A 69,552-nucleotide genomic window follows, 5' to 3' on the forward strand; every position below is an offset into this window, starting at 1 on the left:
AGAGAAATAAAAAGAAGTTAATAACTAGATACAAAGTAAAGATAAAAACATTAAAAACATCGACTACATCAAAACCCGCAATTTAGCCATAAGCAACTCTAAACAGGTGGGTTTTAAATTGAAATTTAAAGGCACTCAGTGTTTCAGCTGTTTTACAGTTTTCTGGACATTTGTTCCAAATTTTTGGTGCATAGAAACTGAATGCTGCTTCTCCTCATTTGGTTCTGGTTCTGGGGATGCAGAGCAGACCAGAACCAGAAGATCTGGGAGATAAAATCTAGGAGATAAAATCTCCTGGATATTTTCCAGGATTTGCTACTGACCTGTTATTCTGTAATTGTACATAGATTTAATGGAGCTGCCCACTCTTTCAGTAACTAACACGAGGCTTCAGATGTTTTGAAAGGATTTATTCTCCTCACCTTCTGCAGGTGTCTCCATGATCTTCAATCTGCAGATCATGGGATGTTGCTGCACTCTTCATGCAAAATTAACTATTACAGTTAAACTGAAGCTGAAGGTGGTTTAATAACATTTTCAGAAAGTTTCCTGTTTTTGCTAGCCTGGTTAAAACTATCTTCTTGTTCTGGATCAGAGTCTGGATCAGGGCTGTGCTCAGAGTTAAAAAGGGGGTTTTATAGAGCAAGATATCTTACAAGGTAACAGCAATATTAATCAAGAATCTCATGTAGAACCCGATTATACCATATTGTCATCATTTAAAGACAATGCACAGCAATGTAGCCAATGTTCTCCCTGATGTATTGCTGTTGATGGTTTGTTGATGATGATACTGTTGGAGGGTTGAGACTGTAGTTGTTAAAATAACAACTTATTAATCTGCGCTGAATTTTTTTGAGCAAAATTATTTGTAAAAAAGCTTCTAATTGATTAACATTAATCACTTGAACTCTTATTTGGTGACCTACAGAGTCTGTATTTTCTACAGCCATGCATCAATGTAACAAAAGGAGTTTCCCATTTCCTTCGGTTGAAACAAATCTTGGCAAGCATCAGTGTGTGAGTGCTGAACCTGCTGATCCAGTTACTGGATCAGTTACTGTCATTATTTTCATTTCCAGAGAACTCACTGAATAAAAACAGAAACCCACGTGATGGGAGGATGGTATTTTACTGGACATGGATGAAGTAGAGTCATCAAACTGATCTTTGTCTCCTAAAGGTTAACTGTTCTGTCCTTCACCCAGTGTGGGGTTGGGAAAAACCTTCAGTTCACAAATTCTGCAACCATATTTCATATTTAGTCGATCCAATAATTATTCTGGCAGTTTTTCTGTTATGACCTGAGATCTGCTGGTGTTTTTTGTTTTTTCATTTGTTTTCATTCTGATAATTTATGGTTTGTTCATTAATGTTGTTGAGCTTTTACATATAGTTTAATTGAGTTATGTCTTTTTTTTATTTATTTCTTCTCTTCTGTTCTCCCTCCACCCCCATTGTCCCTGCTACACAACAGCTTCTCCCCCCTCAGCAGAGCCTCTCATGAATGCTAAGGCTAGTTAGCATGGCTCTTATGGCTGTGCATAATCACATTCAGCAGCTCAAACACCTGGTAGATTGACAAACTAATCAGATCCTCCTCCATGCTCTGATTAGTTGCTTTGGTTGGGTGTGGTGCATTTCTTCAGATGGCAGTTAAATATATTTTCCTATCTAATCACATCTAATTTTATTCAGAACCTGGAGAGTTGATCTCAGCTCTGAGTTTGTCAAAGATGAGAAAGAAACATTTGTGTGAGGGTGTGATGGACCTGCTGATCCATTTTCTGACATTCCTGTTTTTATTATACTTTGTGTTTCCAGAGAAGTCACTGTGAATCAAACCAGAAACTCCCTGGAGGGGAATTTGTTTTACAGCACAGTAATAAAGAAGATTCATCAAACTGACGTATGTTTGCTAAAGTTTCAACTGTTGACAACATTCACCACCTGCTCCTTTTCGAACAGATATTAAAAGAGGAGAGAAAGAGAAGGAAGGGAAAGAAAAAAATCTGTATGTCATTTGGTCATAGTTTGTTTTAACTTTTATTTCTTTGTGTTTTTTTTATTTATTTATTTTGTTCTTGATATTATTTTCTGCATGTTCAACATAAACAAACAAGCAAATAAATAAATAAGACTTTATGAAACAACTTCATTCCCCAAATTCTGTGACCGTCTTTTATCTTCATTGGATTTAATGGCATTCAGTGTCCTATAATTATTCTGTGAAAATTTTTTGTCATTATCCACTGGTGTTTGTCTTCTAATTGTTTGCATTCTTATCACTTCTGGGTTGTTCATTACTTTTGTTTGTTTTTCATATCATTTACAGGTTTATTATCTTAAAAAGGTATTTCCAAATTAGTTAATTCCTTTTATTGAATTTTGTTCTGTTCTCTGTGCATTTTGGTTTACTCTCTCATCTTAGAAGGGTATGACATAAGATCATTTTCTTATGTTAGGAAAACACCCAGGAAGGGATCATTGCTTTGCCATCTAATGACTTCTCACCTGCACTAGTGTTCCCACATATATTTGTTGAACCAAAGTGACACCTAGTGGCCACACCATGATACAGAAAATATTTTATGGCTCCTACAGTCTTTATGAAATTATTGAACTAGTGGGAGGTGCATTTCTTTACATAGCAATAGTGTCAGGAAAGTGAGTTGTGTTTCTCTGTGGCTCTACACTCCCAGCAGGTAGCCACTAGAGGGCGCCAGGGTGAGCAAGTTGCAGGACTGAGAGCTGATTCCCTGCAGGTGTGGCTGAACATCTGCAACTCCTCAAGCCTCATCATACCCTGGATATAAGGATCTGGTTCCCAGTGAGTGTTAACCCATGTGGTAATGTCAAGTCCTCCTTGTGAACCTCTGTGTAGCTTTCTGTGTGAACTATCTGAGCTCAGTTTTACTCCCTTCCTCTCCTCAAAGTCTACCTGAGTTCCTCCTGGGGTCTATCTGTGAAACTTCTCAAACATAGTAAGTATTGATGGTGAGATGAAGCTTCATGAAGCACTGAGGCATTCAATCCAACTGTTTGATTCATGACCTGAAGCGCCGCGGTGTTTTGTTGCTCCACTGCAGGGGTCCCCAAAGTCGGTCCTTGAGGGCTGACATCCTGCATGCTTTAGTTCTCTCCCTGGTTTAACGTACCTGGATCCAATGATGTCTCATTAGAGGCCTAAGAAGAACACTGACATACTGAGAAGGTTGTTAATACCACCAGGTAGAGAAGTAGAATATGCAGGATGCTGGTTCTCCAGGTTCGACTTTGGGCATCCCTGCTCTACTGTGACATCAAATAGACAATATATGCAAAATATGCAATGTGAAAATATATGAAGCCCAAAATTTAATAAAAAAGTAAAATGATTTTTGAGATTCTGATTCTGTGTATTTTTATTAGAATCTAAATCTGTTTACATGAAACAATGGCTGAATCCAAAAATAAAACTGGAAACAAATGGGGGAGAGAGAGTTGTGATTGGTTGTTACTCTAACCAAGCTTTGTCACTAGATATAAAGTTTTTTTTTTTTATTTCTTAAAAATAAAAGCCAACTGTGCTCAGGTTTAGGTGGTTTCTTTGTTTTAAGATGATTCCATCTCCTACATAAAATACCCATGAATGCAGATGAAGCATCAAAAAGTTTGTAAAATTAGCAGGATGTTTTCTAAGGATCTTCACTGGATTTTTTTCAGAGTCCAGAAAGAATAAAGACAGAAATAACTCCAAGTATTGTCAAAAATATAGCATCTATGTTTCCCTGTAAGATCTCCAGCTTCAAATTAGAAATAATTCCTCATTCTTTTCTAGTTTCTTCATTCATGTTGTTAGACAAATGAAACCCCACATGAATAATTACCCTCAATATAATAAGAAACAGGAAGTGACATCAGAATCTGTTTTCTTCATTTCTGTATCTGCTTCTTCTACATGACAGATGGTTTGATTTCTCTAGGAAAAATGTCCCAGGAGTCAAACCCAGGAACATGGTTCTTCCAGTCCGGCTGAAGAGGAGGATTGTTTAAAGCCATCAAGCAGCTCAGCCAGTAGCATTCAGAGGTCAGAGGTCTCAGATCCTCCTTCACTTCCTTTGGAAATTCATCTAAACATTCTGGGAAACCAGTCTGAGGAGGAAAAGAAGGAAATGTTCAATGTTAGACACTGATTAGAGCTATAAATGTATCTGTTCTGTTTGGTTTCCTAACTGGATCATCTCTAAACAAACCTTCCGAAGTTCTTCTTTGTTGGTGTGGAACAGCGCCATCTGCAGGTTCTGAACTGCTAGCTGTCTGTACTCTTTAATCTGGAACACAGGAAGCTACTGCTCACACACTTCCTCATGCTGCTTTAGTGATTCTGTGCAGAAAGCTGTTCTACAGTCCAGTTACCTTCTGAGGAGTCGGTCCACTGCTGGACTCAGACTGTTGGAACATTTTTTCTATCTGCTGCCTCCTTTTCTTCATTTCATCTGATGCATTTCCAAATGTTTTCTACAAAAATCAGTTCAATATCAAGTGAGACCCACAGTGACATTAAACCCAGCAGGTAAACCTCCTGAGATCAGATCTACCTCAATCAGATCTTTGGCCTCCTTTGGGTTCATCTTCCTGGACTTCAGCTGATCTTTGACCTTTGGCCACTGCAGCAGTTTCAGCTTGTCGTACATCTCAGTCAGTCTGGTTTTACTGACCGGGTTGTTCATGCTCTCAGTGTCTCCTGTTTTTAGTGAAGCTGCTACCTGAGCTGCCAGCCTGTCAGACAGTTAGTTTGGTTATTTATGCAGCAGGTCAGTAAATATGAAGTTTCACCTTTCTGTACCTGTCTTTCACTGATTTCAGCTCTTTCTGTTTTTTAGCTGTTTCAGATCTGTGGAGGAAAGAATGAAGCTTTGAGGGACACATCATTTGAGTTCAGTTATAATCAAACATTGGTATAATATTAACAGTTTAAACAAGACCTGCAGATTTATTAGGTTAAATATTGTGACAACTGACTAAACAAAATATTAGAAAATTTCTTACTGGGCCTTTATGAGCTTCTCTTTGTAAAATGTCTCCATCTGAGTCATACTGTGTTAAAAGATACAAGTTATAAAATCAGTTTTCTGATTACTGGTTATTAATGGCATTTCATGGTTAATAAAAAAAAATAAAACCTTTCTTTGTGTTCACATCCTTGTGGGTTACAACGCTGGGGGCTGGAGCTCACCTGTGCTGATTCCTGCAGCCTTTAAATAAATAAAATATGTCATCATTTACATGAATGAGCAGGACTGATGGTAGAAGGTCACCAAGTTAATTTATATTGGGCTGATTCACAACAAGTGATATATTAAGATACATATTTATATCTTATTCCTTTTTAGGTGAGTTTAGCTGAAGTAATCAAAACCAAACTAATTTGGGTTGCTGAATGCTGCTAGAGAATGTTTTTTTTTAATTAATAAACTAATTCTCTGCTAAAATCTTCTTCCTACAGCCAGTTGTTTGTGCTGTAGATCACAAGTGAAGCTTTAAAGATCACTTCCTAATTAACATGCAGGAGAGGAAGAACACTTTTTAAAGTCTAATTTAAACAATTGTGACTCACCGTTTAATCTGCAACATTTAAATTATATAATGCAAATTTGAAAGAACTGAATGTAAATATGATAACTGAGCTCATGACATAGCTTCTACCTCTGTTCGAGGGATTTCACTTCTTCCTTTTTTTGTTTCAGTTCAGATCTGTGAGGGGAAAAATAAACCAATTTTTAAAGTAAATAACTAATAAACTATGCATTTAGTTATTCTATCTATCCATCTATCTATCTATCTATACACATACATACATACATAAGCTGAAAGCTCATCAACCATAATATTGTGATGATGATGTGATGGGGAGACAAAACAATTGTTACCTCATATGATAAAGTTCATTTTCATGTGCTGCCTTTGTTTTGATAAGCCTGTGGCAAAGAATTGACAAAATTAAATCTCCACAACACAGTTTATGCTATAAAATTACAAAAGAGTTTAAATGAGACACTCAGAATGATTTTCTTTAACCTTGTTGTGTGAATTTTACCTCTCATTCAATGATTGCAATTCTTCTTCTTTGTTTCTTAGAGCAGATCTACAGAAAGGGAAATTGTGTCCAAAAAATTCAGTCTATGTGAATTTCCAAAAATTATAAATACTTCTGGCAGATTTAGATAAAAAATGTTCATTGAACCAAGAAATTAATTACGACAGTAAATAAGTCTCAACAGGTGTTTAAAATAGTGTGAACATAGTCGAGCTCAACCAGGTTTATATAATGAAATGATTATTTACATATAAATATGACATTTCACTATTAAGATTGTGTAGAATCTCAGTCATTCATTTACAGATTTATCAGTTTCATACTAAATATTTAATTAATGAGCTAAATATTTACTTAGCTGAACTCTGTGACCTTACAGCTGTGATAGTTATGACAGTTGTAAATTAATAAAAAACATGGTGAAAATATGGTTAAAAAAAAACATTTTCCAACATGCAAAATAATTCAAAATATTGCTGGTAATTTTTAACAGTGTAACTTTACAAACTTTACATTCCATGGTATCAGGTTCGTGAATTGTAATCAGAGACAATCACACTGGGCAACAGAGGTCACAGAGGTCACAGAGGAGACCAATGTTATCACTAATAAGCCAACTAAAGTCACTCAAATCGCTTTTTACATTCCTTTAAAAAATGATGAGCTGAAAATTATTTATACCCTTATCATCAATTGAAACCTAATTACTGGCAATAATGAAATCAAATTCTCCATATAATTGCTAAATTAGACTTTCTTTGCTTGTCTTTTTTGGTTTTTAAATAATCCAAATCTTGTATCATTACAATTTTTAAATTTTTATCTCCTTCCCCACATTTGCACAAACTGAAGATTGATTTACACTAAATACAAGTGCTTGAAAAACAAAGGGATACATATACATAAAAGAAGGAAACTACTCAAAATCCCCTAATCAGTGTAATTTCTAAATAAATCTTACATTGTTTCCTCTAATTTCTTTTTATGAAGGTCATCAGTTTCTGCAGCAGGTTTGGAAACAAAGAGCTGTCCTGCCATCCTGCAACAGAAAATAGAAGTATGACCTTTAAATATTCATCCATATTATTAGGACACATTACAGAAAACACATTACAGAAAATACATTATATAATTATAAACTATATATATTTTTTAAAGTACCTGTCTTTGAAGGAAGTGAATTCTTGCTCTTTTCGTCTCAGAGAGGTTCTGTTAAACCAAAATGTTTGCATGTTATTGTAACAAAATCAGATATAAGTTTTACTGTTGGCACTGATATTATAATGCTGATTAGATGAGAAACATCCTGAATGTAGCATCCAGGATGCTGCATCCTCTCTTAAACTGATGTACATTTTACATCTGTTACAGTTTTTAAACTTTGAAAAGGGAAACAGAATATTACGTACTCTGTCGCAATGAGTTTTTTCTCCATGTCTGTCAAACTGTAGAACATAAATGATGATTTTAATATAAGTGAACAATCCAAAAACAAACCTTCGCAAAACACAGTACAATAACATTTACAATAAAATCTCAAAGTAACATTTTTCAAAAAATTTACCAAGAAACTGATAATTGATGTTGAAAACTCAGTATTATAATTTAAGCTGTTCAAGTTCTCCTGAATAAAACATTGAGTCTTCATTATTTTATTTGGTCATATAAATTGTAACTGTCCAGGATCAATATTTTATTGGATCATTGTCTCCTGTAAATAAACAATGAACTGATTTCCTTTTCATGAGAAATCTTTGTTTCAGTCAGTCAGTTACAGATATAACAGATCATGTTCTGTCACAGATTCAACAGGAACAACAGATAATTTACAACACACTGAACTTTGATGATCTCTAAACAAACAAACTGGTAGATGAACATTTTAATCTGGAGCTGAAAAATATTCTGTTAGCTTGTTGTGTGAACAAACCTTTTATTAATTGATTGTAGTTCATTTTCTTTCTGTTTAACTTCAGATCTGAATAATCAAGAATAAAATGTAAAAAAAAAAGTTTAATATTTTGAGACAAATAGTAAACAAGCTAATTGATTCACAATGAAATTTTAAAAAATTACAAAGTTAAAGAGTAACCCATATATAACCACAAGAGACTAAATTCTAGAACCGGAGGAACTTCAAACCCTCCTCCATATTTCTGTAAGTGGGTTAAATAAAAACTCTGGACTTGCCTCATTTGATGGAGCTCATTTCCAAGTGATCTATTTGTTTCAGCCAATCTGTGATAAACATAACAATTAAACCTTTAATTACTCGTATTTTGGAGAAATTCCCCAAACTAATGAGTGAACTGAGATTCTCAGATTGCAATATTATAATGTAATATCTTTTTTCTGATTATGGGATCAATACCTTTGATTGGCTGATTTAACTCCGTCTTCCTTTTTCCTGTTTTCAAATTAAATGTGAAAAAGATATTTATGGATTCTAGTAAATCACATGAGCTTTGATGTGATGTAGACATCAGTAATGTTTCTAACATTTATGATCAGTAATTACATTTTAATGTCCAATATAAAAACCAACGTAGAAAATACCTGATCTCTTGGATTTCCTTTTCATGAACAGTCTTTTCTGCAGTCAGTCTGAGTAAAAGATGTAACAGGTCACACAGTTTCATCAGGAACATCAGAGAACTTATAATGCATTGAACTTCTTTCATGATCTCTAAAAAAAACCAAACTGTTAAATGAACTTTTCCACTTTTCCTGATACCTGAAGATGAAACATGTTCTGTTAGCTTGATGTGTGAACAAACCTTTTATTAATTGATTGTAGTTCATTTTCTTTTTGTTTAAGTTCAGACCTGAGGAGTGAAGAATAAGATGTGTGAAAATCTCTCATTTAGAGAAAAATAGTGAATAGGATGATTTATTTATTTTGGCTTTTGACAAAATTGCAGTGTTCTGTTATTCAGCATGTTTACTTTGACCCAAACTCCACTGAAACAAGGCAGGGTAACAAACACAAAAAAGACAAAAACTCTGATAAAAGTCAAACACCAAGATGATTCTGTGAAATAAAGACTCATTTCTTGGACCCCAGGATCATGTAGGATCATCAACCCTCCTCTATATCTCAGTATTTAACCAGGTGATTGAGTTAAAATCTACTAAAACCTCAGTACTTACTTCACTTGCTGGAGCTCATTTTCTACTGATGTCTTTGTTTCAGTCAGTCTGTTGTAAAGAAACCAGAACAATCAATCAATCAATCAATCAAATTTTATTTGTATAGCACATTTCAGCAACAAGGCATTTCAAGGTGCTCTTCATAATAAAAAAAATAAGAACAGTATGTGACATTTAATAAACAGTAAGAAAGAGAAAGAGACTTTGGAAAAAAAAGAAAAAGATTTAAAAAGATTTTTAAAAAGATAAAAAATTACTTTTGTTACAGAATTTAATCGCCTGACGTCACCGGCCTCCGCCGTCCGTTGAGCAAAACAATTAATTTCACATATTTTTAAATAAAATCCCAGAGCTGATGAGTGAACTGAGATTATCAGATTACAATATTTAAACTGCAATGTTTTATGTCAGACTGAGGGAAAAATACCTTTGATTGGCTGACTTCAGTTCTTTTTCCTTTTCCCTGTTTTCAGAGGAATCAGCAAAAATAAATTTTAATTATTTTTCTCCTTAAAATAGTTTTATTGCTGTGATGTAGACAAATTCAGTTTTTATGTCTCAACTAAACTCAAATGCAGAAAATACCTCATCTCCTGGATCTCATTGTCATGTGACTCCAGCCTGTCGTAAAGAGGCAATAGATAATAAATATTTTTCCAACACCTGCATTAAAATGAACTGAAACACCCAGATTTATGTTTTATTGTAATGTATTATTTTAGGCTGTTGTGAGAAAAATACCTTTTATTGACTGATATTAGTTCTTCTTCCTTCTGTTTTAGGTCAGATCTATAAACACAGAAAATATTTGCATTAGACATGTCAGAAATGTTATCAGTCTTTTTATCAAATTTTAAACTTACCTCACTTTACTGAGCTCGTTTTTACAAGAAGTCTCTGTCGCAGTCAGTCTGAGTAAAATACGTAACAGATCATGTTCATAAACAGATTCATCAGGAACATCAGAGAACTTATAATTATTGACCTTCTTTCATGATCTCTAAAAGAACAAACTGTTAAATGAACTTTTCCACTCATCATCCTGATACCTGAAGATGAAACATGTTCTGTTAGTTTGATATGTGAACAAACCTTTCAATCTCTGATTTTAGTTCTTCATTTTCTCTTACAGCAGATCTGTAGATTGGAAAGATTGAAAGTGAGAAAAACTTCCAATATGTTTAAATATTTCAAAAAATTTTCCATAAGACTTTTTTTTTGGCATTTTAATATTAACAGTTGTGTTTCTACAACATGTGTTAAGTAAATATATTCTATATCTCTGTTTCAAGAAAAGACTTAAAAAATACAAACTTCATGTCATGGAGCTCATTTTCATAAACAGTCTGTGTTTCAGCCAGTCTGTTAAAATAGAATAGATACGTTTACTTTGTAACACAAATTCTGATGTAAAACCAATAAAGATGCAAAATGTTTAACTTAATGTGAACAAAAAACAGAAAACTTTACACTAAGTCTTGATATGCAGCTATAAAAACTGTCAATTTCTCAATTGATTTTTAAATAGTTTTTAAAACTATTTAGAAAACTATTTTTTAAGTCTTTCTTCTCAACAAACAAGACTTCTGAAATAATTATGTGATACTTTACAATAGAGTATTCAGTATCATAAACTGTTTTAATTACATTCAGTACAGAGTGGAAAACTCTGATTGGTCCACAAAGTCCAATCAAATTGTCTTAACAGGTCACAATCAGCATTGGTTTCAATTAATGCTTAAAAAAGATAAAATTATACCAGAACACGTCTTCTACAGTGAAAATCAAACACCTGTATGCACAAAATGTTTTCTATATTTCTAATGTCCGTCTAATTAATTCACCATCAAATGAACTTTGCAAACTCAAAAGTTATGTTACAATGAACACGGATGAGTACCTTCCAGAAACTGATGTCAGTTTTTCTTCTTTCTGTTTAAGTTCAGATCTGAAGAATGAAGAAAAACATCTGTGAAAAACTCTCCTTTATTTTGAGACAAATACTAAATCCATTAATCCATCCAGTGTTATACAGTCGGGAGAGATGCTGCTGCCTTTCACCAACAGGCGAGAGGCGGGGTCACCATGGGCTACTATTTGTCCAACTATAGTCCTACTGTGGACAAATTGTCCTACTATTTGTCCATCGTAGGACAAATAGTAAGTAGGAGGATTTCTTTATTATTAACATTTAACAAAATGATACAGTTCTTTTATACACTGCATGTTTTTGTAAGTCAAACCCAAGTGAAATAAAGCAGAGTGACCAATACACTGCAATAGAAAGAAAATAACGTCTCTGTGACTAAAGTCCAAGTCTGTGGTGGTTCTGTGGAACCAAGCCTTAATTCTTGGCCCTCAGTCTCAGGTAGACACTCCAAACCCTCCTCTATATTATATTATTTAACCAGGTATTTGAGTTAAAATCTACTAAAACCTCAGGACTTACTTCAGTTGTTGGAGCTCATTTTCTACTGATGTCGTTGTTTCAGTCAGTCTGTGGCAAAGATACCAGATAAAAGCATTAATTCTATAGATTTCAGAGTAAAATTCCAGAAGAAATGAGATTTCCAGATTACAACATTTACAGTGTAATTATTTATGTCAGACTGTGGAAAAAATATCTTTGGTTGACTGATTTCAGTTCTTCCTCTTTATCCCTGGTTTCAGTTGAAACAGCAGAAACATATTTTAGAGTTTAAGGTTGTGATGCAGCCATGAGTTATATTTCTACACTCTATAATCAGTAATTAGAATTTATTTAATGTCTCATCTAAACACTTAATGAAGAGAAATACCTCATCATCTGCATCTCCTTTTCATGAGAAGTTTCTGTCTCAGCCAGTCTGAGTTAAACACATAACAGATCATGTTCCTCACAGCAGTTTTAACATGAACATTATGTTATCTTGTTGTGTGATCAAACCTCTTATTAACTGATTCTAGTTCATCTTCTTTCAGTTTAAGTGCAGATCTGAAAATTAAATTATATAATTTCTAAAAATCCTCAATGTTTGCAGAAACCAAATCTCATATATTCTAGTTATTGTTCCGTATAAAAACAGAAAAATACCTCACTGTCTGGAGCTCATTGTCATGTGACTCCAACCTGTGGTAAAGAAGTAACAGATTAATAATCTTCCCAACACCTGCAGTAAAATGAACTGAAACACCCAGATTTAAGTTATATTGTAACGTGTTATTTTAGGCTTTTGTGAGAAGAAAATACCTTTTATTGACTGATTTCAGTTCTTCTTCCTTCTGTGTTAGGTCAGATCTATAAACAGAGAAATATTTGCATTAGACATGTCAGTTAATGCACTAGAAATGTTAGTCTCTTCATCAAAATGTAAAAATCTGAAAATTTGTATTATTTATTCTTTTATACTTCACATAATAAAGATTTGCTTTCAGATATATAAAACCATTATTGGTTATCAATGTTCTTTACTAATTAACCTCATCAGCATCTTTGTCTCCATTTTCCTCTGACTGTCAATGTATTAATTTGGAAAGTGTCAATAAAAAAGAGGAAAACTTACTTCACTTTATGGATTTCCTTTTCACGAGAAGTTTCTGTCTCAGTCAGTCTGAGTTAGAAACATAACGGATCATTTTCTTCATAAATAGATTCAACAGGAACATCAGAGATCTTGTAATGCATTGAACTTCTTTCATGATCACTAAACAATCAAACAGATTATCTGGAGCTGAAACACGTTCTGTTAGTTTATGTGAGCAATACCTTTTAATCTTTGATTCCAGTTCTTCTTCTTTTTGTTTAAAGTCGGACCTGAAGAGTGAAGAATAAAATGTGTAAAAAAACTCTTATTTATTCAGTTGGTTGATTTATTTATTTTGGCTTTTGACAGTTCTTTTCCCTTCTGTTTTAGGTCAGATCTATAAACGGAGAAAATATTTGCATTTGACATGTCAGTTAATGCACTATATGTGTTATTAATCTTTTCATTAAATAAAAAATATGGACGTTTTGCTTCATCAAAACAATGATTAAAATATATTTTTTTACCTCATATTATGATGATTTATTTCCAGATTTATCACCAATATTTGCTATCAAAATTCTTTCCAAATTAACATAATCAGCAACTTTGTCTCTATTGTTTTCCTTATTGTCAATGTATTAATTTTTAATAAACGGTATTAACTCAAAAAAATTGAATTTGTACATGAAGATTAAAAATGTGAATTGTTCTTTCAGATCACTGTGTGAAAGGCACCTTACTGATTTAAGTTCTTACTAATTTCTTTATTCTCAAAATCACTTTCGGTAAAAAAAAATACAAAGGAAATTATTTTTTGGAAAGTGTCAATAAAAAAGAGGAAAACTTACTTCACTTTATGGATCTCCTTTTCATGAGAAGTTTCTGTCTCAGTCAGTCTGAGTTAGAGACATAACGGATCATTTTTTCATAAATAGATTCAACAGGAACATCAGAGATCTTGTAATGCATTGAACTTCTTTCATGATCACTAAACAATCAAACAGATTATCTGGAGCTGAAACACGTTCCGTTAGTTTATGTGAGCAATACCTTTTAATCTTTGATTCCAGTTCTTCTTCGTTTTGTTTAAAGTCGGACCTGAAGAGTGAAGAATAAAATGTGTAAAAAACTCTTATTTATTCAGTAGGACGATTTGTTAATTTTGGCTTTTGACAAAGTTACAGTGTTCTGGTTCACTGCATGTTTACTTTGACCCAAACTCAGTAACATATTTATTTACACACAAAACAGACAAAAACTTTCTGATAAAAGTCCAACTGTGAGGTTATTGTGTGAAACTAAGACTGGATACTTGGACCTGAGGCTCATGTAGGATCATCAACCCTCCTCTATATTTCATTGTTTAACCAGGTGATTGAGTTAAAATCTACTAAAACCTCAGGACTTACTTCACTTGCTGGAGCTCATTTTCTACTGATGTCTTTGTTTCAGTCAGTCTGTTGTAAAGATAAAAAATAAAACCATTAATTTCACATTTCTGATATAAAATCCCAGAACTGCTTATTCACCGTCACATGTGTTTTTATTTTAATTATGTAAAGCACTTTGAAATGCCTTGCTGCTGAAATGTGCTATACAAATAAAATTTTGCATCTCCTTCTCATGAGAAGTTTCTGTCTCAGCCAGTCTGAGTTAAACACATAACAGATCATGTTCCTCACAGCAGTTTTAACATGAACATTATGTTAACTTGTTGTGTGATCAAACCTCTTATCGACTGATTCTAGTTCATCTTCTTTCTGTTTCAGTGCAGATCTGAAAATTAAAGAATATAATTTCTAAAAATCCTCATTGTTCGGTGGATCCAAATCTCATATATTCTAGTTATTGTTCCGTATAAAAACAGGAAAATACCTCACTGTCTGGAGCTCATTGTCATGTGACTCCAACCTGTGGTAAAGAAGTAACAGATTAATAATCTTCCCAACACCTGCATTAAAATGAACTGAAACACCCAGATTTAAGTTACATTGTAATGTGTTATTTTAGGCTTTTGTGAGAAGAAAATACCTTTTATTGACTGATTTCAGTTCTTCTTCCTTCTGTTTTAGGTCAGATCTATAAATGGAGAAATATTTCCATTTTACATGTCAGTTAATGCACTAGAAATGTTAGTCTCTTCATCAAAATGTAAAAATCTGAAAATTTGTATTATGTATTCTTTTATACTTCACATAATAAAGATTTGCTTTCAGATATATATACACACACACACACAACCATTATTGGTTATCAAAGTTCACAAAACCCTCCTCTATATTTCATTGTTTAACCAGGTGATTGAGTTAAAATCTACTAAACCCTCAGGACTTACTTCACTTGCTGGAGCTCATTTTCTACTGATGTCTTTGTTTCAGTCAGTCTGTGGTAAAGATAAAAAATAAAACCATTAATTTCACATTTCTGATATAAAATCCCAGAACTGTTGAGTGAACTGAGATTCTAAAATTACAATATTTACAATGTAAAGTTTTATGTCAAACTGTGGAAAAATACCTTTGATTGGCTGATTTCAGTTCTTTTTCAGTTTCCCTGTTTTCAGAGGAAACAGAATAAATATATTTTAGATTTTTATGAGTTTTAATGTGTTTTAGACATGCATTCTGTTTTTACACTCTAATTAGTAATAATGTTTAAATAATGTTTCTCATCTTAAACAGATAAGTACCTCATCATCTGCATCTCCTTCTCATGAGAAGTTTCTGTCTCAGCCAGTCTGAGTTAAACACATAACAGATCATGTTCCTCACAGCAGTTTTAACAAGAACATTATGTTATCTTGTTGTGTGATCAAACCTTTTATTAACTGATTCTAGTTCATCTTCTTTTTGTTTCAGTGCAGATCTGAAAATTAAATAATAAAATTTCTGAAAATACTCAGTGTGTCTGTCTATTGCAACCCAAAACCAAATATTCTTGTCACTGTCCTTTTAAAAAAATTAAATAAAAGTAAAAGGAAGAGAAAAATACCTCATTATCTGGATCTCATTATTCTGTGATTCCAGGCTGTGATAAAGAGATAATAGATAAATATTCTTCCTAACATCAATTCTGGAGTAAAATGAACTGAAACACTCAGATTCACATCTCATATTTTATTGTGTTTCAGCCTTTAGTGAGAAGAAAATACCTTTCATTGACTGACATCAGTTCTTCTTCTTTCTGCCTTAGGTCAGATCTATAAACAGTGAAACTATTTGCATTAGACATTTAACAGTTAATGCACCAGAAATGTTATTAGACTCTTCATTAAATAACAATGTGGAGGTTTTTGCTTCATCCAAGAAATGATTAAAGTGTATTTTACCTCACATCATAAAGATCTGCTTCCAGAGACAGTTTTTCAGCAGTGAGGCTGTGTGGAAAAAACAGAGTATATAGATTTAAACCATAAATTGTTAGTCAAAGTCTTTTCATATTAACATAATCAGCTCTCTATTTCCTTCTTATAGTCTAAATCAGAGGTTCCCAAACTGTGGGGCGCGCCCCCTAGTGGGGGGGTCCAGCCATATGGATGAAAAAAAAAAAACATGAACGCTGTATGCGCTGGGTTTTTACCTTAGAATGGCCAACTCTCTGTTATTCCTATGTCAATTTGATACAGTAGGGGCTTCCGCACTTCCCATTTTTGTGTCCTCTGTCACTTTTATCAGCAGTTGAAACTGTTAACAAGTCGTAACCTGTTTTTCCGAGCCGCCTTTAAACGCAACATGAGCGCTACAACGCTCGCGCTGGGTTTCCACCTGTGAAGGAGACCTGCTGCTGCTGGGCGGAGCTACGTAGGTTTGTGTTAGAATCACGGCAGCAAACCAGCAAAACGCAAAGAACTTTTCACAGTTTTTCCCTCCAAACTAACCGACTGAGTTGAGTGAAGCTGTTGGATGCAGGTAATGTTAGCTAAAAGATGACTAGCTAATATCAATACAGCACCTTTAGCTTAACAAGTAGCTTGTAGGCTACCGATGTTGTTGTCTATGTCTACATTAATTTTGTCCCCCCAAAAAGTAAAGTTAGAGACAAGGAGTCTCTAAGAATCCTCTAAGAACCCCCCCCACACACACACACATACACACGTCTTTCAACCAGACAGCTATTTGTATTCCGTAGGGGGGGCCCAGAAAAAAGTTTGGGAACCACTGGTCTAAATATTGATTTTAATAAGCACTATTAACTATGATAAAACACAGAATTTGGCATGCAGATTAATATTTACTGTAATTTGTTCAGGTTGTTGTGTGACAGTTACCTACTAGTTGCTGATTTAAATTATTCTAATGGTTTTAAAGACATGTTTTTAAAGAAAATAATATAAATATGTTCTTCCGATCAATGTGGATAGAATAAATATGTTCTTCAGTCATTGTCCAAAGTTAACATAAATATATGAAATAAATCGTACCTAATCTGCTGTAACTCCGTTACCAAAGGACTCTGTATTTCAGGCAGTCTGTCAAAAAGATAAATTAATAATGGTTCGATTTCCTAACAACACAGATTCAACAGGAACATCAGAGAAAAGGCAATGCATTTTTTTCTAGACAAGCAAACTGTTAGCTGAACTTTCCTACTTAATCTCCTGATATCTGGATATGAAACATGTTCTGTTAGCTTATCAATACCTGGTAATCAACTGTAGCTCATCATCATTTTGTGTAAAGTCATATATAAAGAGTGAATAATAAAATTGTTTGTTGACATTTGTGGCAACTGGTAAATGAAAATCATGATGGCATTTAAAACAATATTAAGTATTCTGGTATACTGGAGATTTACTGGACCTTTGATGGTTCTGTCAAACAGAATCATGTAGGATCTAAAAACCCTCCTCTACATTTCATTATTTACCCTGGAGATTGAAAGTCTATTAGGAAAAACTTACTTCATTTGCTGGAGCTCATTTTCTACTAATGTATTTGCTTCAGACAAACTGTGGTAAAGATACCAGAATAAAAGCATTAATTTCACAGATTTTGGAGTAAAATCCCAGAAGCAATGAGATTCTAAGATCACAACATTTAGCGTAATTATTCATGTCAGACTGTGAAAAAAATACATTTGATTGACTGATTTCAGTTCTTCCTCTGTTTCCCTGTTTTCAGAGGAAACAGCAGAAATATATTTTAGAGTTTTATAAGAGCTCTAAGGTTGTGATGTAGCCATGAATTCTGTTTTTTCACTCTATAATCAGTAATCATAATTTATTTAATGTCTCATCTAAACACTTAAAGTAGAGAAATACCTCATCATCTGGATCTCCTTCTCATGAGAAGTTTCTGTCTCAGCCAGTCTGAGTTAAACACATAACAGATCATGTTCCTCACAGCACAGATTGAACATGAACATTATGTTATCTTGTTGTGTGATCAAACCTCTTATTAACTGATTCTAGTTCATCTTCTTTCAGTTTAAGTGCAGATCTGAAAATTAAAGAATATAATTTCTAAAAATCCTCAATGTTTGCAGAAACCAAACCTCATATTTTCTAGTTATTGTTCCGTATAAAAACAGAAAAATACCTCACTGTCTGGAGCTCATTGTCATGTGACTCCAACCTGTGGTAAAGAAGTAACAGATTAATAATCTTCCCAACACCTGCATTAAAATGAACTGAAACACCCAGATTTAAGTTATATTGTAATGTGTTATTTTATTGTGAGAAGAAAATACCTTTTACTGACTGATTTCAGTTCTTCTTCCTTCTGTATTAGGTCAGATCTATAAATGGAGAAATATTTCCATTAGACATGTCAGTTAAAGCACTAGAAATGTTTAGTCTCTTCATCAAAATGTAAAAATCTGAAAATGTGTATTATGTATTCTTTTATACTTCACATAATAAAGATTTGCTTTCAGATATATAAAACCATTATTGGTTATCAATGTGCTTTACAAATTAACCTCATCAGCATCTTTGTCTCCATTTTCCTCTGACTGTCAATGTATTAATTTGGAAAGTGTTAATAAAAAAGAGGAAAACTTACTTCACTTTATGGATTTCCTTTTCATGAGAAGTTTCTGTCTCAGTCAGTCTGAGTTAGAAACATAACGGATCATTTTCTTCATAAATAGATTCAACAGGAACATCAGAGATCTTGTAATGCATTGAACTTCTTTCATGATCACTAAACAATCAAACAGATTATCTGGAGCTGAAACACGTTCTGTTAGTTTATGTGAGCAATACCTTTTAATCTTTGATTCCAGTTCTTCTTCTTTTTGTTTAAAGTCGGACCTGAAGAGTGAAGAATAAAATGTGTAAAAAACTCTTATTTATTCAGTAGGATGATTTGTTAATTTTGGCTTTTGACAAAATTACAGTGTTCTGGTTCACTGCATGTTTACTTTGACCCAAACTCAGTAACATATTTATTTACACACAAAACAGACAAAAACTTTCTGATAAAAGTCCAACTGTGAGGTTATTGTGTGAAACTAAGACTGGATACTTGGACCTGAGGCTCATGTAGGATCATCAACCCTCCTCTATATTTCATTGTTTAACCAGGTGATTGAGTTAAAATCTACTAAACCCTCAGGACTTACTTCACTTGCTGGAGCTCATTTTCTACTGATGTCTTTGTTTCAGTCAGTCTGTGGTAAAGATAAAAAAATAAAACCATAAATTTCACATTTCTTATATAAAATCCCAGAGCTGTTGAGTGAACTGAGATTCTAAAATTACAATATTTACAATGTAAAGTTTTATGTCAAACTGTGGAAAAATACCTTTGATTGGCTGATTTCAGTTCTTTTTCAGTTTCCCTGTTTTCAGAGGAAACAGAATAAATATATTTTAGATTTTTATGAGTTTTAATGTGTTTTAGACATGCATTCTGTTTTTACAGTCTAATTAGTAATAATGTTTAAACTCTCATCTTTAAACAAAGAAATACCTCATCATCTGGATCTCCTTCTCATGAGAAGTTTCTGTCTCAGCCAGTCTGAGTTAAACACATAACAGATCATGTTCCTCACAGCAGTTTTAACATGAACATTATGTTAACTTGTTGTGTGATCAAACCTTTTATTAACTGATTCTAGTTCATCTTCTTTTTGTTTCAGTGCAGATCTGAAAATTAAATAATAAAATTTCTGAAAATACTCAGTGTGTCTGTCTATTGCAACCCAAAACCAAATATTCTTGTCACTGTCCTATTAAAAAAAAAAATTTAAGTAAAAGGAAGAGAAAAATACCTCATTATCTGGATCTCATTGTCCTGTGATTCCAGGCTGTGATAAAAAGATAATAGATACATATTCTTCCTAACATCAATTCTGCAGTAAAATGAACTGAAACACCCAGATTTAAGTTATATTGTAACGTGTTATTTTAGGCTTTTGTGAGAAGAAAATACCTTTTATTGACTGATTTCAGTTCTTCTTCCTTCTGTGTTAGGTCAGATCTATAAACGGAGAAAATATTTCCATTAGACATGTCAGTTAATGCACTAGAAATGTTAGTCTCTTCATTAAAATGTAAAAATCTGGAAGCTTGTATTTAAGTATACTTTTATACTTCACATGATAATTTGCTTTCAGATATATATATATATATATATATATATATATATATATATATATATATATATATATATATATATATACACACACACACACACACACACACACACACACACGCACACACACACAACCATTATTGGTTATCAAAGTTCACAAAACCCTCCTCTATATTTCATTGTTTAACCAGGTGATTGAGTTAAAATCTACTAAACCCTCAGGACTTACTTCACTTGCTGGAGCTCATTTTCTACTGATGTCTTTGTTTCAGTCAGTCTGTTGTAAAGATAAAAAATAAAACCATTAATTTCACATTTCTGATATAAAATCCCAGAGCTGTTGAGTGAACTGAGACTCTAAAATTACAATATTTACAATGTAAAGTTTTATGTCAAACTGTGGAAAAATACCTTTGATTGGCTGATTTCAGTTCTTTTTCAGTTTCCCTGTTTTCAGAGGAAACAGAATAAATATATTTTAGATTTTTATGAGTTTTAATGTGTTTTAGACATGCATTCTGTTTTTACACTCTAATTAGTAATAATGTTTAATAATGTTTCTCATCTTTAAACAAAGAAATACCTCATCATCTGCATCTCCTTCTCATGAGAAGTTTCTGTCTCAGCCAGTCTGAGTTAAACACATAACAGATCATGTTCCTCACAGCAGTTTTAACATGAACATTATGTTAACTTGTTGTGTGATCAAACCTTTTATTAACTGATTCTAGTTCATCTTCTTTTTGTTTCAGTGCAGATCTGAAAATTAAATAATAAAATTTCTGAAAATCCTCAGTGTGTCTGTTTATTGCAACCCAAAACCAAATATTCTTGTCACTGTCCTTTTAAAAAAAAATTTAAAGTAAAAGGAAGAGAAAAATACCTCATTATCTGGATCTCATTGTCCTGTGATTCCAGGCTGTGATAAAAAGATAATAGATAAATATTCTTCCTAACATCAATTCTGCAGTAAAATGTACTGAAACACCCAGATTTAAGTTATATTGTAATGTGTTATTTTAGGCTTTTGTGAGAAGAAAATACCTTTTATTGACTGATTTCAGTTCTTCTTCCTTCTGTGTTAGGTCAGATCTATAAACAGAGAAAATATTTCCTTTAGACATGTCAGTTAATGCACTAGAAATGTTAGTCTCTTCATTAAAATGTAAAAATCTGGAAATTTGTATTTAAGTATACTTTTATACTTCACATGATGAAGATTTGCTTTCAGATATATATATATATATAACCATTATTGGTTATCAAAGTTCACAAAACCCTCCTCTATATTTCATTATTTAACCAGGTGATTGAGTTAAAATCTACTAAACCCTCAGGACTTACTTCACTTGCTGGAGCTCATTTTCTACTGATGTCTTTGTTTCAGTCAGTCTGTTGTAAAGATAAAAAATAAAACCATTAATTTCACATTTCTGATATAAAATCCCAGAGCTGTTGAGTGAACTGAGATTCTAAAATTACAATATTTACAATGTAAAGTTTTATGTCAAACTGTGGAAAAATACCTTTGATTGGCTGATTTCAGTTCTTTTTCACTTTCCCTGTTTTCAGAGGAAACAGAATAAATATATTTTAGATTTTTATGAGTTTTAATGTGTTTTAGACATGCATTCTGTTTTTACACTCTAATTAGTAATAATGTTTAAATAATGTTTCTCATCTTAAACAGATAAGTACCTCATCATCTGCATCTCCTTCTCATGAGAAGTTTCTGTCTCAGCCAGTCTGAGTTAAACACATAACAGATCATGTTCCTCACAGCAGTTTTAACATGAACATTATGTTAACTTGTTGTGTGATCAAACCTCTTATTAACTGATTCTAGTTCATCTTCTTTTTGTTTCAGTGCAGATCTGAAAATTAAATAATAAAATTTCTGAAAATCCTCAGTGTGTCTGTTTATTGCAACCCAAAACCAAATATTCTTGTCACTGTCCCATTTAAAAAAATAAAATAAAAGTAAAAGGAAGAGCAAAATACCTCATTATCTGGATCTCATTGTCCTGTGATTCCAGGCTGTGATAAAAAGATAATAGATAAATATTCTTCCTAACATCAATTCTGGAGTAAAATGAACTGAAACACTCAGATTCACATCTCATATTTTATTGTGTTTCAGCCTTTAGTGAGAAGAAAATACCTTTCATTGACTGACATCAGTTCTTCTTCTTTCTGCCTTAGGTCAGATCTATAAACAGTGAAACTATTTGCATTATATATTTAACAGTTAATGCACCACAAATGTTATTCGTCTCTTCATTAAATAAAAATGTGTATATTGATTGTTGCCTCAGTCAATCTGTTTTAAAAAAACATGACAAAATTAAAACTCATAATGCAAATGCTGAAGGAAAATCACATTGCATTGTGTTTCATACATTTCTACCAAAACAAATGTATGAAACACATGCATTCATGCAATAGTGGAGTTATTACATGAATGCACAAAGTCAGATATTAAATATTTTATAGCATCATGTTTTCTTACCTGTCATTGACGGATTTCAATTCTTTTTCTTCCAGCGTTGACCTGTACAGGAGAAAATTAACTATTAAAACATTATTGGAGAAACTATCAAAGGTTATTTTAACTGAAGCTTATTTGACCCTTCAGGAAGCTGACTTGATGTTTAAAGTGATAACTCATGTAGATCAGTGTCACATGTAAATACAGACCCTGAACGACACTGACCTCGTCTCCTGGATCTCCTTCTCATGAGAAGTTTCTGTTTCAGCCAAACTGAGTTAAAGACATAATCGATCATGTTCATCACAGCACAGATTGAACAACATTATGTTATCTTGTTGTGTGAGCAAACCTCTGATTAACTGATTCCCGTTCATCTTCTTTCTTTTTAAGTGGAGATCTGAAAATTAAAGATTACAGTTTCTTAAAACTCTCAATATTTACTGCAACTCAAAACCATATATTCCAGTTAAAATACCTCACTGTTTGGAGCACATTTGTGACTCCGTGTGGTAAAGAGAAATAGATAAAAAAAAATGTATTCCCAACATCAACAGGAAAATGAACTAAAATACCCAGATTTATATGTCATATTGTAATCTATTATTTCAACCTTCAGTGAGAAAAAAATACCTTTCATTGACAGATTTCACTTCTTCTTCCTCCTGGCTGTGGTCAGATCTATAAAGGGTGAAAATATTTGCAGTAGCACAGTGCCGCTCAAGAAACAATTAAATATTTCTGTTTTATGTATTATTTGAGTCTGGAGGATCTTTTATTTTGAAAATCCTTTAACTGGATTCTCTCGGTTACTTGCGCGCCAACACTGAGCCCACAAGCAGTAAAATGAGTAAGAAATGGATCAGATGTCTTTGGAAAGTTTCTTTGCAAAGGGGAAAAGGCCCAGAGAAGAGACAGGAGATTGGATTTAAGCCGGACCGGTAGGTGAGTCCCACATTACAAGCCCTCTCTGTGTAACATGCGGCGACCGGCTGCTAATGAGGCAATGAAGCTTCAAGCTGCTTCCTGGTAGTTCAAATCTACCAGGAAAACCTCAGGACTTACTTCACGTCATGGAGATAATTTTCTACTGACGTCTTTGTTTCAGTCTGACTGTTGTTTCAGCAGGCTGTGGATATAAGCAACACTTCGGGTGTCATTGTTTCCCAGATGGGACCGTCTCGTTGCAGAGAAACGAGCTCAGGGCTCCCGTTAGTCGTTACCGTGAATAAAAAAATTCATGACAGTATATTCATTTTTGTTGCTCATCTGTATCTAATTTTGATGGGATATAGAAATGTTACCATAGCAACCCGAGTCAGAAAGCGTTAGTGAGATGAGTAGAGCTTTGGAGTCTTAAGTCTGGTTTACAGCAGCACGATTCTCCAAACCTCTGTGACCACACACACACACACACACACACACACACACACACACACACACACACACACACACACACACACACACACACGACACGAACCAGCAAAAGTACAACAGGTTCGAATTGTTCGTGTGTCCGGCCACAAGGCAGGAGCAGCACGTAGATAAAAAATTATGATTTAATGAATAATCCACAGAACAGAACAGGCGGCAAGACGTTAAACAACAAGGATCCGACCAGAAACCAAGACAACAGGTGGGACTAAACTGGGAGGGTAATCAAACAAATGGGACACAGCTGGGATCAATCAGGACGGGAGAGAGACTCATAGGGGAGACAGGACACAGAAAACCTCAGAATAACTCACAGAACCTAACAGTAAACCCCAACATACCAAACGTGAATTTAGAATAAAGTTGATGGGGTAATTTTAAGCGGTAAAAGACGGAACATAAAGAAGACATTGGATAAAAGGCAGCAGGAGCAGCTTTATGAATTCTCTATTTGCTGCACTATGATTTGGAGGTGACTTATTTTTGACAAATGGTAAATGAGATATTTTATTCATAATGGCATTTAGTACACTGCATGTTTACTTTGACCCAACCTCAACTGAAACAAGGAAGGGTAAGTTTAATAATATCACAAAAGACACAAACTTTTTCAAATAAACATCCAAGTCCAAAATGGTTCTGTGAAACTACGAATGAATTCGTTGGACCTCAGGATGAAGGTTCTCCTCCACATTTTATTATTTACCCAGATGATTAGGTCAATTGAAAATATGTTAGAGAAAACTCTTACTTCACTTTATGAAGATCATTTTCAAGTCTTGTGATTACTCATGATCTCTAAACAAACAGACTTTTATTACCTTTTATTCTCTGATTCCAATTCTTCCTTTTGTTTAAGGTTCAACCTGAAGAGTGAAGAATAAAATGTCTGAAAATCTCTTATTTATAATTAGTCAATAGGATGATTAATTTAGAGATTATTTTATATTAGCTTTTGAAAAGTTATATAATATTAACACAAAAAAGACAAAAACTCTGGTTCTGGTTCTGTGAAATAAAGACTCATTTCTTGGACCTCAAACTCCTGTAGAAACTCCAAACCCTCCTCTATATCTCAGTATTTAACCAGGTGATTGGGTTAAAATCTACCAGGAAAACCTCAGGACTTACTTCACGTCATGGAGATAATTTTCTACTGACGTCTTTGTTTCAGTCAGACTGTTGTAAAGATAAAAGAACAAAACCATTAACTTCACATATTTTTAAGTAAAATCCCAGAACTGATGAGTGAACTGAGATTATCAGATTACAATATTTAAACTGTAATGTTTTATGTCAGACTGAGGGAAAAATACCTCTGATTGGCTGAGTCCAGTTCTTTTTCCTTTTCCCTGTTTTCAGAGGAAACAAAAATATATTTTAGATTCTTTTTTCATTGTTGTGATGTAGACATTCAGTTTTTACAGTCTATAATCAGAAATATTTTAGTTAATATCTCAATTAAGCTCAAATGCATAAAATACCTCATCTCCTGGAGGTCATTGTCATGTGATTCCAGCCTGTAGTAAAGAGGGAATAGGTAATAAATATTTTTCCAGCATCAATTCTGCAGAAAAAAATGAACTGAAACACCCAGATTTAAGTTTTATTGTAATGTATTATTTTAGGCTTTTGTGAGAAAAATACCTTTTATTGACTGATTTCAGTTCTTCTCCCTTCTGTGTTAGGTCAGATCTATAAACGGTGAAAATATTTGCATTAGACATGTCAGTTAATACTCCAGAAAATCTCCTTTTCTAGCGATTTTGTCTTTTCTGTCAGCCTGAGGTAAACCCTAACCCTATGCTCAGATTCAGGGTAGGACGACGATGTCAGGAGCAGAATAGGCCTTTAATGTTGTTTTTAAAGCTTATCATAATCTAATTTATCTGCATAATGATGCTCTTCTATCCCAATCTTTCTCCACTGTTTAGTTCGTTCCAGGACCCCGTGTTGCCCCTCCCTCTCTGCTCACAGTCTCAGGTACTGAATGAGAAAATAGACGTAATATATCTGAGGAAAACGAAACATCCCAAATAGTCTGGTACTAAAGGATGAAATATTATAATGATATTATAATAACAGTAATATTAATGTGATCAAACTCTCTGTTGCCTTAGCACAGTGTTATCCTGCAGGAAATTAATGAAAACATAAAATCTCGCGTAGGGAACCCAAGTGGCTACATGGATCACAATATTTAAACTGCAAAGTGTCCAGATTGTGGGAACAGCACCTTTGATTGGCTGAGTTCAGGTCTTCTTCGTTTTTTCTGTTTCAAAAGGAAACATGACAAAGTTATATAAGGTTTGTATAACCCTATAAAAGCTTTAAGGTGATATAAACTTCATCAGTGATGTAAGCATCGCTGGTCTATAATCAGTAAATATTCTGGACATGGGTTCATATAAAAACAAATATACAAAAATACCTCATATCCTGGAGCTCAATTTCAAGGAAGGGTTTTGTCTCAGCCAGTCTGTTTTAAAATATGACAGATAGAAATTTATAACACAGATGTTACCAAAGTTCAGCAGCATTTTAGTGTTTTTAATATTTTCACCACCAAATTAAGGCTACTGCATGAATGTAGAAAATCAGAATTAACATTTTTTGATTAATTTTCATCGAGGGCAGCTCTAAAGAGTGAAGAATAAAATGTGTAAAAATTCCTAATAATGTAAGACAAATAAATATCCCAAATTACTGAAATTGCACTTAAAATTTAAATGTATGTTATAAATATATTCTAGTCAATTAATTTACAATCACATTGTTATGAGATTATAGTTGAACAACTTACTCTGTCTGCTGATGTTCACCTTCCCTCAGACTGTCAAACAGATTACAGCAGATTACAACAGATTACAGCAGATTACAACAGATTACAACAGATCACAGCAGATTACAACAGATTACAACAGATTCCATGGGATTTATTTTGTGTTGCATTCTTCATTATTTTGCCAGGATTTAGACCAGAACTATAAGTTCATGGAGTTTAAACATTTAAAAATGCAGCTGTTTGCCTTCTGAAAGATGTTTTCTACTGGTTGTATTTTTTAGATGATTTGTCACTTTTTCAGTTCATTTTGTCACTAGAGATTTTCTCAGTCTGACCTGTGAAACTGAGCTGAGTTTTCTGAATTATCTTTAAAAACATGTAGTTTATGGTTTTATTGGGAGAAATGTTCCAACATAATACCAGGTTGGAAATAATATCTTTTTCGCTTAATGAATGAAATAATTATTTTTCGTTTGTGTTTTATATTTACTCAGGTCTTTATTGAATAATAACATTATTTTAATGATCAGAAACATTTCAGTAACATAAAAGGAAGAATATATAAAACATCTACATGGGCAAACACTTTTTCATTGTACGGTATATTATGTAATTTTCAAAATGTTTTTTTACACAATTTAAACAATTAAGTTTACAGCATCTGGAGGCTTCACCTTACCTCATTCCCTCTTCCTCATCTTGTTGAGGTTGGTTTGACTTTTTTAACTTTTTCAAATTTTCCGACTTTTCTGACTCCTTGGAGTTTTCCTTACAGCAACTATAGAGGACAAAATTAATAGATTTAGCATACAATAATGCTAAAACACAAACATACAAATGTATAAATCTGTGGTCTTTTCAAGCTGTTAATTTTGTCAATCCAGTGCATTAAAAGCTTTTTCTATAGATTTTGTACACATATCCAAAAATCATGGTTCTGTCCTCATGTTGGTCTGTTTGTGGGAAGCAGCAGGTCATCATGTTGGGAAGAAACCCTCACAGCTTCACTGTTATATGTTATTGTTGGTATCATGTTGTTTTTAATCAGATGCTTTGCTTGTTTTATCCCAGATGCAATGAGACACATCTTTCAAGAAGATGATTATATATTTAATGTTTGATATATTATAATAATATTTTAAGACGCTTATCTTAAAATATTATTTTGTTGAATGTTCCTAGTCAGCTTTTGTTTTTCCCTATTAATCCTCCAATTTATGTGATTTTGTCTCATCTTTTTTTGCATATTAAAGTCATGAACTTTGACCTTTACAGAGGTAAATGTGACCTGCAGCACTTCAGTTGTTCTTATGTGCTTTTTATAACCTCCTCTCTTCATTATCTATTTCTTCGTGATATAATTTTATCATGCCAGTAACTCTAGTTGCTTGGTTTATTCATTAGAGGATAATGACTCATATTGTGGTTGTAGTAAAATCTCAAAACCAAATAAATCACTTTGGAAGTAACAGATGTAAATTACTGTTTGTTATCCTTTTGTGAGTAATTTCTGTAGATTGAGGCGCAGCTTATATTTTAAATGGTTTCCTGATTCTGTGTTTCTGGTCAAACTGAACTCAGATTTCTAAAAACCTGGTAAATCACAACTGATTCATGTCCTAACAAGGGAAAAAAAAACTATTTTATTTTTGCATAGCTGCTGCTTTGCACACTTTTTTCCTTGAAAAATTAACTAATTTTCTTATGTATTTTTATTATTACTCAGGTTTTCTGTGTCTCATGACTTAAAAAAATAATAAATAAGTTTGACCAAAAAGCAAAGAATGGGGAAGTTGTCTTTTTGTTTGCTTTATTTAGTTTTTTTCTTTCATAGCACTGTATTTTTTGTGACACTTATTAAAGAGAGTACTGCTGTCATGGTGCTCACATCCCTTAATTACATTGTGAGGAAGTTTCATTGTTCTAATGTTAAAGACTCCAATCAACCAGTGGCCGTGGAGTTGTGCACGGAAACCTTGGATTCAATTCATGATAATATGTAGAATATAAAAAAATCTAATTTCTCAGTATGAGTTTGTTGGTTCCTGTGCAACAATGTTGTAGCTGAAATGAGGTATGACAACTAAAAATATCACTTCCTCGTAGTGCAGGAAAAACTAAAGTCCCCAACATGATCTGATTATTATTCATCCACCTGAACAACAGAGGTCACTGTTGTGCAGATCTGCCATCTACCATTGAATAATTTTCTCTCATTATATACAATTTTGATTTATCTCACAGCTTCATAAACGTTCATGAAACTAATAATTTAACTCTGTCTTCTGCTGTTGATTTACAGTTAAAATGTTTAAATACATTTCATCTTTTGGGTGTTATGATCCAGATACATGCACACCAAGGCAGAACTGATTAGCTCTTTTCTTGTCTGATTGCATATTAGTTTATCATTAACATACTTTTAAATCATCAGGTTTAATATCACTAAAATACTATTGTAAAGATATTTCTCTTACCAGTTCCCCATTATGACTTCTCTCTGTCCTGATCTGTCCGTCTACATCAGTCTGTCTGCGGCGTCGACACGTAGAAAACACAAGTGCTTTCTGATGAAGTTTAGTATCTCTTTTACTTTTTACTTGTCATCAGGACTTACTGGTTTCAGGAATGTGTGACTCATTAATCACAGTGGCCGACTTCAGCACTGCACCAACAAGATGTGCTACTGAGTTAAACTAAAGAATTCAAAACATCAGGTTTTAAAACAGTGGGAGAAAACATAATCTAATTTTTTGATGAATATAAAAATTCTCAAAAAATCTCAGCTTTGGAAATCGCTCTACAGCATTTAATAGTTTACACAAAACAATGAAACCTTTATTCTACATATAATACATCTTTTTACTCAAGCAGAATCTAAAAATGAAGAGTATTTGTGCATTTAGCCATTCCCACTGTTCAAAGCACCACAAGATGTCACAGTTTCTTGATTTTAAAAAGCTAAAAACCTCATCCTGCCTTCTCTGGAAAGTTCATGGCTACAACATTCATTGATGAACATTTTGTATTTAATGAGAAAATTATAAAAATATTGCTTCCTTAATTCCATCCCTCTATTTTTGAAGACCAACTGCATATTTGCAGGGTTAGAGAATAGACTAGCCTTATGAGAGGACTATTAAAAAAATTTATTCAAATCATATTTTCTGACATGCCCTTTAGCTTCAACAGTAAAAACTGGTTGGAAAGCTAAAAAGAAACTTCATTCAAAGAGGAAGCAATTAAGGCAAGATGCTTTTCACCATGACTGACGTGAAGATCTTTCATTTTATGAAAGCAGTTTTGATCTTTATTGTTTGAAACCTTTTCCTTCAGACACGAAGCTCCAAATTGTTGAATAAATGTTTAGAATATTTGCAGATTCTACTTATTTTTAATTTTTAAGTGTGTATTGTTTAAATTAAATTGTGAAAAGTTATTTTAAAAAGTAAAAAAGAACCATAGTCTGTCCCGTGAAAACAGGATTTAATATTTTACAAACTGTTTTGCTATAATAGAGTAATGGCAATTTATTGGCTGACCACATATTTACATTAATATTTTCAAAAAGCAACATTGTTAATGTTTTTCTCCAGTGGTTTACAGGACAAAATGCAGTTTGGTTCACCAATGAAACTGATCGTTCAGGTTAGTTCCTCAATAGGCTGCAGAAACCCAAGACATCATTTGAGTCAAAATCATTTAGCTCATTATCATTTAACAATGTTAATAGAAGAGGAGCATGCTTCGACAAATACAAATGTACATTTTGTTTAAAGTTCTGCAAAAAAGGTAAAAAGTCCGACTACGACACACCAAGCAGCATCTTTCAGTTTTGTTTCTTACCTCCTGGAAAATATGTGTGTTGTTTTTTAATTGAGGCTTAAGGAAGTTTGTGATTGACCATTTTCTGAGGAAGGAACTGTAATTTTCTCTTGTAGATGAAAAGACCAACCCAACAACATAGCTTCTGTTTATCTATTTCCTTATGCTTATGCATAAAACATCACAAACATTTGGAGGAAATACGTCTGTCTTCACTCTGGACAGAAGACACACTGTTGCATTGCAATGCATAATTACTGTGTTATTATTGTGAAAATGTTAACTTAATGTAAAACATGCAGTCAAAAGGAATCATTTCAAAATGCTGATAAAGAGTTTTAGTCGTCTAAGACAAAACAATCCTGATTCTTAAGCAGAAATTAACTGAACTTCATTTGAAGTTGCTTTGATTTACACATTCAGGATAAACTTTTCCAAAATTGCTCTGGTGTAGAATGAGTGAACATTATCAAATAAAGTGTCATTTTTTAAATAAAAATAAATAATAGAGAGCATCATGTTGACAGCTTGTAAATTTCAGCCATCCAAATAGTCATGAGAAGAAAACTTCCTTCAAGGAATGAAAGAGAGTTAATTTTATTAATCAAAGATTTAACCAACTTCCTCTTCAAAAGCAAAAGGATGAAAAAAATCTACAGACCTTGATTATGAGTTTCATTCTCTCTTCAATCAGTAATCATCTAAACAGAATGATACTTTATGCAGTGAATAATGTAACTGGGACTGGAGCCAAAATTTTTTTTCCTGAAGCTGTGAAACTTGTTCTGTAAGGTGTCTGAGAACCAACAGCAGCTTTTACATTTAAGTTACTTCTTGACAAAGTCAGACTGACAGCGACTGAGAAGAGAATCAAACAGGCAGCGAGTCGATACTTAGAAGACAAGATCATCAGGTAGGAACATTCATTCCTTGCATTATTACATCAAATATTTTATAATTATTAACAGAGACAATAGCTCTTTTTCTTGTAAAAAGATGTTAGATTACAATGCAAACCTTTTCTGTGAGGCGGATAGGAAGTGTGTAAACGGGTCGTGACCTTGTGGAGATGGTACCTTAATGCACATAGTGGAAACACCTGGCAGGATGAAGCAGAGATAAAAATTGTCCCTTAAGTCAATGTTAAGAGTGGCTTCCAGAACTGCTGTAGCTCTTCTTGGCATAGACTCCACTGTGCATCATAAATTGGCTGCTGAATAAATGTTTTCTGTATGATTATAAAACTCACCGTTGCTGAGTTTACCTCAGATTTATTAACAAATAGTAAAAATGTGTGATGAAATAATTGAGTTTCATTATAATTTTGAATATTTTCAACAGTGTTTGATTCCAAAGAAATTAAAAACCAGATACAGAGCACCGTATATATAGATATATGAATTATATAGAAATGTATTATAAAACAATATACTGTTGAAACGTTTTGATTATATGACTTCATATCTAAACTTTATTTACTATTTTACTTTTTTCCCTGACATTTTTTACTTGCTCAAAGTTTGGGACAAACTCTGTGATCAGCAGCAGTTTGTAAATAGCATAATTTTCAATCTACAGAAATCTTGAGAAAGTAAAGAACAAGGAAGGAAAACAAAGTGAACACGAATCAATTACATGGCAAAATTTGATGGAAGTTTTGATTAATTAAAAAACCTGAAAGTCAGTGGCAGTTTCTGATATGGGAAACGAGGGGGGCAGCATGAGTGAACCCGAGGAAGAGGATAAATTATATGAACCGTAAGTAGATAGTTTTACTTTCTACAGGGAAAAAGATCTATTAAAGTTCAAACCAAATACTGACATTATAAAAGAATTCATTATAGATAAGAATGTGATATTCAACAGCAAAAATAAGATGGAAGAAGAAACCAAAATGCAGCAAAGCGAGCAGTAAGAAATTTAATATTAAGATGAAACATGTCTGATTGTTTCCTCATTATCTGTTTAAAAACAATTAATTTGAATTAATATCATTTTTAACCTGCAGGAATATTTCAAACGAAAATGAAGAAAATACAACTGAAAGCAGGTAAATATTTTCATATTTTCAAGAAACTATAAAGAGGTTGGAGAAATTCAGAAAAAATTCTTGACATTAAAGAACCTTATTGTGAACAGGACTGCTGGGACAGAGGAACCAAAAGATGAACATCAGGAAGAGAAGTAAGTTTTTAAAAACAGGAATTGATGGAACTCGACTAACTTTAAAATATCTAATGGTCCAATTCAAGTTTTGCTCTGCTGATGATTTGAGACGTTCTTAATTATATTTATTTATCCACAGGAAACCTGATGACCAAAACAGAGATGATAAAAGCAGGTACATTGAACAAGTACATTTTTAACAATGTGGAAAATATTTTCATTTATTAGTGACATTAAAAAGTTAGAAAATGTAGATGAATTTTACAAAAATTGCTAAAAAATTAATATTTCAACAGTGTTGAAAACATGGAAGGAGAAACAAAAATACAGCAAAGCGAGCAGTAAGAAATTTAATATTATTATGAAACATGTCTGATTGTTTCCTCATCATCTGTTTAAAAACAAATAATTTGAACTAAAATCATTTTTAACCTGCAGAAATCTGTCAAACGAAAATGAAGAAAATACAACTGAAAGCAGGTAAATATTTAAATATTTTCCACAAAACATTTTTGATGGATTTAGTAATTTTTAAAACTTAAAATGACCTAAAGAGTTTGGAGTATTTTAATAAAATCTTGTATGAATAAAGAACCAAAATCATTTTTAACCTGCAGAAGTCTTTCAAACGAAAATGAAGAAAATACAACTGAAAGCAGGTAAATATTTTCATATATTCAAGAAACTATAAAGAGGTTGGATAATTTTAGAAAATATTCTTGACATTAAAGAACCTTGTTGTGAACAGGCCTGCTGGGACAGAGGAACCAAAAGATGAACATCAGGAAGAGAAGTAAGTTTTTTACAAACAGGAATTGATGGAACTCGACTAACTTTAAAATATCTAATGGTCCAATTCAAGTTTTGCTCTGCTGATGATTTGAGACGTTCTTAATGATATTTATTTATCCACAGGAAACCTGATGACCAAAACAGTGATGATAAAAGCAGGTACATTGAACAAGTACATTTTTTAACAATGTGGAAAATATTTTATTTCATAAGTAAAATTAAAACATTTAATTAAAACCTTTGAAGATGCAGATGAATTTTACAAAAATTTCTAAAAATAATAAATATTTCAACAGTGTTGAAAACTTGGATGGAGCAACAAAAATGCAGCAAAGCGAGCAGTAAGAAATTTAATATTATTATGAAACATGTCTGATTGTTTCCTCTCTACCTGCTTTAAAAATAAACAATTTGAACTAATATTATTTTTATTCTGCAGAAATCTGTCAAACGAAAATGAAGAAAATACAACTGAAAGCAGGTAAATATTTAAATATTTTCCACAAAACATTTTTGATTGATTTTGTAATTTTTAAAACTTAAAATGACAAAAAAGTTTGGAGTATTTTCATAAAATCTTGTAGGAATAAAGAACCAAAATCATTTTTAACCTGCAGAAGTCTTCCAAACGAAAATGAGGAAAATACAACTGAAAGCAGGTAAATATAAAAGTAATATTAAAAAACATTTTTGATGGAATGAATAGTTTCTAAAACTTAAAAGCAGACAAAGTTGGAGAAATTCAGAAAATATTCTTGACATTAAAGAACCTTGTTGTGAACAGGCCTGCTGGGACAGAGGAACCAAAAGATGAACATCAGGAAGAGAAGTAAGTTTTTAAAAACAGGAATTGATGGAACTCGACTAACTTTAAAATATCTAATGGTCCAATTAAAGTTTTGCTCTGCTGATGATTTGAGACGTTCTTAATGATATTTATTTATCCACAGGAAACCTGATGACCAAAACAGTGATGATAAAAGCAGGTACATTGAACAAGTACATTTTTAACAATGTGGAAAATATTTTCATATATTAATAAAATTAAAACCTTAGAAAATGTAGATGAATTTTAGAAAATTGCTAAAAAATAAATATCTTCAGCAGTGTTGAAAACATGGATGGAGCAACAAAAATGCAGCAAAGCGAGCAGTAAGAAATTTAATATTAAGATGAAACATGTCTGATTGTTTCCTCTCTACCTGCTTTATAAAGAAACAATTTGAACTAAAATCATTTTTAACCTGCAGAAATCTGTCAAACGAAAATGAAGAAAATACAACTGAAAGCAGGTAAATATAAATGTAATATTAAAAAACATTTTTGATGGAATGAATAGTTTCTAAAACTTAAAAGCAGAAAAAGTTGGAGAAATTCAGAAAAAATTCTTGACATTAAAGAACCTTGTTGTGAACAGGCCTGCTGGGACAGAGGAACCAAAAGATGAACATCAGGAAGAGAAGTAAGTTTTTTACAAACAGGAATTGATGGAACTCGACTAACTTTAAAATATCTAATGGTCCAATTAAAGTTTTGCTCTGCTGATGATTTGAGACGTTCTTAATGATATTTATTTATCCACAGGAAACCTGATGACCAAAACAGTGATGATAAAAGCAGGTACATTGAACAAGTACATTTTTTAACAATGTGGAAAATATTTTATTTCATAAGTAAAATTAAACCTTTGAAGATGTAGATGAATTTTACAAAAATTTCTAAAAATAATAAATATTTCAACAGTGTTGAAAACTTGGATGGAGCAACAAAAATACAGCAAAGCGAGCAGTAAGAAATTTAATATTATCATGAAACATGTCTGATTGTTTCCTCTCTACCTGCTTTAAAAATAAATAATTTGAACTAAAATCATTTTTAACCTGCAGAAGTCTGTCAAACGAAAATGAAGAAAATACAACTGAAAGCAGGTAAATATTTAAATATTTTCCACAAAACATTTTTGATGGATTTAGTAATTTTTAAAACTTAAAATGACCTAAAGAGTTTGGAGTATTTTAATAAAATCTTGTATGAATAAAGAACCAAAATCATTTTTAACCTGCAGAAGTCTTTCAAACGAAAATGAAGAAAATACAACTGAAAGCAGGTAAATATTTTCATATATTCAAGAAACTATAAAGAGGTTGGATAATTTTAGAAAAAATTCTTGACATTAAAGAACCTTGTTGTGAACAGGCCTGCTGGGACAGAGGAACCAAAAGATGAACATCAGGAAGAGAAGTAAGTTTTTTACAAACAGGAATTGATGGAACTCGACTAACTTTAAAATATCTAATGGTCCAATTAAAGTTTTGCTCTGCTGATGATTTGAGACGTTCTTAATGATATTTATTTATCCACAGGAAACCTGATGACCAAAACAGTGATGATAAAAGCAGGTACATTGAACAAGTACATTTTTTAACAATGTGGAAAATATTTTCATATATTAGTAAAATTAAACCTTTGAAGATGTAGATGAATTTTAGAAAATTGCTAAAAAAATAAATATCTTCAGCAGTGTTGAAAACATGGATGGAGCAACAAAAATACAGCAAAGCGAGCAGTAAGAAATTTAATATTAAGATGAAACATGTCTGATTGTTTCCTCATTATCTGTTTAAAAACAAATAATTTGAACTAAAATCATTTTTAACCTGCAGAAATCTGTCAAACGAAAATGAAGAAAATACAACTGAAAGCAGGTAAATATTTAAATATTTTCCACAAAACATTTTTGATGGATTTAGTAATTTTTAAAACTTAAAATGACCTAAAGAGTTTGGAGTATTTTAATAAAATCTTGTATGAATAAAGAACCAAAATCATTTTTAACCTGCAGAAGTCTTTCAAACGAAAATGAAGAAAATACAACTGAAAGCAGGTAAATATTTTCATATATTCAAGAAACTATAAAGAGGTTGGATAATTTTAGAAAAAATTCTTGACATTAAAGAACCTTGTTGTGAACAGGCCTGCTGGGACAGAGGAACCAAAAGATGAACATCAGGAAGAGAAGTAAGTTTTTTACAAACAGGAATTGATGGAACTCGACTAACTTTAAAATATCTAATGGTCCAATTAAAGTTTTGCTCTGCTGATGATTTGAGACGTTCTTAATGATATTTATTTATCCACAGGAAACCTGATGACCAAAACAGTGATGATAAAAGCAGGTACATTGAACAAGTACATTTTTTAACAATGTGGAAAATATTTTATTTCATAAGTAAAATTAAACCTTTGAAGATGTAGATGAATTTTACAAAAATTTCTAAAAATAATAAATATTTCAACAGTGTTGAAAACTTGGATGGAGCAACAAAAATACAGCAAAGCGAGCAGTAAGAAATTTAATATTATCATGAAACATGTCTGATTGTTTCCTCTCTACCTGCTTTAAAAATAAATAATTTGAACTAAAATCATTTTTAACCTGCAGAAGTCTGTCAAACGAAAATGAAGAAAATACAACTGAAAGCAGGTAAATATTTAAATATTTTCCACAAAACATTTTTGATGGATTTAGTAATTTTTAAAACTTAAAATGACCTAAAGAGTTTGGAGTATTTTAATAAAATCTTGTATGAATAAAGAACCAAAATCATTTTTAACCTGCAGAAGTCTTTCAAACGAAAATGAAGAAAATACAACTGAAAGCAGGTAAATATTTTCATATATTCAAGAAACTATAAAGAGGTTGGATAATTTTAGAAAATATTCTTGACATTAAAGAACCTTGTTGTGAACAGGCCTGCTGGGACAGAGGAACCAAAAGATGAACATCAGGAAGAGAAGTAAGTTTTTTACAAACAGGAATTGATGGAACTCGACTAACTTTAAAATATCTAATGGTCCAATTAAAGTTTTGCTCTGCTGATGATTTGAGACGTTCTTAATGATATTTATTTATCCACAGGAAACCTGATGACCAAAACAGTGATGATAAAAGCAGGTACATTGAACAAGTACATTTTTTAACAATGTGGAAAATATTTTCATATATTAGTAAAATTAAACCTTTGAAGATGTAGATGAATTTTAGAAAATTGCTAAAAAAATAAATATCTTCAGCAGTGTTGAAAACATGGATGGAGCAACAAAAATACAGCAAAGCGAGCAGTAAGAAATTTAATATTAAGATGAAACATGTCTGATTGTTTCCTCATTATCTGTTTAAAAACAAATAATTTGAACTAAAATCATTTTTAACCTGCAGAAATCTGTCAAACGAAAATGAAGAAAATACAACTGAAAGCAGGTAAATATTTAAATATTTTCCACAAAACATTTTTGATGGATTTAGTAATTTTTAAAACTTAAAATGACCTAAAGAGTTTGGAGTATTTTAATAAAATCTTGTATGAATAAAGAACCAAAATCATTTTTAACCTGCAGAAGTCTTTCAAACGAAAATGAAGAAAATACAACTGAAAGCAGGTAAATATTTTCATATATTCAAGAAACTATAAAGAGGTTGGATAATTTTAGAAAATATTCTTGACATTAAATAACCTTGTTGTGAACAGGCCTGCTGGGACAGAGGAACCAAAAGATGAACATCAGGAAGAGAAGTAAGTTTTTTACAAACAGGAATTGATGGAACTCGACTAACTTTAAAATATCTAATGGTCCAATTAAAGTTTTGCTCTGCTGATGATTTGAGACGTTCTTAATGATATTTATTTATCCACAGGAAACCTGATGACCAAAACAGTGATGATAAAAGCAGGTACATTGAACAAGTACATTTTTAACAATGTGGAAAATATTTTCATATATTAATAAAATTAAAACCTTAGAAAATGTAGATGAATTTTAGAAAATTGCTAAAAAATAAATATCTTCAGCAGTGTTGAAAACATGGATGGAGCAACAAAAATGCAGCAAAGCGAGCAGTAAGAAATTTAATATTAAGATGAAACATGTCTGATTGTTTCCTCTCTACCTGCTTTATAAAGAAACAATTTGAACTAAAATCATTTTTAACCTGCAGAAATCTGTCAAACGAAAATGAAGAAAATACAACTGAAAGCAGGTAAATATAAAAGTAATATTAAAAAACATTTTTGATGGAATGAATAGTTTCTAAAACTTAAAAGCAGACAAAGTTGGAGAAATTCAGAAAATATTCTTGACATTAAAGAACCTTATTGTGAACAGGCCTGCTGGGACAGAGGAACCAAAAGATGAACATCAGGAAGAGAAGTAAGTTTTTTACAAACAGGAATTGATGGAACTCGACTAACTTTAAAATATCTAATGGTCCAATTAAAGTTTTGCTCTGCTGATGATTTGAGACGTTCTTAATGATATTTATTTATCCACAGGAAACCTGATGACCAAAACAGTGATGATAAAAGCAGGTACATTGAACAAGTACATTTTTAACAATGTGGAAAATATTTTCATATATTAATAAAATTAAAACCTTAGAAAATGTAGATGAATTTTAGAAAATTGCTAAAAAATAAATATCTTCAGCAGTGTTGAAAACATGGATGGAGCAACAAAAATGCAGCAAAGCGAGCAGTAAGAAATTTAATATTAAGATGAAACATGTCTGATTGTTTCCTCTCTACCTGCTTTATAAAGAAACAATTTGAACTAAAATCATTTTTAACCTGCAGAAATCTGTCAAACGAAAATGAAGAAAATACAACTGAAAGCAGGTAAATATAAAAGTAATATTAAAAAACATTTTTGATGGAATGAATAGTTTCTAAAACTTAAAAGCAGATAAAGTTGGAGAAATTCAGAAAATATTCTTGACATTAAAGAACCTTGTTGTGAACAGGCCTGCTGGGACAGAGGAACCAAAAGATGAACATCAGGAAGAGAAGTAAGTTTTTTACAAACAGGAATTGATGGAACTCGACTAACTTTAAAATATCTAATGGTCCAATTCAAGTTTTGCTCTGCTGATGATTTGAGACGTTCTTAATGATATTTATTTATCCACAGGAAACCTGATGACCAAAACAGTGATGATAAAAGCAGGTACATTGAACAAGTACATTTTTTAACAATGTGGAAAATATTTTATTTCATAAGTAAAATTAAACCTTTGAAGATGTAGATGAATTTTACAAAAATTTCTAAAAATAATAAATATTTCAACAGTGTTGAAAACTTGGATGGAGCAACAAAAATACAGCAAAGCGAGCAGTAAGAAATTTAATATTATCATGAAACATGTCTGATTGTTTCCTCTCTACCTGCTTTAAAAATAAACAATTTGAACTAATATTATTTTTATTCTGCAGAAATCTGTCAAACGAAAATGAAGAAAATACAACTGAAAGCAGGTAAATATTTAAATATTTTCCACAAAACATTTTTGATTGATTTAGTAATTTTTAAAACTTAAAATGACAAAAAAGTTTGGAGTATTTTCATAAAATCTTGTAGGAATAAAGAACCAAAATCATTTTTAACCTGCAGAAGTCTTCCAAACGAAAATGAGGGAAATACAACTGAAAGCAGGTAAATATAAAAGTAATATTAAAAAACATTTTTGATGGAATGAATAGTTTCTAAAACTTAAAAGCAGACAAAGTTGGAGAAATTCAGAAAAAATTCTTGACATTAAAGAACCTTGTTGTGAACAGGCCTGCTGGGACAGAGGAACCAAAAGATGAACATCAGGAAGAGAAGTAAGTTTTTAAAAACAGGAATTGATGGAACTCGACTAACTTTAAAATATCTAATGGTCCAATTCAAGTTTTGCTCTGCTGATGATTTGAGACGTTCTTAATGATATTTATTTATCCACAGGAAACCTGATGACCAAAACAGAGATGATAAAAGCAGGTACATTGAACAAGTACATTTTTTAACAATGTGGAAAATATTTTCAGTTATTAGTGACATTAAAAGGTTAGAAAATGTAGATGAATTTTAAAAAATCGCTAAAAAATTAATATTTCAACAGTGTTGAAAACTTGGATGGAGCAACAAAAATGCAGCAAAGCGAGCAGTAAGAAATTTAATATTATTATGAAACATGTCTGATTGTTTCCTCTCTACCTGCTTTAAAAATAAACAATTTGAACTAATATTATTTTTATTCTGCAGAAATCTTTCAAACAAGAAGGAAGAAAATACAACTGAAAGCAGGTAAATATAAATGTAATATTAAAAAACATTTTTGATGGAATGAATAGTTTCTAAAACTTAAAAGCAGATAAAGTTGGAGAAATTTAGAAACATTTCTTGAAATTAAAGAACCTTGTTGTGAACAGGCCTGCTGGGACAGAGGAACCAAAAGATGAACATCAGGAAGAGAAGTAAGTTTTTTACAAATATAAACTGTTTAAAATGTCTAAAGTCCCCATCAAAAAATTATATTTTTATTCAATGAAATGGATTTCAACCCTATTCTTTTTTTCTATTTAGGAAAACAAGTAGTGAATCTGAACCAACACCCAGCTCCCTCCCATGTGAAGAAAATAAGTGTAAACACCAAGAAAGGTTAGTTAAAAAACTGATTGAAATATTGATTGTAATCAGCGATGAATAGTATCTATGAACATTTAGTTGGGTAACTTTCTGAACAAAAAGCACATCTCTTCATAGCTTTTCTGCATCATCCTTGCTTTTGCTTCTCTTACCTGAGTGTAATTTATAGCAAATATTCATTTTATAGTTATTGGTTTCCAACATTTTCTATTGAAAAAAGTTTATTTTCTTCAGTAATTTCTAAATACCAGATTTTGCAGCAGTAACTAACCTCCCTCTGAAAGCCAAACCTTGTTTTAGACCAAAGAATGCTGAACTAAAAGAATTGCACAAAGATTTAAAATTCACAGAAACATATAAATGGAGCCCAAAATAGTTTATTTAGACATTTTATGAGCAAAAAAAAAAAAAAGAAAAAGAAAACAGTTTATCTGCATGTGAGTTTCCCTTTAACTTTTCTCTGTGTGATTATGTCTTGTGTTTTTATGAATTCAGTTAGATGTTGTGGTCATAAAGTTACTTTAGGATAATTTAAACACTTGTTTTACTCAAAGTAAAATTTATTTAAGAAATGTGACTCCTTCTCAAAAAGGATTTTTGGCTGCTCTTCCTGTCCCTGGTTCTAATGGTACCAACAAAAATGCTGCGTTTACTGTTCTCTGATAATATTCACAATATTTATTTTCTAAATGTATTTCTTGACTCTTCTGTAAACACAGTTTTTGTCTTTAACTCAGTCTGACACAGATGGAAGCACATTACAAAGGAGAACTTAAAAGGAAAGAGTGAGTATTGTGCATTATGTACATATTTATCTGGTTGCAAAACAAGTAGATAAACCCACACATAACACTAATAAAACAGAACAGATATAATATCTGATAGACATTGTACATGGACAAAAATATTGATTTATTTGAACCAAAAAATATCAAATATTAAATGAAGCATAATAGTTAATATCATTTGACATCCGTTTGTCATGATCAGGATGGTTAAATGGGGTCGAATATTTTTAAACAATTCGCTGTTTGGTTATCAAACCATTTAAATTTCTTTCTATAATAAATATTGACATTGAAAAATGTACACAAAGTTTGATTTGCAGTAATTTTTAGTTCTTTGATTTGTATTTTCTGCAGTTCTGCTATTAATAAGCTAAAGAAGGAAATGGAATCACTGAAAGACAGGTACAGTACCTGGAAGCCCTTCACCAAGAATTGTTCATGTTTCATTAAATCCAGGGAGGAAATGGTTTTTAGTAAACTGCATATTTTATTTTGACAGACTGGCACAAGACATGGCTGTTTCAATAAAGACAGGAGACACTGAGAGCATGAATGACCCGGTCAGTAAAACCCGACTGACTGAAATGTACGACAGTCTAAAGCTGGAGAAGTGGACTGAAATCAAAGATCTTCTGAAATCCAGTAAAACCAGTCCAGAGCTTTCAAGGGCTTTGGTTCAGGTAAACTAAGATTGTTGTTTTTGCATGGATCCCTTTTGATTTAAATTTGTTTTTTATTTATTTAACACTCCAACCCACTGTTGCAGAAAACCTTTAAAGAAGCAGCAGAAGAAATGAGAAGAATAAAGCAGCAAATAGAGGAAACTTTTGGATCTACTGAGTCCAGCAGTGGACAGGAAAACCAAAAGGTATTCAACCTTAGGACCGTTTTCTCCACCAGATCAGTTCTGATTAGTTCATTTTATTCATATCATGCTAATTTACATCAAATGTGTTCTTAAAGAGACCCTTGGCCCAAGTGCAGCTGCCACCTGTACAGGGGCCTTCAGGGACCAACAGGTTCAATTCATATCAAGGAGTCTGAAATTTAATCCAGTTCTTTACTAAATAATTAATTTCTATTATCAGATTCAGCAAAACATAAAAATGTTTTGAAAAGAAGAATCCATCTTACAACAAGGTCAAGCTTGAGATTAACTGAGAAAATGTAATTAGTTTAAAATTCAAGAAACTGGAGACAATTAGAATCAGAAAATATGTCTATTAAGGTGGTTTTCATTGAAAAAGTCACATTGAACAGATCAAATAAAGAGAATTTAGATAATAAAATTATTCTTCTGAGTGCAAAATTCAAACAGGAAGTGATGCAATGCGCCTTCCTGGTTCATATGTTCCAGGTGGAAGGATTCAGAAAGCTGGCAGTTCACAATCTGCAGTTGGCTCTTTACCACAGCAACAAAGATCTTCTGAAGGTAAATCAGGACACAGAAACTGAAGGAGTTTAATTTAAAAGGCTTAAAATGTAACAATTTTCTCCTTGACAGAGTCCCTTTCCTAAATATGAGGGTGAAAAAGCTGAGGATGTGATGGTGAATCTGAGACGTCTGACCTCCGAGTGCCACTGGTTGGGCCGTTTGATCGCTTTAAACCATCCGCCTCTCCAGCCAGACTGGGAGTCTCAGCATTATGAGAAAAACTCCTGGGACATTTTCCCCCATGAGCTCAAAGAGTCTGATAAATAGAAAAAGGACATCATGCATGTCTTTCATACAGTTTTAGTTTCCTGAATGCACAAATTAGGCTTCACTAAAACAAAATGATAAATATTGATCAAATATATTACATTTAAAATAAAATGCATGTAATGTAAATTCTTATGTGTTTTGTTTTCATGTTCTTTCTCAGTATCGTTCTATCAAATACAATTGTTGTAGGTGTTGGTTACAAAATAAAAGTATATGTTGTGTGAGTGAAAGTATTTACATTAGAATTACAATTAATTTCTCACAGATCAATGTTTGTCTGGCTAAATAAAATGTCTTCAGTCTCTTGATCTTGCTGCCATTCTGTCTAAACTCACCCTAATATTAAATAAATTAGAAATTTTTCCCTTCTACCTTTTGCTCAAAAATAATAGTAATCAAACAATTTAGTGTTTACAAACATAGCAACATATGCTCTTCCCATCCAGGTGGTGGAAGACCGATTTTTAACTGTCTTTATGTGGCTCTGAAGGTTCAGGTCAGAGTCCATCACTACTCCCAGATTCCAGGTGTTTATAAGAGCTGAAGCTGTGTGCTGATTCTAGATTGTTCCTCATGACTTCAGTTTTGTTTCTTTTCAGCTGGAGAAAGCTAAGGGACATAAATACATGGATTTGTTCTGAACATCTGTTCAGATGTTGAAACTGAAAAAAGTACCTTAATGTGGTGCATTGTGGGATTAATAGTCCTCATACCAGCGTATAAGAACCCTGGTATAAAAACATGTCTCTTATAGTTCAAGATATGTTGGCTGGAGGCCCAACAAGTCTCTAACTACAAAGATTGGCATAAGTATAAATTTGTACACATGACCTTAACAGATGCATCAACCATAAGCCATATATTTTCTAGTGTTTGCATCTCTTCAACAATAAGCTGTCTGGTCACTCCTCTAGTGCTGCCTCTGCTTATGGTCTGTCCACCTGCACATCTATAGACAGATATGCAAGAGGATCATGGAAGAGAAACTAAACAAAAGAAAACATTTATTCTGGGCTTTCTCCAAGAGATATGGTGCCCAAACAGGTAAACAGGAAAACAAATATTACTGTTATTTTTTACAGGCTCTTGTACACCTCACTGTTGAATTTATGTTGATACCATAACAAAGATCAACATTTAAAGAACTGTTACTCAGCAAGAAAAGGCAGACAGAAGAAAAACATTCAATTTGTTTTTTATTGAAATTTAATTTCACTTCAAATCTTTCCCACATGGCATTGATGTGAACACTAAAATTAAAACAAGTATGAACAAGCTAATTTTTATATATGGTCTCAGTTATTAGATTAAATGATTTTATTGATTACACCATTGTTACAATACAGTTAAGAAAACCCACCATGGACTACAAAAACTAAAACGATACTATTCCCAAGAATAACTCTAACTTTTACTAATTTGGGGTAGAAATTACGGTATGAGTAAAACATGAGCAGGGTTTGATAAGAAAGAAGTGTTTCTTGAAACGGCAGCAACTTATCTCCATCATTCATACATTGATTACATAAACTATAATTTGAGGTTGTGTACATTTTTATGTGAAAAAAAAATGTGGGTGGTGTCAAAGCTTTGGTGCAAAAAAGTTTTTTTTTTTTACAAGATTTCATCTTGATTGTTTAGTGTTTAGCCACTGTGTGGTAAAATAAAGTGTAGGAAGAGCAGCTGATTACAATGTTTAATGTAAATATCTGTGCACAGTGACGTCTTCTTAACAGTTCTTTCAAATCCCAAATCTCACTACCATACCTTGAAGTCATTCACATACTGAATGACTGTGAAGAAAGAGAATATCAACACAGTAAAAACTGCTGGGTTAAAAATAACCCAATACGTAACCCAGCGCTGGGTCAAATATGGACCGACCCAACGCTGGGTTGTTTTAACCCAACTGGGTTGGGTTGAGGGTTTGACCCAGCACATTGGGTCATGGCAACTAACCAAACGTTGGGTTAAATTGACTTGTTTAAATTGGTTAAACTGACCCAAAATTGGGTTGAAATTCATAACCCAACACAAGGGTTATTATACCACTATAGTTGGGTTAAAAAAAATTATTTTAAATTTCACTATATAAAAACAGGATTAAAAGACATATGAATTTAAAGCTTCTTTTATTTCCACATGATACATATATAGAGCCAGCAATTTCATTTACAAAAGTTACAAAACATAAGTAGTTAAATCACTTCAATTCATTTGGCTACAACTCCAGAAGTATCTGTTACTCCATATTAGAAAACATTTAATGAAAAAAAGTCTGTTTTAAAGCAAACTACAAGTAAACCTTTCAGCCATTAAACAAGGAGCATTTTTAACGACACTTTAGCATTTTGCCTGTCTCCCTGCATGAGGACATACAGGTTGTCACATTTTGTAGATGCACCACCAGGTTTGTCCCAACCTGATGGAGAGAGAAGACAGAAAAAACAGGCCATTAGTGATGAACTTATATAAACAGCAAACAATTTGAGCATGATTCAGAGATGAATGTTGACTTACAGGCTGGATATCAATGAAACCCTCTGAACTTCCAGGTTGATGGATCTGAAACTCTTCTCCCAAATGTGTAAGTAGGGAGGAGCACTGGCAGCAGCTGCAGGGCTACATCATCTTGTCTGCATGGGAAACATAAGCTTGTGTTAAAATGTTAAATGTTAACAGTTTATAAACATCTCTTGAGCTTCAATACCTTAAGGGAGCAGACTCATGTTCTTGGTCATGCAGAAGGTCTTCGTTGAGAACGAGGAGTTTGGGTTTCGCTTAATTCTCCTGAAGATCCTGGATGTAAAATTACAAAATCTATCAGAAAAGACAAAATCACAAATCAAACTTTAATGACTGAATTAAATCTTATAGCTGTCTCAACTGCAAATAACTTGTAATTAGCCAGCAATTTCAAATGTTCAGAGTAATTTTATGTTCCTAAAAATAAATATAGCACTTAATAAAATAAAATGACATATAATTTAATTTAGAAGTAAAACTTAACACAAACTTAGTGCTGAATAACTTTCAGCACCAACTTTAAATAAATGTATTTGTAATTAATACCGTAGTAACAATAATAATAAAATGAGCAAACATTAACATTAGATATTGTCTTAGTTTTGCTTTTAATTCGTTGCCTAAAACCAGCGGGAGTTTGAAAGCAATGTGCCGGGAGACGGTCGTTCTCTTTCGGCTTAACGAGCCGCTCCGCCCGGTCAACTGACAGAGGGCGAGACGAGCCGGCGGCTGGAGGGGAGCGATAAGTGCGAACACGTCCGAGCATGTTTGTAATTAAGCTATATGTTAATAAACCGAGCGCATAATTCAGGTTTACACAACTAATTTATCGCCTAATAACTTTGCAAAAGTTATTTTATTTTCAAAAAGCATAATATACCCACATTATTAAAGCTCTGCTCGCTCTCCTCCGCCATTACTGCTGGTGTTCGAACACGTAGCCTCAGCCCGCTAAGGATGCGCGCGCATATTGCAAAAATCAGGGGACAAACCGTCAACTACCTTTTCTTTTAAAACTAAATCGATTTTTAAAAATTTGACTATGTTAAGTTACGAACAAATATGATTGAGGTTATATTAAAAACTGAATTTAATTTACTTGACAAATTGTGCCCTTCCCCTTCATCTATTTTTTCCCCAACATCCGTATTGTAGCAACACCGAAGCTCTTTGTCAGAGGAACCTACCGTAATAAACATTTTAAATAACCATAAAAATAAATATCAAACATGTTTGAAATAAATTCAATTTATGTATAAAATTCTATAAACGTTGAAACTTTATCTTCTTTTTACTTACCATGTCTTATTTCAAAGTAGAGGAGAAGTCCGTTATGCAATGTTCACAGTCATGTTGAAAATGGAGGCTTGTGAAGAGGGGCGTGGCTTCTTCCAAGTTTCATCTTTAACCCAACCGTTTGGGTAAATCTACCCACCCAACTCCTGGCCCAACAGAAGTGTGCAAGATGTAGACTTCCGATAAATTTCTGACCCAACTCATGAGTTATGAATTTTGACCCAATATTTGGTCAAACTAACCCAACCTATGACCCAACAGCTTCAACCCAGAAATTGGGTTATGAAAATAACCCAGCATTTTTTACTGTGAAGGCAACTATTATGGCTCAGCATGTTTTAATCAGCGCCCTCTGAAGGACCTGATTGCTCTGTTCCAACACTAACAGCATCATCTTCTTCATAACCATCAATGACACATTCCATGTCTGTAGTCATGAAGTCAATTTTTACTGTTTGTTTCTCCCCACTAATCAGGTTTGTCCCAGTAGCTGTTATCTCTGTGGAGCCAAAGTCAATTTCCAGTTTGACTTTACCGCCTCCAGTCATGTCTACAATGAATGAACCAACCACTTCCACTCCCCACTCATCTACATACACTGGATCTTTTCTTAATGAGCGGAAGAATCTCAGTTTCATCTGTTTCTGGTTGGCTTTTGCTGACGAACATAAAAACTCTCTCGTCTCCTCTGAACCAAGATCTTCACCTTCTTCCACCAGTTTCCTAAAAATATCTCGACTCCATTCCACACCTTTGGCTGTAAATTTCTTTTCTTTCTTATGTTTGCTCTCATCAAACTTTTCACAAACAGCAAATCCATAAGTATAGGAACTTTTCCGAGAAGCCACAATGATTGGGTTTCTACCAAACTCTACAGCTCCTCTCAGAATCGCCTCCTGAGCTCTGAAAGGACACAGAACTTTACACTGATGTCCAAACTGGTCAGTAATGTGCTGCTGCAGTACTTTACTCTGAGCGTAACCACCCACTAAGAACATGTACTTGATGTTGAGACCACTGGTAAAGATTTCCTGGAGATTTTGGGTGATGCCCTTCAGGCTTTTATTATAGAAAGACCTCATTTTGTCTCTTGAGATTTTGATGAAATCACCATCCCAGGAAGCACCAAGTTCGGACTGAACAAAGTTTTCTGTGTCTGATTTTTCTTTAGCTAACTTTCCCAGTGCAAATGGGCAGCTGATATGAACATCTTTTTCAACCTGTTTTAGATAAGTAAAATCATACATCATTCTCTGAGCTGCACTGGGAGAGTTTTGTTCAAATTCATCCCAGACTCCTTCAGGGAATATCTCTCTGAGAAACTGCTTAAAGTTTCTGTCCACAGTTTGTCCTCCCAGATCATTTCCAGAGACTTTGTGACGCTCCTTCAAGGCTCCTCCATCCAGGACTTCATGAACAGTGATGTCAATGGTTCCTCCTTAAATAAACAGAGGAAGTAATAGAGAAGAATGGTTTAATAATCCAAAGAATCACATTTACAGTATTCAAGTTTCAGCAATTTTAGTTCATAAAATACATCCACTAGCCACTTTACTATGTACACCTTTCCAGTTGCTCATTAACGCAAATGTCCAATCAGCAAATCACATAGCAGGAACTGAATACATTTAGGTATGTAGACATGGCTAAGACGATCTGCTGCAGTTCAAACCGAACATCAGAATAAGAAAGTATGGAGAATGAAGTGACTCTGAATGTGGCATGGTTGGTGCCTGATGGACTGGTCTGAGTATTTCAGAAACTGCTGGAATTTTTACACACAACCATCTCTAGGGTTTACACAGAATGGTCCGCAAAAGAGAACATATACAGTGAGCAGCAGTTCCGTGGGCGCAAATATGTTGTTGTGCAAAGCATTTGCCTGTTCTGTCCCAGTTCTGTGGACACAAATGCTTGTTGAGGTCAGAGGTCAGAGGTGAATGGCCAGACTGGTTCGAGCTAATAGAACGGCAACATTAACTCAAATGACCACTTGTTACAATCGAGGTATGCAGGTATGCTTAAGCACAGCATGTCAAACCTTGAGACAGATGGGCTACAGCAGCAGAAGACCAGACCGGCTGCTGCTCCTGTCGGCTAAGAATAGGAAACTGAGGCTACAATTTGCACAGGCTCACCAAAACTGGACAGTACAAGATTGGAAAAATGTTAACTGCTCTGATGAGTCTCGATTTCTGCTGAAACATTCGGATGGTCGGGTCAGAATTGATTAAATTATGAAAACATGGATCCATCCTCCCTTGTATCAATGGTTCAGGCTGGTGGTGGTACAACAGTGTGGAGGATATTTTCCTGGCAGACTTTGGACTCATTAGAACCAATTGAGCATTGTGTCAACGCCACAGTCTACCTGAGTACTTTTGCTGACCATGTCCATCCCTTTTTGACCACAGTGAACCCATTTCTGATGGCTACTTCCAGCAACATAACGCGCCATGTCATAAAGAGTGAATTATTTCAGACTGGTTTCTTGAACACCACCATGAGTTCACTGAACTGGAATGGCCTCCAGTCACCAGATCTCAATCCAATAGAGAGCTTTGTTATGCGGTGCAACAGGAGATTCTCATCGTGGATGTGCAGCTGACAAATCTGCAGCAACTTTGTGATGCCATCTTCTCAATATGGACCAAACTCACTGAGGAATGTTTCCAGTACCTTGTTGATTCTATGCCATAAAGGCAGTCCTGAAGGCCGAATGGGGTCCAACCTGGTAGTAGCAGGTGTACCTAATAAGGTGGCTGATGTATATCAAAAATAGCTCTCGTATCAGATAATATTCTTCTGTGTAAAGATCTTTGTGAATGAATCAATAACACATTTCATCAGAGTCACAGACTCATTACCTCCACAGTCAACAACGATGTACTGCGTCCCTGCAGACTGATCCAGTGACTCTTCATTGTGCTTCTCAGAGATGAAACCCTCAGATGGAAGCTTCTTACACCAGATTGAAGCAGCTTCTGGTTCCAGTGCCATCACCAGTTTTTCCTCATCTCCTTCTGTTACAATACCTGCCTACAAAAAGAAAAACTCTCATCCTTCTGAACATTTCAGAACTTTATTGGTCTCTGTAAAACCCAATGTTACCTGCATTGCAGCTTCTCTCATGAACTGTTTAGCTGAAGGATCCCAGATGGCAGGAACAGTCAGGACCCAGGTGAAGTCAGAGGCAATGAACAACCTCTCCCCACCTGTGTTTCTGCTGATTGTTCTCAGTGCATCTTCTTTAAGAAATCTCAGGGATTCTGAGAAAACCTTCAATGCTTTCATAGATTTTCCATTGGCGGCTTTAATCTTCAGATCACTGCTGAGTTTCTGTTGATTAAATTATTATTTAGATGTTAGATACAGCAGTGTATAATGTTTAGTAAATGATCAATCTCCATTCCTATTCTTTTTTTTTCTGTTGACATTGAAAGGTTTCATCACATAATCTAGAATAAGGAACGTTATCTAAATGTCAAAAATTATTGTTCATACTTACTTTGCTATAGAGGGCCATCTTGAAGTCTTCAAAGAGATAATGCTTCTTTGCTTCTTCTCTGCTCATTTCCTTGTATGCCATTTTGGCTTCATAGCCAAAACTCAGACATGTTTCATCTTCATTAAACAAAATGCAGGTTGGAGTCTTTGGGGAGTCAAATCCATACTCTTTTCCCCACCTTTGCAGGTGTGGTTCACTTTTTTCCTCTCTGGGTGTGATATTAAAGGCATACCCACTAAATGCAGTGCCAAAGTCAATTGCTATGACAAACGAGTCGCCCATTGCAGACAGAAACAATAAGCAGTCAAGGTAAAGGGAAAATGTCACTGTACCAGTAAGCAGCAGTCAGACTGCTTTTATTCATCTCTCTGTAAACCACACCTCCTGCTTGTACGTCACATCCATTTAAACAGAGATGTTCATTTACTTAATGTTCTGATAATGAAATAATGAAAACAAAGTTTGACATAAACCACATCATTATGTTCTTACTTATAATTCAATGGTTTCAAGGCACATATATTTTTAAAAGACATGTTCAATCAATGGAATGGAAATAACATAGATGAAAATATGATTATGGAAATAACTACGATGTTGAAATCTTATAGACTATTTCTCTACATGACTGCATGTCTAAGATGTTTATCTGATTTAAGACATCTGTTAAGATTATAGCAATTCAGCAAAAGCCTGTTAATTAGACATAAACTGAAATTGTCTGTGCTTGAATCAGGGAAACATCTAAAATATGCAGGAATGTCTCTTGAGTACTAGAACTGGGAAACAATGTTACAAGGAGAACTGAAAGTGAGCCCATGAATGACTCACCAAAAGAAAAGCTTTGTTCTAATTTTAAATCTAATTATGAAATTACTTTCTACATGTTGCATGCAAAATATATATAAAAAAACAAACTGTATCGGTGCCAATAACATATAAACCTTTTTGTACATATTGCTAAAAGAAATCTATTATCTTTTAGTATTAAAGAAAGATTGTTCCCTGAAATGATGAGAGGATTCCCAGAGCAATTAGCTGACTCTAGTTTCCTGATTAGAAGAATGTTTTAAACTGAAAATAAAAAACCTGAAACAGAAAAAACAGGTTTTTATGAGATCAGTCTAGTAGGAATTCTAACAGCTTTCCATTTCTGTTTCGTTAATTTTTTCTGGCTAACTCTTAAGGTATGTTGCGTTTTAATTCAGGAAAAAACTGAGTGATTGGTTTGCTTTCAGTTTGTTCAGGGGCTTTCTCATGTGCCTTTAGTAATTAACTTCCTCATATTTTCATGGAAACATATAGAACATTATTCCCAAAAGTCATTCAATATTATGTGTACAAAACACATTGTGAAGATAGGGTAGTAAAAAAGATGATTATGTCCAGGATAGAAATAAACATCCTGCATCATCAAGCGATTTGATGATCGGCTCAGGCCAGAGCTCAGGGTAGTTTTTTCTCCCGGGTCCGGACACTGTTGGTGGAGAAGAGCCTAGGAAGGAGGGAACACGGAGGTGCTCGTTGGGATGAGGGTAGAGATGGGGAGGAGGTGGGTCGAACTGCAGCTGAAAAGCTGAAGGGCCGGCGAGCCGATTGGAGTCTTTTCAGCTTGAACTTACATTTAAAGCTTCCATTTCTAAATACAAGTTATCATAGTGGAATAATGTGTAACAATCAGAGGGACATTTGGGTTTTTATCTGTAACACTGCAATAAAGTTTATGAATATGATTGAGGGGTTAATCTGTTAGCAGTTTGGTTAGAATTATATTGTTTTCAAGTTGTATTTAAATCCACCATTATGTGCCGTCCACCTGCGCAGGTAAAGAGCCACCATGCTGAAATAAAGATGCTAAAGAATTAAATTAAATATGTTTAAATAAAACCCTCTTCTTCTGGACCCTGAAATTAGGATATTTTTCCTGAACAAACATGGTGTTAAGAATATACCAAAAAAAAGTAATGCCAGTGCCATATTTTTTTAAGAAATGGTAACTGAGGTTTTGTAAGCCCGAGAAAAAAAAGGAAGACCAACAGAGATTTAATTTATTTTTTTATTGAAATTCAACATCACCTTTACAACCTTTTCCAAATATTATTTATGTGACATTTATGTGAGTATTACAGTAAAAATACAAACTAAGCAAAAATTGCCTTTTAATTTTTGTATTTGTTCTCAGTAGTTACTTTTAAAATTTTAAGTGATTGTATTGACAAAGTACAGTTGAAATAGACTCAGAGAAATCCCCACCAGCAGGAGTAATGTAGAAAAATTATATCTAACCCATATATTCTAATTTTGACTAATTTATAGCAGAACTTATATGAGTACACCAGCTACAACATAATATAAAAATATACTTTTTAAAGACTCACAGCTAATCTCCATTATTCATGATTGGAATTCATTAACCATAAATTATGGTTCATAATTTATGGTTCATAAATTCATGAACCATAAATGTATTAACCATAAACTTGTATGTAGATTTGCATGATCTACAATGCAAATCTACAAAATTTAGATCATGCCAATTTTAATGTGATGCTATGCTAGATGGTCTCATAGTAATGGTGAAAAAAAACTACAAGATATTTTACAAGATTGCACAGTAATTATATGTTTAATTTAACCAGAAAGGGCTTAAAATGGGAATGCCATCACAGCACTCTCTTAGTGATGATAGAATTTTTACACTTTAAGACACAAGTTGATTTTTTTAAATCATTTTCTGAAAACCCCAAGTTTAACATCCATGTCTTGAAGATGCCTCTGTCACATACTGAATTATTGTGGACAAAGAAAATGTCGGAGCACCTATTATGCCTCAGGATGTTCAGCGCCCTCTATAGGACCTGATTGCTCTGTTCCAACACTGACATCATCATCATCTTCTTCATAACCATCAATGACACATTCTCTGTCTGTAGTCATGAAGTCAATTTTTACTGTTTGTTTGTTCCCACTAATCAGGTTTGTCCCTGTAGCTGTTATCTCTGTGGAGCCAAAGTCAATTTCCAGTTTGACTTTACCGCCTCCAGTCATGTCTACAATGAATGAACCAACCACTTCCACTCCCCAGTCATCTACATACACTGGATCTTTTCTTAATGAGCGGAAGAATCTCAGTCTCATCTCTACCTGGTCTGCTCTTGCTGGAGAACAAAGAAACTCTCTGGTATCCTGTGAACCAAGATCTTCACCTTCTTCCACCAGTTTCCTAAAAATATCTCGACTCCATTCCACACCTTTGGCTGTAAATTTCTTTTCTTTCTTATGTTTGCTCTCATCAAACTTTTCACAAACAGCAAATCCATAAGTATAGGAACTTTTCCGAGAAGCCACAATGTTTGGGTTTCTACCAAACTCTACAGCTCCTCTCAGAATCGCCTCCTGAGCTCTGAAAGGACACAGAACTTTACACTGATGTCCAAACTGGTCAGTAATGTGCTGCTGCAGAACTTTACTCTGAGCGTACCCACCCACTAACAGAATGTACTTGATGTTGAGACCACTGGTAAAGATTTCCATGAGATTCTCAGTGATGCCCTGCAGACTTTCATCATAGAAAGATCTCATTTTGTCTCTTGAGATTTTGATGAAGTCACCATCCCAGGAAGCACCAAGTTCGGACTTAATGTTTCCTGTGTCTGATTTGTCTTTAACTAATGATCCCAGTGTGAATGAGCAGCTGATCTGAACATCTTTTTCAGACTGTTTTAGATAGCTAAACTCATACATCATTCTCTGAGCTGCACTAGGAGAGTTTTGTTCAAATTCATCCCAGACTCCTTCAGGGAATATCCCTCTGAGAAACTGCTTAAATTTTCTGTCCACACTTTGTCCTCCCAGATCATTTCCAGAGACTTTGTGTCGCTCCCTCAGGGCTCCTCCACCCAGGACTTCATGGACAGTGATGTCAATGGTTCCTCCTTAAATAAACAGAGGGAGTAATAGAGAAGAATGGTTTAATAATCCAACGAATCACATTTACAGTATTCAAGTTTAGTTCACAACCAATATCAACAACTACCTCTCATATATTCTCCTGTGTAATGATCTTTGTGAATGAATCAATAACATTTCATCAGAATCACAGACTCATTACCTCCACAGTCAACAACGATGTACTGCGTCCCTGCAGACTGATCCAGTGACTCTTCATTGTGCTTCTCAGAGATGAAACCCTCAGATGGAAGCTTCTTACACCAGATTGAAGCAGCTTCTGGTTCCAGTGCAATCACCAGTTTTCCCTCATCTCCTTCTGTTATAATATCTGCCTACAAAAAGAAAAACTCTCATCCTTCTGAATATTTCAGAGCTTTATTGGTCTCTGTAAAACCCAATGTTACCTGCATTGCAGCTTCTCTCATGAACTGTTTAGCTGAAAGATCCCAGATGGCAGGAACAGTCAGGACCCAGGTGAAGTCAGAGGGAAAGAAGATTTTCCCTTCTGTGTTTCTGCTGATTGTTCTCAGTGCATCTTCTTTAAGAAATCTCAGGGACTCTGAGAAAACGTTCAATGCTTTCATAGACTTTCCATTGGCAGCTTTAATCTCCAGATTACTGCTGAGTTTCTGTAGATTAAAGTATTATTTAGATGTTAGATACAAACAGATACAGATACTGTACTCTTAATATTCATCCTCCATTATGTCAAGCAACATGTTTAACAAGAAATAGTTATATAATTCACTCATTTACATGTGTATGTCCCTCTAATGTTTTCCAGATCTTTGGGTCTCCCTTTGATGTTCAAATGTTTTATCACCCAATTTACTAGAGATTATCTGCTGTGATTTTAAGTGAACTCTTAGCTGAAGAACAACCTAATTTCCCCCAATTTAATGTGTGGACATCATTGTACATTTATACAATGCATATGCAGCATTTATAGGTATAAAATTATTGTTCATACTTACTTTGCTATAGAGGGCCATCTTGAAGTCTTCAAAGAGATAATGCTTCTTTGCTTCTTCTCTGCTCATTTCCTTGTATTTCATTTTGGCTTCATAGCCAAAACTCAGACATGTTTCATCTTCATTAAACAAAATGCAGGTTGGAGTCTTTGGGGAGTCAAATCCATACTCCTTTCCCCACCTTGGCAGGTGTGGTTCACTTTTTTCCTCTCTGGGTGTGATATTAAAGGCATACCCACTAAATGCAGTGCCAAAGTCAATTGCTATGACAAACGAGTCGCCCATTGCAGAAAGAAACAGCCAGTCAAGGTAAGGAGAAAATGCCACTGGACTGGTAAGCAGCAGTCAGACTGCTTTTATTCATCTCTCTATAAACCACACCTCCTGCTTGTACGTCACATCCATTTAAACAGAGATGTTCATTTTTATTATTTCATTATCAAAACAACAAAATAATAATGTGTACAATTAAATGGTTTCAAGGCACATGTCATTTTTAGACATGCTCAATAACTAGATTGGAAAGAACAAACTTACATGTTTGCAGAAATAACCGTGATGTTGAAATCCTGTAGACTCCTTGATTTCTTCCATATTTCTGTGGTGGTAAAGTTAGAACTAAAACTCAGAAAGCCATTGCACAAAGAAGTGGCATGCTGTAATTATACATGTTACATGCAGTATTTTATACTCAGAACAAAGTGCATGGATACCAATAACTTACATAAACTTGTTGTATATTGTTAAAAATCAAACCAAAAAACAAAAATCTGTTATTAGTTTTAATGTTAAAGAAAAATCTGTTCCCTGAAGTGATGAGAGGATTTCCAGAGCAATTAACTTACTCTTTGGTTTCGTAATAAAAATATAGTTTTAAACTGAAAATTTAAAAACATTAAACAGAAAAGCAAGTTCTTAAGAGGTGGGTGTTATAGGAATTTTGATAGCTTTCAGTTTCTCTTTGGTTCATCTTTCCTGGTTATCAACTCTTAATTCAGAGAAAAACTGAATCACTGGTTTTGTTTCCAGTTTGTTCAGGTGTTTCATAATGTTTTTTGCAAATACCAAGAACATTATTCCCAAAAGCCCTTTGAGATTATTTGTACACAATTCATTGTAAATATAGGATAGTAAAATGCTTGCTAAAAGTTTTTATGTTTTGATTCAATGATTTTATGCCCTTTTGATGTTTTGTTGACTTTTTTGTTCCGATGCTACAATTGTCTAAATAATCAAATGCTTTTATTTAAGAACTGCACAATCAGATGAACAATGTGATTATCATTGTCATTTAGCACCAGCATTTTATTATTTGTCCCCCATGAGACATAGCATGTCTCATTTTAAGCTGAGAGCAGCAGGATGTTTCCACAGCTTTTGGTTTGTGTTGATTTGAACATAAAGCAAACAGATCTGAAATACTATTTCTATTCTGAAGTAATATTTTTACCAGCCCACACTTTGAATTGATCATGAACTGAGCAGAACCATAGATTGAACACTACTGGCTAATAAACATGCTTAACACACAATAGAGTGAATTTAACATGGAAGTACAATTTCAAATTGTTACATTTTTAAATGATTAGGAAATCATATTCAGCCACTGGTGGTGTGACAAGAAGGCTCAACCTGCCACTTTATTCAATTAAATGTAACGAACACTCATTTGGAAGCTTTGAGGATCAACAACTTTTGACTTTAAAACTGGTTTAACAGTAACTGCTTCCTCATTGTTTTCTCCGTTCAAAGTAAAACTGTTCAAAGTGAAATTTAATCAGTCAGTTGCACATCAGAAATTTCCACTAAGAACCAGTTCTGTGAGAAGCACTGACTGACAGGAAGATGAGTTGGTTTGTTTGCTGTTATATATTTTTGTTATTGTTGTTGTTGTTGTTGTTTTTTTTTTTTTTTTTTAACAATTTTTGGTTGTAAAATGTCAGGATCAATATTAATCTTCATCTACTCTCAATGGGGCTAAAGACCACAGAGCATTTTTGAGGTCTGGATGTATTTTTGGACTCAGATCTACATTTTGAAGATCAGAAAAACTGATTTATTGGGTTAAATTATTCCAAAACCATCTGTAAAGGTATCCATGTCAGGCAGCTGCAGCGCATCTAAAAGGCTGCTGCCAAAGTCCTGACCAACACCAGATAAAAATTAGAATATCTGGAACATCAAATACTTAAATTATCCCAGCTCTATATGCAACATTTTTACCTTTCAAGGAAGAGGCTCCAGGAGCTTCATAGTGAAACTCATTTATTATCACACTAAATAGAGAATGAGACACTGTTGCAATAAACAATGCAATTAAAGATAAATCCACAGATGAGTTTCTCTACGTCTTAAGAAGGACAGAAGATCTCATGAAGATAATTTATTTATCTACATTATAAATCTAAATTTCTTTGTGTTGCTATCACAGAAAAACTGTGTTTTTAGCCCCTCTGAGCGTTTTTGTTTTTTAAAACAGTCTGCAGCTGAGTGGCTGTGAAGGTTAAAGAGTCAGACATTATTATTTAGTAAGACAGTAGCAAGATTATTTCTTAATGTTTTTCATAATAATAAAAAACATTTATCTTTCAGAATTGCCTTTAAGTAGTTTGATTTCTGTTTGCATGTTTGGTTAGTGCCTTAACTTAATCAATAATATATTTTACTTATGTGATTATAGTGGCATAATGGCACGATTAGCCCTGCAGCCTGTATCGGCTCTCTTCTCAGTCCAAAACCATTTCTGTCAGTTATTAAGTCAATCAATCATTAAACTTTGAATTGAATTTTAATCTGGCTTGTCCTGCATATTTTCAAAAATATTGCAAATGTGCAGCTTAAGCTGACAGACATTTTACCATTCAGACAGTAAAAATAAGTAGTTTGACCATTTTGTACATGTAATTAGCAGCTTGGTGATAAATTGACCTTAATTAGTTTTATTTTAATCAAACATCAATATTTCAAAACATAAGCACAGATTTAAGTCCAACTATGTTTTTACTGAATAACTGAATCAACAGACACATACATGTTTACGTTGATGATATTCAGCAGTTCTACCTCTATAGTGTAAATGTTGGGCTACAGTTCAAGTAACCAGACATATTCAGATCCAGTGAGACTCAAAATGTCTAAACTGTATCAAACCAGCTGCTTTATACTTCTTGATAAATGTTTTATATCTTAAAGAAGAATTTCTAAAATGTTTTGTAGTTATATTGAATAAATTATTCTTGAAAAAGGGATTATTTTCTGGAACTCAGTTCACTAAGTGAATGACATAATTTACACATGGATTGATATTTTCAAGCCTTTATTTCTGGTAATTGTGATCATTTTCCTCCTACAGCTACTGAAAACACAACAATTATAACATAACATCAGACCAGTTCAAAGTATCTTCATGCAGAAATTTGGCCTTAATAAACGGTTGAAACTGTATAGAGTTCAGCCTCCCTGTCTGTCCCTCTGATTAGCTCTCAATAAACTGGTGAAGCAAACTGAAAACAAGCATGGAACAGCTTCATGATTTTTAACACCACTGAAATTAAACCAGAAAAAAGGAGGAATTACCATCACACCCAAACCAATTATACTGTCCTGCAAAACTACTTTTCCTCTACATAACAGAAGCAGATGTGATGTTTCGAGGGAAAATGTCCCAAGGATCCATCGAAGGAACGAGGTTCTTCCAGTCCGGCTGGAGAGGAGGATTGTTTAACGCCATCAAGCAGCTCAGCCAGTAGCATTCAGAGGTCAGAGGTCTCAGATTCTCCATCACTTCCTCTGAGAACTGACCTCCAAGTTCAGGAAAACCAGACTGTGGAGAAAATATTCAGTGTTACCTGTTAATAGTTCAGTTTTATCTCCAAATGAAGTTCTGTCCTGTTTGGGTTTCAGTGCTCTAACATCTATCCCACATGCAGTACCTTCAGAAGTTCTTCTTTGTTGGTGTGGAACAGCGCCATCTGCAGGTTCTGAACTGTTAGCTGTCTGTACTCTTTAACCTGCAACACAGGAGCCACACTGATGCAGCAAAAGTCTGCTTCCAGAGAGAAGCAGATTATTTCAGGGAAGATAACTGTCCAGGTCCAGTACCTTCTGTGGACTCAGTCCACTGCTGCCTTCATTGAGTCCAAATGCCTCTTCAATCTGCTGCTTCTTTTTGTTTGCTTCACCTGCTGCAGTCCTAAAGGTTTCCTGCAGTTTAAATGTAAGACAGTAAAACTGGATCACAGCCTAATAAATTAAAATGAATACTCAGGATTTAGGTTAGGGATAGGGTTAGAGGGGGTGGGGGGACAAAACGTGTCTGTTGTTTGTTTTACCCAGAAAGCACTTGGACACATCGGCAAAAGCAAAACCATGAGTAAAATAGTCACTGGGGCAGACTACTGTATATTCCTTTTAGGGACATTAACTTCAACATTTCATACACCTTTCTGAACAGGTGCGGTCACACTTTCTCTGTCTGTAATCAGACATTAAAGCGTCTTAAAACCATTCTGGGTCCCTGGGGGGCGGCCGGCCTTTCTCTTAATCTTATTGAGTATTTCCAGTTCAAGTACACATTAAAAAAAGCATGTAAACTACTTACTGAAACCCAGGCAGCAGTTTACTGTACCTGAATCAAACCTTGAACAACCTTTGATTGGACGCTTCTGGACTGCAGCTGATCTTTGACCTTTGGCCACTGCTGCAGTTTCATTTTGTCGTACATCTCAATCAATCTGGTTTTACTGACCGGGTTGTTCATGCTCTCAGTGTTTCCAGATTTAAATGTCATGGATGCCAATCTGAATAAAAACACTCAGTGATTAGTTAGCAGAATAATTTATAACCAGGAAACCATGTTTTAGTTATCAGGAGGTTCAGTACCTGTCCTTCATCGACTTTAGATCTCTATCTTTTTGTTTCTGAGCAACTCTGCAAAGAGAAAGAAAGAAAGAAAGAAAGAAAGAAATAAAGAAAGAAAGAAAGAAAGAGAGAAAAAGTATTCTTTGCATACATCACAGCATACATCAGCAATGCAACTAATTGTCAAATAAATAATTGATCAACATGCAGTGAAACACCAGTAAGCTTATGATTACAGGAAAGAAAGCTAACCTGGCCTCATGAAGCTGCTCTTTAAGGGATGCCTCCATCGTGAAGGATGTTGTTTTTTCTCTTGAAGCAGCAAGCTGGGCTGCCAGTCTGTTTTAAGACTAAATCAGATTCAATCGTTCTACTAAGGCTGCAAACGCTAAAACATAAATGTTGCAGGACCCAGCAAAACTTTTACTGATGAACAAAAATGCTGTACAGATTAATTATTTAAATTAAAATTCATGTAAAATGTAACAGGCAGGAATATCCAATTAAATTATTTACTGAAGAAATTTAATCCATAAACAAAGTGAGGGAATGAGCTGATATGAGTTAAAGGAAAATGAAATGAAATAAATCAATAATCAACATTTAACTGAACGATTAGCTGAAATAACCTTTATTTTTTTTTACCTGTCTTTAAATGATTTCAATTCTTTATCTTTTCGTTTTAGAGCAGCACTGTTAGAAAAATGAATAATGCAAAGTTATTATTGGAACAGAAAAACAATATTTTCTGAAATAAACATTTCTGATCTATGAAAGTGATCAATAAATGGAAACACTGATTACAAAAATAATAAAACATATAAAACTAACATCAAACATATACACACCTCATTTCATCCAATTTCTGTTTGTAAAATGTCTCAACCTCAGCAACACTGTAATTATAAACATCAGAAGATAATGTTTAAACTTTTAAGAAACATAAGAAAAGCTGAGTAAAACGTTAGTCTGATTTCAAAATATTAATATTCACTGGAAGGAAAGCAAGAAAGCTATAGAAAACACAGCAAACTAAAATAAACCAAATTGGTCCTTATATTGATCTGAAGAGAAAGTCCTGGAGGAGTCAAAGTGTGGCAGGTTTAGAACAGATGGAGACACGAAAGACAGTTTTTCTACCAGTTACTGAGAAGTGTGTGAATAATTTGAGAGATCATTTTTTAATTAACATTCTTACAAAAACATCTTATTTTTGAAGGTGAGGTTGATACAGGCAGATTTTAATTGTTATTGGGGCATGAAAAAGGTGATGATTTGCTCCTAAATCTGCCTACCTGCATTTGGGATCTTCACTGGTTTATGACACATTGTGCGTAGAAATATTTGTAAAATCACAAATCTGCAGTCTTTACAAAACTAAACCAATTACTCAATGTAAGTTGGTAGTGGTGTGATTACTTCACAACTCTGGAAGAAACACAAAAGGTTCGAGTGGCGGAAAAACATGTACCACCACTGATGATACCTGTTTTGTTTTTTTTTTTTTGGTGGTCCACCAAAATAACAATGTAAAACTGACAGACATTTAAGGAGACTACAGAAAAAACAAAATGAATCACCATGTAAATATTGGTAGCTTTCAGATGCAAACTCAGAATTAAACAGCTGAAAGTGGAACAGACCCTTTCTCCAACCACCAGATCCAAACACCAGTTCTCTATAAAACAGATGGTAGATTTAAAATCCTTAGACAAAAAGCACATGCCAAACAGACATTGAGAAGAAAACACCAATAATTTATCCCTAAAAAATATCAACACAACTGTAAATCTGGATACCATTAATAAGCCACTGAAAGACCCACCGACTTTTCTCAACAAGTCAAACTGGAATGATATTGTAGTCTTGAATGCATCTGCTTATCTCTGCATTATTTCCCATACTGACTGATCTGAGTTTAAGTGCGTTACTGTGCATTTACTTCGTTAACAGAACTCTTTATGCAGCGGTTGTGTGTTCTGGGGGGAATGTTTTTGTTTTAGTTCTGGATGCTTGCTGACTCTGGTGTGAACGTGTAAAGTTCGTCTGCATCGGCGTTAGAGCACATGAGCTGTACTCCTGTTTGGTTATCTTCATTAAAGGAAGATTCACATTATTCAGTGGTTATTTTCACCTTTACAATCCATCCGTGGCCCCCGTTAACAATATTTTATATTGTACCAAACAAACCCATGAACACAGAAAAGCATCTTCAGAAATAATGTGCTACTATTCCCAATGATATGTAGTCAAATCTCCTATTCGTTTATGTTTCAGCATTTAAAGAAAGAGAACAATCCAATGCTCTCAAAGCTATTTTGTGCATTTTATGAGTGTAATTTAACTGTCCAGTGGTCTTTGCTAAACGCTTAAGAGATGTGCAACAAATGTCACAGCCAGGAGACACAGGTTTTTTGTTCAGTCTGTCAGTTTCTGAAATTACACAAAAATAACCTCATAAAAACACAGATGGGGTCAGTTTGACGCCGCTGAACCGCTCACGGTGTCAAAAACTCTCGGGGTCTAAATGATCCCATCTCTTAAGACCACAGGAGGGTTAATTACCACAATAGAAACCTGTGAAGAATGAAGGAATGAAGAGGTTTAGCTTCGTTTTGCTGACTCTATGGAGGTTTTCAACTGAAAACACTTTTATTTTCCCAGGTTTTTCTGTCATGATTTTACTGTTCTTTTTAAACTTGTTTTATTTGTTGTATAATTTCATGTTGATGTTTATTGTACAGCACTTTGTGATTTTATGCCTGTGAAAAGAGCTTATGTACTTACTTTTTTTCCATTCCAGTCAATCTGTTTGAAACCAGAAGTTCACAGAAACATGCAGACAAAAAGAAAACAGAGAAACCTTGTGAGACAGAGAATTATAAACACGCTTGTTCACATTTCTGCATCGTATTACGTTTACTACCTCTGTTTGATTGAGTTCAGCTCATTATCCTTTTGTTTCAGAGCAGCTCTGTGAGAAAGTGAGCATTGTTTCCCATTTGTTATACCACAATATACAAAAAAAAATCAACTAATATGTATTAATTAATGTGTAAAAAATTCATTAGCTGCTTTGCAGTGAGTCTAGTGAAGAACTATTTGGAACTAAAACTGTTAGTGAGAATAAGGTTTACAGACATCCGATGAAATACTTACTCTGCCTCATCAAGCTTCCCTTTGTACCACGTCTCCCTCTCAGTCGACCTGCATGAGAATCGAAACATGCAGTAAGTTTAATGTCAGGTGGACTACAGTGGGAAATGCTCTAAATGTATCCTACCTGACTTTGACTGAGCTCAGTTCACCTTCCTTTTGTTTAAAAGTGAGTTTATGAGAAAATACTTAATATTTTCCATTGATAATAAAATTGTAAATGAAAATATGGATCAGTTCTTGGAGAAATTCACAGTGATCAGGTTGCTGTGGCAACCTCACCATTCCTATAGGAGACGGGAACTTTCCTCTTTTTTCCAACTCAAAGTACCAGAGGTTCTGTTGAGAACCTCCTCCCTGCTGAGATTACAGCACTTACATCTGTTTCCTGAAAGGAATGGGTTGTTTTTTTCCTTCTCCGTCAATTTTTGGGTTTTTGGGCATGGCTTTGACCGGACTGACAGTCGTCTCAGAGTGAGACAGTTCCATTATCTGGGCTGATTTAGGTGTTTACAATAAGGCTATTGCCAATTACCTTTCGGTTACATGCTTGCTTAATGTTTTGCTGGTTGTATGCTGTGATATTTTTGAATTGTGTTATTGCTGTGTTGGTTTCAGTCTGCAACGTGTTACAGATTCTTTGGTTTTGGAAAAATTGAATTCAACCCTTCAATCATTTATTTCCTCCTCATGTTCCCTGCCTGTAACCTTCTGTACCTTTATTTCTTTGTTGTTTTATTAATAAATGCATATCCACTTTGTGCTCAGACAAGGCCTAAAACCATGTTTCCTTTTTGTAGCTTAATGTTTGCCAAACACATGATTGAGCTGAGTTTTATGACAAATCAGCATGTCAGTGATCATCCCTTGTTTTGTGCAGAGTTTCTTCTGCCAACGGTCTGAATTCATTCCTTACTGAGAGACTGAGTTTGACTTTTGATGCCACAGATACTGGAATTGGTGCTCCAATTAAACCAAAGGTTTTTGATTTTATTGATAATGTAATTAATAGCAAACTATTGATTTCAATTAGAATTACCCAAGATGTATTTTGCTATCTGGATTGTTTGTATGCCTGACAATAAACATCTGTTAAGCTGTTGTTTAGTGTATTAACTAAGTTAAGATTCATCCAGATATTTCATATAGTAGCATATTATCAAATTAGTCTGCTGTAAAGTTTATAGAAAGACACAAAGATTAAATATTAAATTGTATAGTTTAAATCATTGCTGCATTTAAACAATGAGGTTGAGAAGTAAATGGTAAATGTTAATACACGCCTCCCAGTGTTTATGCATTTGTTACACCGACATGAGAAAACTGAATCTGTAGAAATCACTGATGCATCATTTCTTCCTATTGTATTCAGAATGTATACATTGGACATTATAACTTACAAGACACACAGTGGAGTTTTGTGTAATATATTTGTTATATTTGTGTAAAGACTGACCAACTTTTTTTACTAGTATTATTATTATTATACACATTTATACATAGCTACATAAAGGATTAAATAGGTTCATAAAAGATTAAGGAAAGTTACCAGTGATGGTACTAAACAAAATAAACGTGCAAATGTTCAGACTGAGGTGTTAGTATATCTCATAGCAGAAGGAACAAAATATCTTAAATTGCTTTGTTCTCCAGCGGCGGGAGAGGAGCCTGTTGGTGCAACAACTCCTTTTAGCAGACAGATGTTCTGTAGACGGTTCCTAATTTTACATTTGATGAGAATTGTTCTTTTCTCCAGCATTTCATTAATACGTGGCTTTGGTTCTCAATTTAACATTCTTTACTTCTAAGTTTGATTTTCATAAACTGAAGTTTGGTTCCTCTTACCTCGATATGGGCTTCTTAGCTTTACCATTATTCTTCTTTTTTGTTTCAGGCATATTGACTTTTAATCCTGTTGACAACAGAAAGATCTACGATCAGGAAGCATAAAACAGACGCTTTCTGACTAACCACTCACTGGCTCTGTGATTTCTTAGTGCTACTCAGACCAACTAGACCTGTTTCAACAACTAGTGACTCATGTCACAAACCCCAGTGAGTTATTTAATGCTTGATATCCTGATAGGATGATGGTGCTATACATTTTCTGCTCAGCAGGGGGAGACATGAGACACCTGTGTAGGGAACTGTGTCAGATGAAGTGACGTGTGAACAGCTGATGAAGTCTGGTTGGACAAGTCATCCATCCATCCATTTTCTTCCTCTTATCGTGGGGGCAGCAGCTTCAGAAGGGAGGCCCAGACTTCCCTCTCCCCAGCCACTTCTTCCAGCTCCTCCGGGGGACCCCAAGGCATTCCCAGGCCTGGGTCTTCCCCGGGGCCTCCTCCCGGTGGGACGTGCCCGGAACACCTCACCAGGGAGGCGTCCAGGAGGCATCCTGACCAGATGCCTGAGCCTCAACTGGCTCCTCTCGACGTGGAGGAGCAGCGGCTCTACTCTGAGTCCCCTCCAGATGACCGGGCTTCTATCTCTAAGGGAGAGCCCAGCCACCCTGCAGAGAAAACCCATTTTGGCCGCTTGTATCCGTGATCTCGTTCTTTCGGCCATGACCCAAAGTTCATGACCATAGATGATGGTGGGAACGTAGATCGACCGGTAAATCGAGAGCTTCGCTTTTTGTCTCAGCTCTATCTTCACCTTGACGGACCGGTACAGCATCCACTTCACTGCAGACACTGCACCGATCCGCCTGTCGATCTCCCGTTCCTTTCTTCCTTCATTCATGAACAAGATCCCCAGATACTTAAACTCCTCCACTTGATTCAGGACGACCCCCCTGACCCGGAGAAGGCACTCTACCCTTTCCCGGCTCATGGCCTCAGATTTGGAGGCAGTGAACCTCAATTCACTCGAAAGCTCCATAACATTAAAACAGAAACAATTAGAATAGAAATGATATTGTTCCCCACTAGGGGAGTTTGGACAAACTATTAATCCCATGAGGAAATTAAACATTGTTGTATCTCAAATCATGATATTATCTTCGAAGAGTTGGAGAAGGATTCCCAGTATCAGTCTTGAAACAAAACTGAAGGGGCCTCTGACTGAAGACTGTTGTGGTATCATAGTTTTAGTGCTGTCATGACATGCTAAGAGCTCTATATCCATGTTGAGAGCCATGTTTCATAGTATCATGTCCTGGACAACTCCAGCATTTGTTGGCCAGCACTGCTAATCCACCTTAAAAGATAAAATAAAAAAGCAAATAACTTTCCACAGCATCTAGAAACAGATCAAATTATTGTCCTCTAATATAGTGTCCCAACCAAAAAAGATCTGAAAAACAGAAGTTCACAAAGAGCAAAAATCAGATCTAACAGCTGCTTCAACATACTGCCACCGTGAGCGGCACTTTAAAAAAAATCTTCATCATCTTATGTGCTTTTTTTAATGAGAATTTACCAGAAAGCTTTGCCTAATCATTGTTTTTTCTTTTTTATTTTGTGTTTGGGCACTATGACAAAGAAGAAAGAAACTTGTTGGGAGATGGAAAATAAGAAAATGAAAATGCACGGTGACTATGTCAGTCATACCTTTTGATGTGATGATTCATTCACTCTGCTTTCCTTTTCAGGCCACACTGTGAGAAAAGAATTAGCTTCCAGTTAATTTACTGATCTATTACCTCGTTCCAGACATTTTCATTTAACTATTGGAAAAGCAATGGGGCTGCAGAAAGCCTCAAGACAAATTAACTTTTAGGTTAATTCTCATTAAGTGTATGTGTGTGTGTGTGCGTGTGTGTGTGTGTGTGTTTGTTTGTAATACTTCTTAGGGACCATTTTCCTGACACATACGACATTGTGGGGACCCACTGCTCCTTATGGGGACCGAAGCCTGGGCCCCACAAGGGGAAAGGCTGTTTCTGAGTCACAGATTAGATTTAGGACTAAGACGTGAATTGAGGTTTGGTTAGGTTAGGTTAAGGATAAGGTTTAGGCTTTAGAAATTAATGGAAGTTAATGGAAAGTCTACACAAAGATAGCCATGCAAATGTGTGTGTGTGTGTGTGTGTGTGTGTGTGTGTGTGTGTGTGTGTGTGTGTGTGTGGGGGGTGTGTGTGTGTGTGTGTGTGTGTGTGTGTGGGAGGGGGGGGGGCTATGTGTGGGCGTGTGCGCGCATATTTGCATGGTTGTTGCCCTGTGATTTACATTTCATACAATTGTATGAAGGAAATATACCAAATAATATTTTCTGTTTTTGTCATATACTGTGCTATTGGAAATATTTTTGCTGGTAACATTTTACTTAACATAAAATGAGGACAATGTTTTGAGACATGGTGGGCTTCCTGTACCTCACACCTCCAGTAGTGATTGGTTGAGTCACTGGTTGCAGACTGTGGCTTCGTGTTGCTCATTATCGCCGCCTTCACATCTTTTGTTCTCTGGTACCTTTCCTCTATCACTATCAGTGACAACTGATGGCTAGCATTTCCAGCTGTTCTGTATCCGCAGAGGGGCAAATCAGAAAGTTTATTTTTTCACATCAAGGATGTAGTCATAAAATCATATTTAAGCTTAGAAGATAAAAATTATATTACTGTGATAACAGATACATTAATTTCACAAATGCTTTTGCTAATTTTTTATGCTCATTTTTAATAAGGGGAGCAAATACCCTCATAAATGTACATAAGTGTAAATTTACTTAGTAAATTTGCATAAGTAGAGCTGTACAAATGTGTTCCTTGAAGATTATTGTAGATTATCTTCTAAAAGCAGATGATAAAGTTCAACTAAGAACATTTACTTTAAATGGTAAACTGCTTTTCTAATCAGGACGTTTTCAAACAAAATTTAACATTTATCTTGATTAACTGAATGGACCAGCGTGGCAAACTGAAGCTGTCCATTGAAGTGCAGGTTTCCATTGCTTTCCAAAAAATAACAAAAATGTGTGTGTATCATTGATTTAGAACATATGACAATTTTCATCCTTTGATGATCAAAGACATTTTATAATCATTGGAGACATAAGGAAGATTTGCCCCCTGGCATTGGTTTACACATAAATAAACTTAAATTGAAAAATAAATAAAATGATGAAACCCATTTAGATCAATATTATAAAAAAAGATATTTAAGCTAAAGAAATGTGGTTGTTTGAGATTTCATTTATTAACATTAATTTCACTAAGTGCCTGTAAGGGAATCAATCAATCAATCATTTATTTGTATTGCACAAGTCAGCAGCAAGGCAGTTCAAAGTGATTTACATCATAAAAACCCAAAAATATGGTTATGAAAAAAACACTATGCAGTCAAAAATTGAAAGTTACATTTTGATGAACGCCATCACCAAAATCATACACATCAAATATCTATTAATTTAATTTGTGTTTTCATCTGCTGGTTTGTAGCTTTAACATCTCTATGTGATGCGCTGCAATGTAGCTGAGGTACAAGAAAACAAAAAGCACAAACTTGATGTTCTGCAAAAGACTTAATTCATTTTAAAAGGTAAAATTTAACATTCATCAGTAGAACTGCTGCTTTATACAATATTAACACACTGATCACCTGAAACACAATTCAAGCATTATA

At 34.0% G+C, this 69,552-nt stretch overlaps 6 protein-coding genes and 1 long non-coding RNA gene across 51 annotated transcripts in view; 1 reads left to right on the top strand and 6 right to left on the bottom strand.

Moving 5' to 3' along the window:
* Positions 1-1,750: 1,750 nt before the first annotated feature.
* On the bottom strand, positions 1,751-29,589 carry LOC106912316 (uncharacterized). Of its 43 annotated transcripts, XM_088002466.1 has the most exons (86): positions 29,458-29,588; positions 27,660-27,758; positions 26,999-27,028; positions 26,627-26,674; positions 26,432-26,467; positions 25,843-25,890; positions 25,680-25,715; positions 25,512-25,547; positions 25,327-25,374; positions 25,017-25,061; positions 23,395-23,442; positions 23,114-23,161; positions 22,987-23,034; positions 22,783-22,824; positions 22,435-22,482; positions 22,275-22,310; positions 22,100-22,147; positions 21,972-22,019; positions 21,800-21,835; positions 21,618-21,665; positions 21,318-21,365; positions 21,157-21,192; positions 20,985-21,032; positions 20,857-20,904; positions 20,685-20,720; positions 20,503-20,550; positions 20,112-20,159; positions 19,951-19,986; positions 19,778-19,825; positions 19,650-19,697; positions 19,483-19,518; positions 19,300-19,347; positions 18,941-18,988; positions 18,738-18,785; positions 18,424-18,471; positions 18,273-18,308; positions 18,126-18,173; positions 17,996-18,043; positions 17,636-17,683; positions 17,156-17,203; positions 16,064-16,111; positions 15,887-15,934; positions 15,727-15,762; positions 15,553-15,600; positions 15,425-15,472; positions 15,253-15,288; positions 15,071-15,118; positions 14,767-14,814; positions 14,611-14,646; positions 14,464-14,511; positions 14,145-14,192; positions 13,786-13,833; positions 13,584-13,631; positions 12,975-13,022; positions 12,772-12,819; positions 12,459-12,506; positions 12,303-12,338; positions 12,156-12,203; positions 12,028-12,075; positions 11,679-11,726; positions 11,130-11,177; positions 10,544-10,591; positions 10,322-10,366; positions 10,093-10,140; positions 9,971-10,018; positions 9,815-9,850; positions 9,657-9,692; positions 9,230-9,277; positions 8,857-8,904; positions 8,636-8,683; positions 8,451-8,486; positions 8,270-8,317; positions 8,010-8,057; positions 7,489-7,524; positions 7,241-7,288; positions 7,041-7,118; positions 6,080-6,127; positions 5,913-5,960; positions 5,689-5,736; positions 5,166-5,237; positions 5,032-5,079; positions 4,829-4,876; positions 4,581-4,761; positions 4,399-4,500; positions 4,236-4,313; positions 1,751-4,134 (listed from the first exon to the last, which is right to left on the bottom strand). In XM_088002466.1, exons 1-86 carry the CDS (start codon positions 29,466-29,468, stop codon positions 3,937-3,939), a joined length of 4,317 nt encoding a protein of 1,438 aa, XP_087858592.1. In that variant the 5' UTR covers positions 29,469-29,588; the 3' UTR covers positions 1,751-3,936. The 43 variants fall into 43 exon arrangements, with proteins under 43 accessions (XP_087858592.1, XP_087858596.1, XP_087858608.1 ...); XM_088002470.1 differs by lacking the exon at positions 10,544-10,591; XM_088002482.1 differs by lacking the exons at positions 19,483-19,518; positions 19,650-19,697 and having other exon boundaries at positions 29,458-29,589.
* A 2,036-nt stretch (positions 29,590-31,625) lies between these two features.
* On the top strand, positions 31,626-43,941 carry LOC106903734 (uncharacterized). The gene is made up of 61 exons (XM_088002615.1): positions 31,626-31,718; positions 32,384-32,563; positions 32,672-32,716; positions 32,814-32,855; positions 32,945-32,989; positions 33,111-33,146; positions 33,268-33,312; positions 33,410-33,451; positions 33,589-33,630; positions 33,720-33,764; positions 33,887-33,922; positions 34,060-34,104; positions 34,203-34,244; positions 34,381-34,422; positions 34,548-34,592; positions 34,714-34,749; positions 34,868-34,915; positions 35,014-35,055; positions 35,181-35,225; positions 35,348-35,383; positions 35,507-35,551; positions 35,829-35,870; positions 35,960-36,004; positions 36,127-36,162; positions 36,282-36,329; positions 36,427-36,468; positions 36,606-36,647; positions 36,737-36,781; positions 36,904-36,939; positions 37,063-37,107; positions 37,385-37,426; positions 37,516-37,560; positions 37,683-37,718; positions 37,838-37,885; positions 37,983-38,024; positions 38,162-38,203; positions 38,293-38,337; positions 38,460-38,495; positions 38,614-38,661; positions 38,760-38,801; positions 38,927-38,971; positions 39,094-39,129; positions 39,248-39,295; positions 39,394-39,435; positions 39,561-39,605; positions 39,728-39,763; positions 39,887-39,931; positions 40,030-40,071; positions 40,208-40,249; positions 40,375-40,419; positions 40,541-40,576; positions 40,698-40,742; positions 40,841-40,882; positions 41,008-41,052; positions 41,162-41,236; positions 41,962-42,009; positions 42,367-42,414; positions 42,512-42,692; positions 42,779-42,880; positions 43,370-43,444; positions 43,517-43,941. The coding sequence occupies exons 2-61, from the start codon at positions 32,505-32,507 to the stop codon at positions 43,712-43,714; spliced, it is 2,991 nt and encodes a 996-aa protein (XP_087858741.1). The 5' UTR covers positions 31,626-31,718; positions 32,384-32,504; the 3' UTR covers positions 43,715-43,941.
* Positions 43,942-45,832: 1,891 nt separating this feature from the next.
* Positions 45,833-46,355, bottom strand: LOC148160925 (uncharacterized). The gene is made up of 2 exons (XR_015762018.1): positions 46,238-46,355; positions 45,833-46,139 (listed from the first exon to the last, which is right to left on the bottom strand). It is a non-coding gene; the product is annotated as an uncharacterized LOC148160925 (long non-coding RNA).
* Positions 46,356-47,856: 1,501 nt separating this feature from the next.
* Positions 47,857-51,361, bottom strand: LOC106903733 (heat shock 70 kDa protein 12A-like). Its single transcript, XM_088002656.1, has 4 exons — positions 51,048-51,361; positions 50,651-50,878; positions 50,407-50,578; positions 47,857-48,977 (listed from the first exon to the last, which is right to left on the bottom strand). Exons 1-4 carry the CDS (start codon positions 51,327-51,329, stop codon positions 47,878-47,880), a joined length of 1,782 nt encoding a protein of 593 aa, XP_087858782.1. The 5' UTR covers positions 51,330-51,361; the 3' UTR covers positions 47,857-47,877.
* Positions 51,362-53,085: 1,724 nt separating this feature from the next.
* Positions 53,086-56,296, bottom strand: LOC148160926 (heat shock 70 kDa protein 12A-like). The gene is made up of 4 exons (XM_088002645.1): positions 55,973-56,296; positions 55,403-55,627; positions 55,159-55,330; positions 53,086-54,982 (listed from the first exon to the last, which is right to left on the bottom strand). The coding sequence occupies exons 1-4, from the start codon at positions 56,252-56,254 to the stop codon at positions 53,871-53,873; spliced, it is 1,791 nt and encodes a 596-aa protein (XP_087858771.1). The 5' UTR covers positions 56,255-56,296; the 3' UTR covers positions 53,086-53,870.
* Positions 56,297-59,268: 2,972 nt separating this feature from the next.
* On the bottom strand, positions 59,269-66,033 carry LOC106903729 (uncharacterized). Of its 3 annotated transcripts, XM_088002808.1 has the most exons (12): positions 65,831-66,032; positions 63,989-64,036; positions 63,756-63,803; positions 63,617-63,637; positions 61,678-61,725; positions 61,475-61,522; positions 61,082-61,168; positions 60,851-60,898; positions 60,597-60,768; positions 60,071-60,172; positions 59,902-59,979; positions 59,269-59,792 (listed from the first exon to the last, which is right to left on the bottom strand). In XM_088002808.1, exons 1-12 carry the CDS (start codon positions 65,881-65,883, stop codon positions 59,592-59,594), a joined length of 954 nt encoding a protein of 317 aa, XP_087858934.1. In that variant the 5' UTR covers positions 65,884-66,032; the 3' UTR covers positions 59,269-59,591. The 3 variants fall into 3 exon arrangements, with proteins under 3 accessions (XP_087858934.1, XP_087858938.1, XP_087858941.1); XM_088002812.1 differs by lacking the exon at positions 63,756-63,803 and having other exon boundaries at positions 65,831-66,033; XM_088002815.1 differs by lacking the exon at positions 61,082-61,168.
* Positions 66,034-69,117: 3,084 nt separating this feature from the next.
* The window catches only part of LOC106903731 (heat shock 70 kDa protein 12A-like), a 3,197-nt gene continuing 2,762 nt past the window's right edge, over positions 69,118-69,552 (bottom strand). The window contains exon 4 of the mRNA XM_088002642.1: positions 69,118-69,552. This exon is cut by the window's right edge and continues 1,366 nt beyond it. The gene's annotated coding sequence lies outside the window, so the exon portion shown is untranslated.

Source organism: Poecilia mexicana, unplaced genomic scaffold (assembly GCF_051168715.1).
Source record: "Poecilia mexicana isolate PSO_F unplaced genomic scaffold, ASM5116871v1 scaffold_2, whole genome shotgun sequence".
Classification (NCBI taxonomy): domain Eukaryota; kingdom Metazoa; phylum Chordata; class Actinopteri; order Cyprinodontiformes; family Poeciliidae; genus Poecilia; species Poecilia mexicana.

Coding starts and splice junctions, on each gene's coding strand:
- LOC106912316 (XM_088002466.1), bottom strand. Junction 26,675..26,998: donor GGTGAACATCAGCAGACAGA/GTAAGTTGTTCA, acceptor ATTTTAAAACAG/ACTGGCTGAGACAAAACCCT. Junction 12,507..12,771: donor AAGGAAATCCATAAAGTGAA/GTAAGTTTTCCT, acceptor CTCTGTTTATAG/ATCTGACCTAACACAGAAGG.
- LOC106903734 (XM_088002615.1), top strand. CDS start 32,505: ATGGGAAACGAGGGGGGCAGCATGAGTGAACCCGAGGAAGAGGATAAA. Junction 35,226..35,347: donor GATGAACATCAGGAAGAGAA/GTAAGTTTTTTA, acceptor ATTTATCCACAG/GAAACCTGATGACCAAAACA. Junction 36,940..37,062: donor AACAGTGATGATAAAAGCAG/GTACATTGAACA, acceptor ATATTTCAACAG/TGTTGAAAACTTGGATGGAG.
- LOC106903733 (XM_088002656.1), bottom strand. CDS start 51,329: ATGGGCGACTCGTTTGTCATAGCAATTGACTTTGGCACTGCATTTAGT. Junction 50,879..51,047: donor AGATGGCCCTCTATAGCAAA/GTAAGTATGAAC, acceptor TTTAATCAACAG/AAACTCAGCAGTGATCTGAA. Junction 50,579..50,650: donor TGAGAGAAGCTGCAATGCAG/GTAACATTGGGT, acceptor TTCTTTTTGTAG/GCAGGTATTGTAACAGAAGG.
- LOC148160926 (XM_088002645.1), bottom strand. CDS start 56,254: ATGGGCGACTCGTTTGTCATAGCAATTGACTTTGGCACTGCATTTAGT. Junction 55,628..55,972: donor AGATGGCCCTCTATAGCAAA/GTAAGTATGAAC, acceptor TTTAATCTACAG/AAACTCAGCAGTAATCTGGA. Junction 55,331..55,402: donor TGAGAGAAGCTGCAATGCAG/GTAACATTGGGT, acceptor TTCTTTTTGTAG/GCAGATATTATAACAGAAGG.
- LOC106903729 (XM_088002808.1), bottom strand. CDS start 65,883: ATGCCTGAAACAAAAAAGAAGAATAATGGTAAAGCTAAGAAGCCCATA. Junction 63,638..63,755: donor CTGAACTCAATCAAACAGAG/GTAGTAAACGTA, acceptor GGTTTCAAACAG/ATTGACTGGAATGGAAAAAA. Junction 60,173..60,596: donor TTGTTCAAGGTTTGATTCAG/GTACAGTAAACT, acceptor TTTAAACTGCAG/GAAACCTTTAGGACTGCAGC.